The 72,089-nt window shown below is 38.8% G+C and overlaps 2 protein-coding genes across 5 annotated transcripts; both read left to right on the forward strand.

Moving 5' to 3' along the window:
* Positions 1–13,091: 13,091 nt before the first annotated feature.
* Positions 13,092–44,711, forward strand: CPSF6 (cleavage and polyadenylation specific factor 6). Of its 4 annotated transcripts, none has more exons than XM_039703861.1 (11): positions 13,092–13,228; positions 23,501–23,710; positions 24,869–24,972; positions 25,716–25,861; positions 26,507–26,680; positions 27,777–28,281; positions 29,487–29,579; positions 30,581–30,696; positions 31,031–31,184; positions 31,775–31,969; positions 39,420–44,711. In XM_039703861.1, the coding sequence occupies exons 1-10, from the start codon at positions 13,169–13,171 to the stop codon at positions 31,962–31,964; spliced, it is 1,752 nt and encodes a 583-aa protein (XP_039559795.1). In that variant the 5' UTR covers positions 13,092–13,168; the 3' UTR covers positions 31,965–31,969; positions 39,420–44,711. The 4 variants fall into 4 exon arrangements, with proteins under 4 accessions (XP_039559795.1, XP_039559797.1, XP_039559798.1 ...); XM_039703863.1 differs by having other exon boundaries at positions 31,778–31,969; XM_039703864.1 differs by lacking the exon at positions 29,487–29,579.
* An 8,288-nt stretch (positions 44,712–52,999) lies between these two features.
* Positions 53,000–58,056, forward strand: YEATS4 (YEATS domain containing 4). Its single transcript, XM_039703881.1, has 7 exons — positions 53,000–53,086; positions 53,182–53,301; positions 53,849–53,915; positions 54,006–54,100; positions 55,536–55,628; positions 55,705–55,792; positions 57,737–58,056. Exons 1-7 carry the CDS (start codon positions 53,036–53,038, stop codon positions 57,904–57,906), a joined length of 684 nt encoding a protein of 227 aa, XP_039559815.1. The 5' UTR covers positions 53,000–53,035; the 3' UTR covers positions 57,907–58,056.
* Positions 58,057–72,089: the final 14,033 nt, after the last annotated feature.

A 72,089-nucleotide genomic window follows, 5' to 3' on the forward strand; every position in this document is an offset into this window, starting at 1 on the left:
TTCAGAAAATACAGGCAATGAGTTGTTTTCAATTAGCGATAAAGAGTTTGCTGAGGATTTGGGAGATGCTTTAGAAGTTGGGTAAAAAAACAGTTGAAAACTCTGACAGCTTTGGCACAGTACCAAGCATTAGAAAAACAAAAACCCCATGTGATCGCCCATTACTGCCATCTCCAAATGAAAGTGTTACATTGAAGCCTTCCCTCCTACTTCCTTAAGCTCTTCTGTTAAGTGAATGTGCTTCATTTGGCATATGGCTGTTAAATTCATCCTAGCAGGTGTAACATCAACATGCCTACAAGAAAACAGTAAGCTACTGAGTACTTAAATGTTGAATTTCCCATAACAATTAAAGAAAAAATTAACAAAAAATGCCAGTAACTCCCATGTCAGTCATGCTCAATATTGTCACATATCAGGTAATATGTGAAATAAAAGAATTATTATAAAATTACTATTTATGGTAAGGACACTAAAAACAATATAAAACCTTAAGAATTTCTCCTACTTTACAAAAAAAATCCTAGATTAAGAAACATCTTTGAGTGCATATGAAAATATGTTCCCCATAATAGGAAAGAGAACAATTATCATTTTGATCTGTGGGTCACTTTTCCTTGATCATATAGGCAAAAATTGTCACTAAATATCAGATTATAACTGAGCCAGAGTGTACAGCAGCTCAGTACACAAATTTAACTCTTAAAAAACATTTTAAAACATGAAGCTTTAATTTTATTCCAGTTTTGCATAGGTGTTCCATTCCTGAAAAAAAAGTATAAACGACAAATTTTTTCCAGCCTCAAATGAAGAGAAAGCTGAAGATGTAAGAGCAGAGAGAGGCACTCTTTTCATTAATTTCTTTTTTAAGAAGTAAACTGTAAGTTTTAAACTGTAAGAAGTAAAATGCAAGTTTTGAGGGGCTAGAAAATATATGTGCAAATAATGTGCTTAAATAGTGATATAATCAATTTAAAATTAATTTTCCCATAAGCAGAATTGTTATTCTGAGTCACCCCAGAATCTGCAAGGGGTCAAAAGCAGAGAGTTACACTGCCTACCCATATGGAGTTGGTACTGAAGAATTTTTTTCAAGTCTTTTCATAACCTCACAGGACTTGTGGAAGAAAGAAAAAAACTTAATATAAGTTCTGGCAAAGTAGAATCAGAGATTCAGTACATACATGGTAAGCTTGTTTTAGTTTGTAAATCTGTTATGGTCAGATGAAAAGAATAATTCTGACTAAAAAATTAATATGACCACTATTATAAAAATCTATTTTCAAGATTAGTTTTTTGATTATATATATAAATGGCTTATAGTAAACTATAAATGTTCAGAGTTAAAACAGTACCCTGGATCTAAGGATTTCTATACTATATAAGGATTTCTGTATATATAAGGATTTCTATATATATAAGGATTTCTATACTATTTCTATATAGTTTAATGATGTAACTATACCATCTAATAAACAAGTTACATATGTAATGTTTCAGTGAAATATATTTTAAAAATTATAGCAGCCCAAGAAGAACATTCACACTGTTTGAATTAAGGCATCCATTTCAGGAGCCCCCTGTTAATGGAGTGAGTAAGGTTTCTCTGTAGGTTAATTAACCTAATCATGCTTAGAACCTATTACCTATTTACTTTTAAATAATTATACAAAGATTTTAAATACGAAGTATATGACACCTGTGAAACTACAGTGGACATATTTTCCTTCAAGATTTTCATTGCAGTTTTTTATTTTAAAATAGTCCTTGGTAACTACTCTTTTTGGAATAAAATCCATGCCTGCAGTTTGCACTTATCTAGTTTCACTCTTTTACTGTTTCAACTATTTATCTTCTCCAGGCTCTGTTGTTTACAGTGTCAAATTATGTCTCAATTATGAATAGTTGCTCATTTGAAGTTTCCTTTTGATTGTTAATGCATCAAGGTAAGAAAAAATAAATTAGTCTTAAGAAAAAAACACATTATGAATAACAGTTCTGAGGACTTTCCTTCTTTGCATGGAAGCGTGCTCTCCACTTTCATTCTGGCAATCTGGTGTACCCCAGTGCAAATGAATCACAGAAGATTTAGCTTTTGGAAAGGCTTTGTGAGTCTTTGCCAAATTAATAGTATTCCTAAGACTGCAACATGTTGTTCTCTCTGATTTTCAGATTTAGCTGTTGTTGTCTTAAAATTCTTTTTGTTATACTAGAAAAAAACACGTCCTTGCATTACGGGAAGTACTACCAGCAGCATAATTGTTTGATGAACACAGACATACAGACGCCAACAAAATATGGTAAAAAATACTACAGTCCTTTCTGCATTTCTTTTTGAACACTAGGAAAAAAACTTACACCTCAAGATCTGGTTTTATCTTGGCTCTGTATTAGTGAAGAAACAAAGGGCCATAGAAAACTAAAATTATCTTGAAGAAAGTGATGACCCTGATGGAATGTAGTAGCTGCCACACTGTATTTCTGTATACACTGGACAATAAAATGATACATCATGGGAAGATTTACATCTCTTATGCTTTCTTGTGGAATTCGTCCTCTGCCCTTTGGAGAGCTTAAGCTTGCCTTTTAAATTTAATATCAAGCTAGAGAATTTATTTATTTACAGCTCTATATAGGATTTTTCTCAATACACCAGAAAAAAGTTCAGTAACAAGAAAGAGGTTTAGCAACAGCCACAAATGCCTTAGGTTGGTCTAACAATCTTTATTTTGGATATCAAACATTAAGGCTTTTCCAAAGTATATATGGCTTAACAGCAACCATCACTTTAGACCGAGCCTTCATTCTGTAAAACACCTGTATAACCTGAATAATAGTGCAGAGGAAAGTGCACTGTTGTCTTCAAATAGGATATGCAGAACCAAAATGTGCTCTATGTATATCTGAGATAAAGACACATTCCATATATAATGCAAGTCTCCTCTCTAACACAGTCCCTGTGTGAATGAGGTGAAGTTATCTGGTCTCCTCTTTGATTTTCCATTCAGAAATATGAATAACATTGCTATCCTACCTCCTGGCATATTATGAAAGCCCAATCAGTAAACAATTTTGGGGTGCTCTAATATTAGGAATACAGAGTCAGATACAACTCTAGATCAGGTAAGTCCTATTAAAGTGTAAATACCAAGTGCTTGCAGTATCTTTTCAGGATGTTATCCTCACAATTTCCAGCAAGACATGACTTTCAGTTAGTAATCACAAGATAGCAAGTTCAGCTCATCATGTTGTATGTGGCTGGTAACAGTCCAAAATTGTAACAGAAGTTAATAATGAAAACAAGATGCATGTGTTTTCAGGTGAAATACTAAAAGTAACAAAAAACCTCTCTGAGTTGAGAAATGCAAGCAGATGGAAAAAACTATTATGTAAATGCATGATTCAGAGTTTTCCTAAGGAAACAATTTGACCTGAAAAATCTAAAACCAGGATTCGGCCACAACAGATGCATGCCAAAAGCCTGATCCTTACTCCTTGTTGGAGTGCTCTTTCAAATTGCTTAAAGAATACTGTTTAGAGGTTTGTGAGATCCCCAGTCCAGATGACTTACACATTTGACTTAAGCTACAGTGCCATCTACCGTAGTAACAGACACAGAGAGTCCAGATCTATTCTAAAATTTCCCTCTCCTGAGTTAATTTTTCATTTATATTCCACTGTAACTATAATCAAATCAATCTATGAGCTTACAAGCACTCAAAGTTATAGCATATATGAATATAAATGGAAGGACATTCAGAGTTAAAAGAGCAAAGTTAGAATACAGTTTTAGGACAGACATATAAACTATAATGAAGACTTTTTGAGGGTGTGTAAATCTTGCTTCAGAGTTTAGCATGGCCAAACAGAAGGCTTTTTTTTCTGTACTCCACTGAATGTACTTTCTGCTAATCTTAAATACTTCCCTACCAAAAGAGAGGCCACAAAGTCAAATTTTGTGCCTATCTGCCAGAGCAGGAATGAAAAGTTGTAGATTTCCATACACAGGAATCCCAGTGCTCCATACACTGAGCCTACATGAAATATCCCAGTACATTAACATTGCAATCACAAAGCCAGAACTGGGCATGGAAACCTTGTCATTTTGTAGATAACTGGAACACACTGAAAGGACAGATGTTAGTCTGAGAGAGTTCCTTTGATTCAAGCAAGATAAAGGCAGAGAGAGAGCAGTTTTCAGAGATCTTTCAGGCATGTTGGTATCATGACTGGGACATAACCAGTTCTTAGGACAGGTGCAGTACACACACAGCTCATGATTTTGCTGCCCATGTTCCTTGTGCTGCTGTAGTCTGGACAGCCCTGCAGAGTAATCAATGATATGCAATCATCTAATTTTTCTACATGTTTGTTAAATCAGAGGTAATTATGTTCCAGAGGATATAATTCTCTCATGCAAATGTATAAATACATCTCTTATGCAAATGTATAAATACATCACATATTAGAATGAAATAAAAGATGCTAGCACTATTTCTGTATCAGGCTTTAGTTTTCTAGATGCAAAGAAAGAAACCATGACCCTGAAAAGTGAGGTTTTGTAGGATATGATTTCTGTTCATACTCTAGACCACATCCACTAATTTACTGAACCTGTAGCCAAATGGTATTTCATATTTTCTCAACACCTTTTTCTTCCAAATAAAGTCAGGAGAATTCACATCCAAAATGCACCTGGTTGCATTACCAAACATCAAATTTAATACAAAACTATACTGCTTTGTGTGTTACACTGATGGGGCTCCCTTCTCTTCGTTCTCCACTTCTTCAAACCAGCCTGCCCTTCCTGCTGATTCCTCAGACCTTTTGGCAGCTGACAGATGCACTGCAAAGGCTGCAGAAGATTTACAGCTGGTTAATTCCCTCTTTCCACTGAACTGCATTGTGCACCCTGCTCCTTTTCACTTGTATTGTGAATGTAAATGTTGGAAGTTTTACTGAGCAATGGAAAACAGACCTCAATAAAACACATGAGGCTGTAGTTCACTCAGAGGTCATCTCATATAAAGACTGATGCAAGTTGGTTGTGTCTCAGATGGGGCTTCCCCAAAGGATTTAATTCCATATCAGCTGCTTTGACACTGGGCTTTTTAATAAGGTAGTGTGAAATATGTTACTGCTTGAAGGCACTGCTGTTTGAAAGTCCTCTGTTCAACATGTTTATAGCACATACACCTGGAGCAAAAAGAAAAATAATTTTTCACTGGCTATAGCACCAGAACTTCTGGGAAAAAAGTCAAAAAAAAACTTCGACAAAACAGACAAGCTAAAGTGCTAAGCAAGGCCTTATTTTCACCATTGTTTGGAACCATAAACCAGAATCACCACTGAGAGAAGTCGCCCTGCCCTTTCCAGACCCTTGTGTATGCAGGTCCCACTACTCCCATCTAGTCACACAAAGGATCCTAAAGCCTCATGTCAGCTTTATTCTTTTTACCCTTTTGAGTCAGATCACTGCTGTGACCCAGTTCACCACGGACTACACAAGTTAGGAGTTTACTGCTAATTAAGAGAGTGCCAAGCAGTGGAGAGGGACTTGCAGCTACTTTCTTTACAGCTGGTCCCCTCCGCAGAATGTCTCCTTCCTCCCCACAAATCTGGGGCCTTGAACAGTTCACACATAGTACCATTGTGGCCCCAAGTCATAACTGCTCTTTTGTCTGTTTTTCCTCAGTTCAAAGATGCTTGCAGAATGTCTCCTTCCTCCCCACAAATCCCTGGCCCTCGAACAGTTCACACATAGTACCATTGTGGCCCCAAGTCATAACTGCTCTTTTGTCTGTTTTTCCTCAGTTCAAAGATGCTGAAAGAATGGGATGGCCATGTTGCAGCTTACCGGGAGAGGTTTTCTACTGCATGAAACAGTGAGCATGTGTGGCACGCTCTGCGATAACATGGGCAGGGAGGGCATTGATAATGGGATCGAGGTACCCAGAATTAACAAAGTCTTATCTGTCCTACCCAGTCAGGGGTGTTCAGGATTAAACTGTATTGTGAGCCAGCCAATGCACACAGGGAAGGAGCAGGCAGAGGAGGAGGGGTTGCAGAAGGCCAGCTTCCCTTCCTCCAGTGGCAGTCTCCACTTGAGCTCTAGGAGGACTTCAGCTGCTCTTGGAAGGGAGCTGTGAATCCTGTAGCAATAAACTTATCTTAAAGAAAGGGTATGTAATTCCAAGGAATTAAAAACTGCTGAGTTGGCTTTGGGAAATTAAAAGATGGGTGAGCACTGGTGAGCATCAGCTCAGAACATAAATCACTTAGTTTCAGTAAACCAGGGCTCTGTCTCCCTGCTCAGGGCAGAGCAATTGAGTCTCTGTCATAGATGAATTCCTGCCAGCTAAAAGCTGTTGCAGTTCATCTGTGCAAAATTATATGCTGGTGATACTGAATCTTTAAATGTTCAACCTTGGGGCAGAGAATATTATTTGGGGTGTGTGGCAGTAGACAGCAACCTTACTGCCTCTACTAAAAAAAATATATATCTTCAGAGCCATTCATTTTTAGTTGCCATAGAAACAACCATTAGAGCCATTTTATATCTGGCTGACAAACCCCACATTTTCTGATATGTCTTGCTTTATTTTCTCTTTCTTTTTTTTTTTTAATCTTTTCATGCCTGATTTTTAATTCAATGCAAAATGTCTGACAGAGACATAACTCCTACCTGAAACACAGATACAATTTCTTTTATATTTGTCTGTGCATTTCTCCATTGCTCCTAATATATATGTGCTCAGTTCATAATAAAATGATATATTTCTACTTGAAAATAAAGAACTGGAATAAAGACACATATAAAACAATATTACAATTATAGATACTGTTTTTTTTCTTGCAATAAAGTATCAGATTAATATTAGGATGAGATCTTTCTTGTAATAGATTCCCAAGAGTTTGCTCCTCTTCAGTTATCCTAAATGGATTCCAGGCACAAACCAGGAGTTTATATTTAGTTACTTGCATTTTAAATCAGTCAAATTACACTTTTTTTTGGTGAATGTTATCATTGATTGATGTGTTCTTCCACCAATTCTGAAATTTTATAGGTTTTTTTTTTTGCTTTAGTAATGATATCTTGTGATCTCACACCTGCAGGAAGAGAAAAACAATATTTTTTTAAATGTCCATTGATTTTGAGCAACTCAAGTATAAAAACATGCTAAACTTCACCAGTGTTTCCTGAGTACTGCTGATACTGCAATGACTGACATTCTAGATGCCCCATTCTCCCAAATTCAATAGGTGCTTTTGGAAATTTGAGCTCAAATGTCTCCTATGGATTAAAATAAATGTCCTGGTACTCTTAACTAACTTACAGAGAGAGAGTTAATGAATAAATCATAACACTTGTAAATTATAGAATTAATTCAAAGTGTTGGGAAAATGCTAAGTATTTATGAATGTATTTTGTGTCTTTTCTGTAACTCAAAATGAATTTGGGCTAATTCAGAATGACACCCTCTATGCCAGAAGTTAATTATTACATATGCAAATTTTTTATTCCTAAGATACCCTTAAAATTCCTAAAGAAATAACCTTGTTGAGAATAAGGAATACTTTTCTGCCACTAAGCCATTCATAGCAAAATGATGTTCTATTCAGTCCCATGAAAACAATGGTGAAGCAGTCCTTGAGAATGGCCTGGGAAACCATAACTTTGCTGTATGACATACAAGTATTCTGACAGAAAACCTGGTGGTGTCAGCTCAACAGCGCACATGGCTTTCATCGATTCATATTCTGCTTATTTCCTTCCCTTTGTGGTGTTTAAATCTAAACCTCTGCCTTGTAACAGCTGTTATCAGTGCACACATAATTGTTTTATGGTGCTCCTCCTCTGGGGTGAGTCCCTGATCTGTAGAGCAGAAAGAAGCTGCCGTGGGACTTACAATGGTTATTTATTCTGCAGTATCCTGAAGACCAAACCCCCTGGCTATCTGTGCAGCTTCATGTCCCTGGCACTCTTAGGGATTCTTGGAAGGAAAACCCGATCCTTTGTTCCTCTCTGCTGTCTCTGCAGGCAGGATGGTCCCTAGGAAAGCTGCAGATGAGAGTGATCCCTGTTCCCTACAGCTGTTCTGCAAAGGTACCTGGCACAGCCCATCCTGCTGCACCTCCTGCCATACCCCAGCACAGCCACTCCTGAAAATGTCAGTGGTACAAATGGGACAGCCTCTTCTCAAATCCTGGTGCCACAAATGAGACACTCAGCTCTTCTGGTGCAATCCCAGCAGTGGGACAGGGCTGGAACGTGCTGTCCCATCCCTACAGCAGGAGTGAGGAGCTGACAGAGGGCACAGGCAGGGGCATGTCCTCTGTGACCCTTGCAAAGTGCACACGTGAACATCGCTCCGCAGAGCTGCAGAGCCCTGGACCAGGGCCAGAGGGAGAATGCTGGCCTGCTCTTTGAATAAGATACATTGCTTTCCAGTTCCAGACTCATTCTGCTTATTTATAACACAGTAATGACAGATAATATCCCTCCTCCCCTCCTGAAATCTGGAAGTTTAAAAAAGACCAAATCTGAATATTATGGAGTAGGGTTCTCTTCTCTGAAACTCTATCCCTGAATAACTGACCTTGACAAAGAGGAAGCCTGGAGAACAGACTTGTGCCAGCCTGTGCTCAAAGCACTCAGGCATGCACAATGCATGAGTGAGCAGTGAAGATTTTATCCAAATTCAGAGTGACTCCTGGTCTCAGAAGTGAACAGAAACTATGTAACAAAGTTATCCTTGTGCTTAAATTCTTTGGAATATCAAAGAACATCCTAAAGTGGTCTTCGTGGTGCTGTTCCTTTATTGGTATATGCATATAGCCAATTTAGAGAAAGAAAGATCTGTTTAATGCAGTTAGCAAGTTTAGGAGGTTTCAATCAATTTGGAAGAGAGTTGAACTGCAGAAGAGAAAAACAGATTAGTAACAGTCTTAAAGGTAAAAAAGAATTTTAGAGACAGATTTTTAAACAAGGGAATGCAAAGCTATCAAAAAATAGGATGTAATATTAGTCTGGAAATTCAATTTCATACTTTTTCCGAAGGTAACTGAGCCCTCTGATTAGCAGCTCATATGAAAGTGGATTCAAATGAGGCAATTGAATTTATTATCACCTTTTCCACTATATTTACCTTCTCTAATAAACTTTTCTGCCTTGAGGGTTAGAATATGCATACCATTTGCAAATCATATCCTGATTAACCATAATTTTCAACCTGGCTCTGAACCAGAGAGTGAACAGTTGAACCAGGAGAATCAGCAGATTGACAGGCACTTATACAGGGGAAAAAAGATGGAGCACAATGCTCACATGTATGATCCCAAAACAATTGAATACCTATAAAAAGACAACTCTGAGCAAGCAATGAATAATGCCAGCTATTTTCCTACAATAGCTCTGTCAGTAGGAGTTCTTGTAGATGCCCTTTGGATGCAGTTTTATATTACACTTAATCCAATCTAACTGTGAGCTGCAACCAAAAGATGAGGTAATATTCCCTCTTTCCCAGCACAGGCTGTTGCTACCTTTGTTAGGAACACAAATGTCTCTTTTCATGTCAGCCTGCAGTTACACAAGAGTTAACAAAACCTGAAATTTCGGCCTCTGAAAGCAAATATGCAGATTTGTGCCTATTTGCCGTCTCATTTAGAATATAACATTTTTTTCCCACTTTTTGTCTGTGGAGTTTTATAAACTAAGGCATTTCAGTGGAAAACCCCAATTTCTTACAGGTTGGAGTGTACAGACTATCACCATTTGGATATTATACTGAGAGAAAAACAGTAAAAGGCCTGCAGAGTGGCTCCAAGAGGATTTGGAAGGATCAAAGCCTTCAGGACTACAAGTAAAGAAACAAAACATATTCATTGCAGCTGGACTGACATAGCTAGGATATGAGTTTATATAACAAAACATACATTGCATTTCTCAAGCTGAGGTCTCCTCTGATTTTGAGTACTATCCTGATTAACACAGCACTTTTATATAGCTTATCTTTTGACTTTGTTGCCTATAACATTACTGCATGAACAGTTCGTGTTGATATTGAAATAAAAGTCCATTTGAAAATTCCTGCACCATTCTCAGTCTTGATTACTCAGGCAAATTATACATAAATTTATTTTTCAAAATACATATTTTTGTCATGTTGATATTGGCAAAAATAGGTTAATGTTTAAAAAGCACTATTATATTGAAACTGGTTCTGCCACTCTTAACTAAAGCAATATATTTAAATATTTTTGAGATAATCACATACAATACAAGGGCTGGGAAAATAGTTCTCCTCCCCTTTGTCTTGCAGCAGAAACATCCTAATAGAAAATTATCTGAAATGCTTTGAAGAGAAAGGCATGGAGAGTTCTGCTGGCTAACAAGATGTGTGCCACAAGATCCTCAGAGAACCAGCTGCTGCTTTTATGTTCAAAATGAGGATTATATCTGAATTTGCATCATTAACAGCACAAGAGACCAAAGGAACAATATATAAATAAATAGGCTTTTGTGTATCCATGAGAAAGAGGGACTTGTAGGCTGCCTTCTTGTGTAGAACTGCTACAGTCCCTTTCCCCCTTCTTTTGCTATTAAGGGAGCTCCAGCTGTCATCATCAAATGACAGAACATCCCACAGTGTGAAAGAAGAACTGCAGAAGACACCAGTTCATCTGCTGCCATTTGTTCCTGTGGTGGGCTAAGGCTTTGGAAGGTGTGCAATTACTTCATGAGTAGTGGCTCCTGCTGCTCCAAACAAAACTTATGAGGACACTTCTCCAAGACCATGTTGTACTCCGAAGAATTCTTTCTCTTATGATCACATTTCTGTTTCCAGCCCTGCTTCACCTCAGCCTCCTGAATTTTATGGGGTGAAGGACAGCAACATTTTGTATAAATAATTTAAATGTGTACAATACATAAAGCATTAATATTTTCACTGGAGTAGATCAACTCCGAACTTGCTCCCTTGAGGCACAGTAATTCACAAAGAAGCTATTGATGACCACAAGAAAGAGGAAGAACATATTTAGTAAGTCTACTCATGGAAAGAATGAAAACACAACAGAAAATAAATAGAACAGCTTGCATAATATTTAGTCTCCTACACTGCCTACAGAATTTGCTTAGTAATATGCAAACAAGAACAAAAATTATCATAATCTTCTCTGTAAATGACTGTAGACAATAAACCTAGCAAATCAAACTATTAAAAAAAGGCTCCAAAGTGGAAAAGCCCCCTGAGCATGAAACAGCATATGGGGGTCCATGGGCTTCACTGATCATCCTTCATTATTGCAATGAGCAAAGCAGAGGCTGATGTCTTTTCCTGCCTCTTCAAAGGCCCCAGATGAGATCATTCAAATGCCAGTGGTAATCCCTGAGGTGGTTTTGAGTTGATGATGATGACTTTTTCATTCATATTTTATTTCCTCACCCTTAAAACTATCTATGGATAATACTCAGATGCATATAAAACATTCAATTGCACAAGACCTACTATCTGCTGTTATTTTTAATCTGATCATTAGAATAGCAAGGCTTAGGTTTTCTTGAGTTCAGCAACTTTATTTAGCATGGCCAGAAGTGGTAACTGTCACAGTGCTTCACTTTATTCTCTACAAGACCAGTTACTAAATCAGCTCACCATTAGGCAAGTATGCGAGCCCAATCAGATCTCAATACTTTAACAGTATCTGTACAGACTGTGAGAATTCCAGAAGAGTGGATTCTCCTTGCAAAACCAATCAATCATTTCATTTACCAGCAACTTGTGCATTCATAGATGTGAACACGTATTTTTAACCTGTGATCAAACCTAGTAGTGTAAATCATAACCGCAACCAACACCAGAAGTTCAATTAAGATGTCTTGCTTGTTTGCTCCTAACTACCACCTCTAAAACACTTTTTTTCCCCAGGTGATACTCTGAACTTTACCAAAGGCCTCACAGTCTGCTAGTTTGTTTAACCAGGAAGCTCCAGTAAAAAACCCTTAAATACAGTATTTCTGTCTTCTGGAATTAACAGCAGGAATGACACAAGATCTGCAATTCATAAATTCATCATGTCACAAGTTGGAAAAGAACACCAGGAATAACCCAAGCATCTCCAGACCTGAAATATATCTAGACTGTCAGCAGGTATGCTCCACAACATATCCCTTGTTTTGGATCTCTGATTTTTTAGCTAAGTTTTGGTCTTTTCATATTTCTTTTCCATGGGCACTTCAGTGTGGGATTGCAAGATAGACAGGGATGATCTGCACACGGGTCCAGGACCCAAGATGAAGCCAGTACACTTTGGAAGCTGATCCACACACTGTGAAGTACTCCCAGTCATGAAACAGGAAACTTGAGTCAAACTAAAAATAACATTTTTATTCATTGCAGTGATGTTTTTATATTATTTTAATTCAGTCTGAGAAGCACAGGCTTCTTATTGTCAGCTTGTGGTAAAGTAAAAAAAGCAGGTTTATTTTTGGATGTGGAACATAATGTACAAAGCAGAACATAACCTATTATGTAGAGCATTATGTGCACTGTGCTTCATACATCAGGAGATGTTGTTTCTAAAAATCACCTGGAGCTTAAACATGGATCCGGGTAACACAACATTCATTCAAAGTTAATTTGAAGCAGCCTTGCAACCCTAACAGTTCTGAATGTACAACAAAAAAACAAACAAAAAAAACCTAACACCGAAAACAAGAACACCGCTTGATGTGACACTAATTATCTTCGCTCTGTGATGTTCAAAAGAGAGCTCTGCAGCAGCACAGCAGAGCCCTGCCTAAATGCAGGGTGGCGTGCGCCTGTTTTGCGTTCTTTCCGCGCACTTCACCGCGCTGCGGAGCCCAGCGCAAAGCCGCTGCTTTGAAGGCGCAGCGCGGTGCTCCTTTTCCAGCCGGTAATTACGGTGCCTGGCTGCTGGGCTCCCGGCACACCGGGCACACACGGCACACAGAACACCCGCAGCCCGCCGTGCCGGGCCGGGCTCAGCCGTGAGGCGGCGCCCGGGGCGGGGCGGGGCGGGAGGAGCGGCCCGGCGCCCCCCGCGCCGCCGCGGAAGTGACGCCGCGCTCCGCCTCCCCGCTCCCTCCCCCTCCCGGCGGCGGCTCGGGAGCCGGGCGCGGCTGGCGGCGGCCCCGGGTGGGACCATGGCGGACGGCGTGGACCACATCGACATCTACGCCGACGTGGGCGAGGAGTTCAACCAGGTACGCGCGGCCGGCGGGCGCGGCCTCTCCGCCGCGCTCCCCTCCCTCGCCCGCCTTCGCAGCCGCGCCGCCTGCAGGCCCTCAGCGCGGCGGCCGCGCCGCCAGAGGCGCTGCTGCCGGCGGGCTGGGCGCGCCGGGGCCCAGCGCTTCCTTCTGCCTTCGCTCGCTTTCTCGCTTCTTACCGGCCTTCCTCCCCCTCTGCCTGCCCTCCTCAGGGGCCGCTCCAGAGGGCTCTCCCGCGCCGGCCCGGCGGACGGGACCCTCCCGGATGCGGCGGCAGAGCGGCCCCTTCCCGCCGGCGGCGCGGGGGAAGCGCTGCCATTGTTCGCAGATGAATCAAAAAGCCGCCGAGCGGTGGCTGCTCCTCGGCCGCGCTGTGCGGGGGAGGCGGAACTAGTGCGGCTTTATTCTGCTGCACTGGAGAAAGTACCCAGCGTTTTGCATTTTATTTTTTGATTGTTTGTTTTTCTTGTTATCTTCCGTTTTAAAAAGTGGCGTAAGTCCTTTTTGGAGTACGAGTTTTTATTTTGTTGAGGAAATACAGGTGAAATAAACAGTTTCTCTGGATTATAAGTAGTCCCCCTTTCTACTTTTTTTTTTTTTTTTTTTTGCCCCTCATCTTTACCAAATAGCCGCGTGCCAGCTTTGCTACGGAAACGCGGTGTTTGTACCAGTTTTGCACGCCATCTGTCCCGTTAGCCAGTGCTGCACCTCTCCAGGTTGAGTTGCCCCAGATTGCTTTGTTCGTGCCCCAGAGCGTAAATAACCGGGAACGAGTGCACTTCCACGCACCTACGGGCACAGCTGTATGCCTGCTTGCCCTGCAGAGAACGGGGAAATAAGTAATGGCTTTGGAATTCTCAGGTAATATGTAACTTTCTCAGCAACTTGTGGCTTTCTCAGTAGACTATTTCTTCTGATATCGATTAATACAGTAATTGTAAGTATTAATAATCTCATAAAGGTGAGATTATTAATCTCTGTGAAATTAATTATTAATACTGTGAAAGAATGCCATACTAAAAGGAGATGATGAAAAGCACTGATTTGCTCTTAGTTTGTCTGCATGTGAAGGTTTCTCCCGTACAGTTGAAGACCCACTCTATATGAGTTCAAACAGGAATGAACCCTAGGACAGACGCCTTTCAGCAGAAGAGCACATTTTTTCAGATTCTATGATAACTTGAATTTGGTTTAATAGATTCTAGATAAAACCTACAACAAAGCAGATTTTTCAGGGAAAGAACCCTCACTTGAATCTGGTATTGTTTGTGTAAATTCAGGTGTGCAGAAGCCCTCAGAGTAGAATAGTTACATGCTGTAAGTACAGTGTAAAGACATAGTGGTGGAACAAAAGTGATGGGGATGATCTGTTTCACTCACACGGCCCTGCTCTACTCAGGTCATCATTACTGTTGATATTCTCTATAACCATGGTGGTATGAATGAAGAGAGTCTTCTGATAATTAGTTTAGCTTGATCCAGCAGGCAGGGAACTCTTTTGCTTTTTTCACTGTATTCACCCTCTTGGGTTTGCATTTCTGCAGTCTGTTGTTCCAGTTCATAAATCTTGCACAATATAGGGCAGAAAGGTGAGAAGAGGCTAGTGCCCTTTTTCCATCGGCTTGAATTTGGGGGTTTTGTTTGCTTGTTTTAGAGGATTTTCTTCTGTGTTTTTGTCTGTGTCACACACCCCCAAAAAATTGCTGTTCTTTTCCAGATTGAATTTCTGTGACTTTCTCTTTAAAGTAATATTGTTGAACTGAGCAAGTCTTGAGACCATATAAAAGTTTTACTGTGACAGATTGATGCCTCTGCATTTTGTCATTTCCTTCTGTCATATGTGAAAGAAGGTGACTTGTATTAGTTTTTGCCTCTTAATTCTGACATCATTGAGAAAAGATGTGTAGAAACTTATTCCTGAAATGCTGTTCCTGATTTGAAACTGACAGCTTAAATGTATAAGATAGAACATAGTTCTGTGGATGTGTGAAGATAACAATTAAAAAATGCTTTAGGGAGAAAGTAATTTGCATTATTAATTTATATAGAGAGCATTTTACACATACCATATTTGTAAAATAAACTGTCTTTATCAGTTGAACAAACTTGGTTTTGGATTTTGTTGCTCTACAGTAATGCGATTTACTAATTTTTTTAAATTGGAATATAGAAACCTTTTCCACTGGTTTTGGCAGTAACAAGGACTGAAAAATGTACTGTGGAGCTTGCTGTTCTTATGTATGCAGTACATAACTGTATTGATACCCAAGCTGGGACAAGACAGGTGTTTGCATCTGGAGTTAACCCTTCATTTAGGACTTGTGACTGGATAAACTTCCCTTGGTTGTTTTGTCTCGTTCTACACCTCAAGGTACTCATCCTTGAGGCTATTCCGGGATTTTTTTAATGCCTTTTTTCCAAGTAGGTGGAGGGTAAGGTTCTGCTTGATTAGTACTAAATGAACCATAGGTTATAAAGGTGAAATAAAGACCACGGAGCCAGGGGTTTGCAAGCTGGCTAAGATGGATGATAGCCGTAAACAGTCTTGGGTTGTATTTGGTGTTGGTTGCAATGAGCTGACTAACTTGATATCAAATGTTTTGAGTGAAAATGCATATTTCCTATTCCAGCTGAATCGTCTGTCAGTGTTGCTTCTTACTCTTTTATTAACTTATTGTTCATCAAAATAATATTTTTTGTCCTTGGGCTACCAGCTTTAATCAATTTGGCTCTGACCGGTTACATTTTTGTTTGAATTGTGGTCTCTTTTTTTTCTCTTTTTCTTGGAGAACTTGGTTGAGTAATTTTTCATTTTTTTCTTCTAAGCTGACTTTCCCATCCAGCGGTCTTATCTATTTATTTAAAGTCTCATTTTGAGATGATAGCCTCATAAATGTAGTACTTCCTGCATGCATTGCTTGTGCCCTGTTAGAAATAGGTATTGCATGGAATATTTTACCTTAAGCATCTCCATACATGTTGTTACACATCTTGCTCTTCAGGAGAGGGAGATCTCTGATGCTTGTTAGAACTGTTACCTGCATACCCATAGCTGGGGATGACATTCTCTCGAGGGCAAAGACCCTCAGTAAGTTTGGGGTGCTTTAGGATATATTAGGGTTTGGTTTTATACACAAAACCCTAGAACATTGCTGTCTGGTACAGAGATAATAAGGAGCTTGTGTAGGAGGCTGGTTTGGGTTTGACTTTGGGTCTGGCTGCCTGCCAGTTTGGCCAACAAACTGGGTTGTTTTTTTATGGTCATGGAAATTTGACCATCGAGGTCCCTGGTGCTCTGATCAGCTTTGCATTTTTGTGCTTGGAAGGTTTTTTTTTTCCACATGTTCCCATGCATGTAGTTAAACAGTAAAAACTTTTATTGTAGACATGTAAAAATCTTTCTGATCAGAAAGAGGATGCAGAAGAATTTAGGCATATCATATTTTAATGCTGTGGAAAAGGTGCTCGCTTTGTTTATGCTCTTAGCGAGTAAACTTGGGTAGTTGCATTGTGGATCTGTCTAAACATGCTTGTAGTGTTCTGTTTTGATGTTTAAATGCTAACAAATTAGGGATGAAAGACTTTTCACTTTGTATTTTGTAACAGGATAATAAAACTGATTTAGATGGAATAAGCAGTTAAGAGGCTAATTATCTGAAAACTACAGTGTCTTAGGAATGTGTTAGTTACTGTCTTCAGATCTGTAACACAAAGGCAATTTTTTGTGTGTGATAAATAATAAAAGCTAGCATTTAGTGGCCAGTTAAAGCCAGTTATTAAGAACAGGCTTTATATCACAAAGACAGGTGTTTTTTCATGAGAGGGGATGGGCACATTGTGGTATAATAGATTTCTACTCAGTAGGACTGTCCTGGTCAGAAAAAAACATAAGCTGGCAGACCTGCATGTGTTATAAAATATGTCCACAATGTGTGATGTCATATGCATTTTGTCAGTTCTGCTGAAAGGAGCCCTGGGAAGCCATAACTTCTGTATATTGGTTAGTACCAAACTCCAGAATAACTTCTTACCTTATCAGACCTTCTTGTCTGGCACCTCTTCACTATGTTTTAATGTGAACAGTGATACTAAGTATGTTTAGTTTGTATTTTTGACTACTTGTGAATGTTTTGTTATTCTTTGTAACTCTGTAATTACTTTGTAATTTTTAGTTACAAGGGATCAGGTCGCTTAAATTTTAATGCTGTGCCGTTTGTAGAACCAAGAGCATTTGGGCCTGCAGAGGAAATGTGAATTCTATGGTCTAACAAACTTGTCCACTTCTGCCATGGGCAGTTTGTGATCTTAGAAGTATCAAAGACCACCTTTTTTGTTAATGTTCCAGTTTGTGTGTTCAGACAGTTAATCAAGACCAGAAAGATTTTTGTTTATGTGTTTAACTTGTTATTCTTCAGACCTATAAATTTATTTTTTAAACTGAGGATACTAACATGTGTTTACAGTTTTTGACCACAAATATGGTAACTTCAGTGAAAAAAACAGTAAGGGGGAAGCTGGGTTGTTTAGTTGTTTGGGTTTTTTTTTCCCAAGAAGCAACAGTAAATATTTTTCATGAAACTTTATTTAGCTTGCTGGATTTTTAAATATGTTTTTCGAGGTGTAAGTTAGTTAATTTAACTCTTAAATTGGACAAAGTTCTGCAGAAGAGGCAAGTCTAACAGATGTATGGACAGCTTAAAGAAATTTTACATAACAACAAAAGCCATTTCCAAAACAGCACTCAGTAAATGAAGTAAGTGGTTCTCTGCAGCTCAGAGGAGCATGACCACTAAGTTCCAAATAACAAATAGCATGTTAAGTTTGTCCCTTCTGGACATGAAGTTCGTTGAGTTCATGACTTTCATATGGGAATGTTTCACCCAATACCACCTATTAGCACAGAACATGGAATTTCAGTCCTGATTTTATGATGAAGTATTTCAGACTGTGGTCTAGTTAAAACATGGACTTTGGAAATGCATTGCTGTCTGATTTGGTTTTAGACGGGGCCAGAACAACAGTGCTCACTTTGTTTCTTAGCATGTTTATCTGCAAGATTGTGAGTTACAGTAATTGAGAAGAAATAATTTCTCTTCAGGCTTGATGTCCTTTTTGTAACTGAGGAAGTTGGAAGAGGTCAAAACTGGTTCCTGATACAGGCAGAGCATTTGTTTAACTAGCTAAGACTAGAAAAGTAACACTTCCTGTACTTTTTCCCCTTCTGCATCTGGGAAGGAAGGGTGTGTTTAGGTAAGTTTCCGCAGAACACGTATGAAGGAGAAAGAGTTGTTGGATCTTGTGCAACATCCACCAGGACACCTCTCTTCTGTTTACCCTTGGAGCTGCTGGTTTAGCTCATTCTTAATCATTGAAGCACAGACCTTGCTGACAGATTGGTAACTGAATGAATTCCATGCTGGATGCAAAACCAGCACAATGTGAGAAGAAATTCTAGTGAACAGCATCAGATTTTCTCTTGTGTCTTTCTTTATTTCAAGTAAGACACTGGTGCTATTGGGCCCTGCTGCCCTCTCAATTACATGGAGACTCTGCTGCCTTAATAATTCTCTCTCGACTGATGAAGACCTGAAAGCCTGTGTGATACAAACGATCTGTTTCAGAGGAGTTTGTTGTCACAGCAGAGCTGTGGACTGCTGCCCACTCTGGTGTTTTGGCAAGGTTGACTTCAGAGAAATAGGTTAGTGTACATATATCTGCTGTAAGTTTGGTGATTGTGTTTTTGCATGTCTACCAAGACTAAATTCTACTTCCCTGAAGTCATCATTCATATACATAAATGACTAGAGTTACTGTATGTTTAGCTGAGGATTTCCTTAATTGCCTTGTGACATCAACCTTAATCTAGCTGTTAGATGTCATGTTTAGGCCTGTCTCAGGCAGTTCTGTGTACCTGATTTCATTAGCTATGATGATATGAGGAATCAAACTGAGAACTGGATAGACTAGGTAAAATATGAAACCCTTAATTTAATTGTGATAAGCTTACCTTTAGAAAGAGGTTTTTCTGTAAGTTTATTGGGACAATGCAGTTTACTGAGGATTAAATGTACTTTATTAATAATGCCAAAATTCAGTTTACCTGTTTTTTGGGTTTTTTAAAAAAATTAAATTATTTCCCTGTATGAGCAGTAGTTGATAATATTTTTATATTTTCAAGACAGTGAATCTTTTGATCATGGTTGTGGATGTCTTGGGTTTACAGCAAACACTGCCACCTTTGGAGCCTGTGTTTTGTGGAGTCCAGCTTGGTTCTCTGTAGCTGCCATATATGGTACCTTGAACTATTCTGTCTAAGATGCTTTTGTGAGATTCTGCATACAAATTCTTAGTGGATGCTGAAATATCTCTGATACCAAAACCTGGCAGAGGCAGTTTCTGTTCTGGAGCAGGGTATGAGAGTACAGGGAGCTGGGGAAGTTGGCTCAGAGGGGCAGTTGCTGCTTGTGGATGGACTGGACATTGGTCAGCGGGTGGTGAGCATCAGTGGTTATGCATCACTTGACTGGCTTGTGCATTATTTAATCTCTTTGTTCTGTTTTTTATGGTTTTTTTTTTCATAATCACCATTATTCTTTTTATATTTTACTTTATTTCAGTTATTTAACAGTCGTAGTCTCAACCCACGGGTTTTACCTTTTCACAGATTCTCTTCTCCTGTTCCACAGGGTTTGGGGGGGTGGAGTGAGCAAATGCCTGTGTGGTACTTAGCTACCAACTGGAGTTAAAGCACAATAGCCCTTTTTTGATCAACTATCACGGGGCTTGACAGGTTGAGAAAACAACAAATCTGACTAGAACATGCTAGAATAAAATTGCTTTAAGCATGTGTTAATTAGTTTAATAGTCGCTGGACACAGTGTTGATTTTATGCTCTCAACTCTCAAGCAGTTGTTCTCCTTGTTCTCAGAGCTCCATCGTTTAACTCTGTGCTTCCAGCATGTGCTCCCCATTGTGTTGTTTTTCACTTGTGGGAGTTGGTCTAAGGTTGTTGTGTTGTGTTTTAACATAAGCAGTCTGGTCTAGTGGAAGGTATTCCTGCCCACAGCAGGGGGCTTGTAACTAGATGATCTTTAAGGTTTCTTCTAACTCAAGGCATTTGATGATCCTGTAAGCACTGGCATATGGTATAACAGGATTGCTGGTTGTGAAAGTAATCTGTTACTTGTACTCAGCTCTGCTGTCATCTTTGTACTTTGCAATGATCTATTGTAAACTATTAATGATTACACCTTTTACCTTTCATCCTCTGAGAGTTAACCTGTGGAGGAGACATGATCCTACATATTCCCCTTCTCTGCCAGGCTAATGACAATAGCTCTTGAAAATTTTGAATATCCTTGGGATATTGAAACATGGCCCTATTGCCAGGAATCAAGATTGTGTGCCAGGTCTTGTTTAGGATTAGACAAATATTTGCAGCTACTCAAACCCTGTGACAGGCACTGTGGCTGCTCAGGCCTTTGTGGCAGGTGCTCAGACCCTTGTGACTGGTGATGCAGCTCACCCAGAGCACCAGCCCCTGCTGGTATCAGTCACCCCTTCTCATCAGAAGAAATGGACACAAGAGCTTGTTTAGCAAAGGAGAACAAAGCAGGGCCATCACAAGAGCAGGAGGAAGAGGTGGAACAAGAGGGAACCACTCAATCCCTATCCCTGAGAGGGCTTTGGGGTGATTTCAGCCACCACCCAGGTGAGCAGGTGATCACCTGACTGCTTGGGTGCTGGGGAACAGGGCTAGGAGCTTGGAATTAGAGGGTAGAGAAACCAAGCAGCTGGGATCACCTTGTAAGGAAGGGGCATTGACAAGGTGATTGCAAAGGGCCTCAGCCTTTGGGAAGTGATCCCTGTGGAGTGTGAAGGAAAGACATCCCTTCAAGGAAGATGCTCCATGTCACCCAGGGCCACCACAGTGGTATCCAGTACCTTTGTTATGACCCAGACAGTGTGCAGTCACCCACAGACCCAGAAGAATTCCAGTGCATGTGACCCTTGTGGCAGAAACTTGTCCAAGCATGCCATTTTCATATGCTGGGTTTGCAGGAGTGTATGGATCCTGTGGCCTGGCATGTCAGGCCCACAAGAGTGGAAGGCTCTAGTGCACAGGGTACCCCAATGCCATCCAGCTCTGCAGGAGAAGAACCTACTTCTATTTCTGAGGGGGGGGAACCCAACAGCTGACTGAACTGGAGACTGAAGCGAGCTGGACTGGGAATGTGTGGAAGGAGAACCCTTTGTCTCTGGCCCAAAGGTTCTGTGCATCCCTGGCATAGACTGCCTTAGGAGAGGGTATTTCAAGGACCCAAAAGGTTCAGTACCACTGCCTTGGAGGTGGAGAAGTTAAGCAGCTGCCTGCCTTGCCTGTTCTCTCAGAGGACACTTCTGTTGGGCTTGCTGAAGGTCAGAGAACAGGTGCTGGTTGCTACCATGGCATTGCAGCAGCAGCAGCATTGCACCAACCGAGACTCCATGATTCCCATTCACAAGCTGATTTATCAACTGGAGAATCAAGCAGTGATCAGCAGGACCATATGGCCAGTGTGAAAGTGTAACAGAGAACCACAGTGAACTATGGTGGCCTGAATGAAGTCACACTGTGGCTGAGTGCTGCTGCCCTGGACATGCTGGAACTCCAGTACGAGCTGCAGTCAAAAACTGCCAAGTGGTTTGCCACAAATGACATTGCTAATGTGTTTCAATAGCTTTGGCAGGCCACAATTTACTTTCACTTAAAGGAATGTCCAGTAGATCTGGAATCCAGTGCCCCAGGGGTGGAAACACAGCACTGGCAATTCTATGGACTGATCCAGACTGCATTGGAACAGGGTGAAGCTCTGGAACACCTGCAATACATTGATAATATCATCATGTGGGCCCATACAGCAGCAGAAGTTTTTGAGAAAGGGAAGAAAATAGTCCAAATTATTCCAGAAACTGATTTTACCCTAAAACATGTTGTCAGACGCCAGTGGATGTGATCAACAAAACAGCAGCAGTGTCTCCACCAACTAGTAAGAAACAAACACAAGCTTTCTTAGGTGTTGTGAGTTTTTGGAGAATGCACATATTCCAGATTGCAATCTAATTGTAAGCCCTCTCTATCAAATGACCTGGAAGAAGAATGATTTCAAATGAGGCCCTGAGCAACAACAAGCTTTTGAACAAATTAAATGGGATGTAGTTCATGCAGCAGCCCTCAGGCCAGTCTGGGCAGGGCAAGATGTAAAAATGTGCTCTATACTGCAGCAGGGCAAATGGCCCTAGCTGCAGTGTCTGGCAGAAAGCACCAGGAGAGACTCCAGCCCTCTGTTATGGAACTGGGGAGTCAGAGTATCTGAGGCTTCCTATACTCCTGCTGAAAGAGATACTGCAGTCTCATCAAGGAGCTGCTTTGGAAGGGATTGGTGCTGAAGCACAGCTCCTCCAGCTCCCCAGCAACTGCCAGTGCTGGGCTGGATGCTCAAAGGGACTTCTACACATGATGCAGCTGGTGCTACATGAAATAAGTGGGTTGCAGTGACCATATAATAAGCTCAAATAGGAAACCCCAGTTGCCCAAGAATCTTGGGAATTATCATGGACTACCTAAAAGACAAAGATTTCAGAATGTCACCAGAGGAGGAAATAACACATGCTGAAGGGTCCCTATTATATAATAAACTACAAGAAAATGAGATGCAATAATACCTAGTTTATCAATGGGTCCTGCTGTATTATAGGAAAGCACCATGCCCAGTACATAAACTAGTGGGAGTTGGGTGGAAGAGGCTGATCAGTTTATTTTATTTTGGTTTGAAAACGGTTCTTATCCCACAAGTTTTACCTTTTTCTGATTTTTCTCATCTGTCCAGTGGAGTGTTTGGGGAGAGAGAAGTGAGTGAGCAACTGTGTGGTACTTAATTGCAATCTGGGATTAAAGCACAACACTTCTACATTCTAATGTATACAATTCTGGGAGTAGGGTTTGTGGATTTTTTCATTTCTGCTAATATTACAAGGGCGAAAGTACTGGAATGGAAAACAGTGGCCAGAAGTATTTTTTTCCACATAAGTTTAGAATGCAGTAGGTGTCATAAGAATTTTATATGTTTTGATGTGGAGGAAGCTGGTGCTTAGCTTTTCAACAGGGATGTTGTGTAGGTGGTCGATCAGACTTGCTGTGTCTGTGGAACATGGCAATTAGCACAACTTTTGCTTCAATAAGTTTTAAGAGTAATATTAATTATAATCAAGATGTCTTTTTTATTTCAGGAGGCTGAATATGGTGGGCATGATCAGATTGATTTGTATGATGATGTAATTTCTCCATCTGCAAATAATGGAGATGCTCCAGAGGATCGTGATTACATGGATTCTCTTCCGCCATCTGTTGGGGATGATGTAGGTAAAGGAGCTGCACCAAATGTTGTCTATACCTATACTGGAAAGAGAATTGCCTTGTACATTGGAAATCTCACTTGGGTAAGTGTCTTACTGCTGTTTAGTTGTAGACAGGAATTTTAATTATAGACATAACTGCTTGTAAAACTTTTTTGCTTTAAAATGTTTTATATGAAATGTTATGTGTATCAAAACCCAGTTGTTTTTATTGTTGGTTTGATTTCCTTTAATTTTCATTTGTGGTTGTGGGGTCATTTTTCCTTTTACCTGAAATTCAGAGAGCCTGTCTGGAGCTGTTGTGATGTCTTAAAAATCAAGAAAATCTTCAGTAAATATAAACTTAAGAATTTCTGTCATGTTTTAAGTGTTATGAAAGGATATTTATGCTAGCTACTATGTTCTTAAAGTTTTCAGAGAACCAAATGAAAGAAGAGAACAAGTTTAAACTGTTAAATACTTCATGCCTGTAAACACTTTAAGGTTACTAAACAAGCGAAATTTGTAGTAAACTCTTGCTGAAGGTTTTATTTTAAAAGGAGATTGCTCTGGGATTTTCTTGAAATTACTTTTCACATTTTTCCAGGGCCTTTTCCATCTGCAGTGACTCTTTCAGCATAACAGTTTTCAGGTATTTGTCTTGAGGCTTATTTCTCTGTCCAAGAAGAACAAGTTTATGATAACTGACTGAACTGTAGTTGCCCTTAGGAAAATTACTTTTATTAGAATGCAAGTATTTTAAAAACCAATTGCAGTAAAGCAAACAGTGCAAGAGCTGGTCAGTAGCTGAATTAAGTCGAGCTTTTATCTGGTTGCATGAAATCAAGTTCTTCAGGGCCCACATATGCAAAATTCTATTTTAAAATATAAATTAAAAAATTTAATTTTTTTTTCATTTCTGATAATTTCTTACTGTAGGTGTTTTTTTTCATTAGTTATTACAGTACTTCAGGAACTAATAGGTAAGTAAAGGACCTGACTGTTGACTTAAGTTGTCCCATCTTGAAGTACATGAATGGAATCAGTAAAATGTGCGTGAATTAGCTGAACTAATTGTTGAATTGTAAAATGAAAATGACTGCTCCAAAAGTCAGAATATATTGACAGTCTGAATAAAATATTCCTCTGGATCAGTTTTGCACACACACGCACACTCACTCAAAAATCCATGGAAAATTTAGTTGCCCTTTGCCTGGTGTTTTAGATAAGCTCTCATCGTTGAATATTAAAAATATTTTTCAGTGGACAACAGATGAAGACTTAACTGAAGCAGTTCACTCACTGGGGGTAAATGACATTTTGGAGATTAAATTTTTTGAAAATCGTGCTAATGGCCAGTCTAAAGGGTAAGAACTTGTTTTTTTCTATATGTGGACTGAAGTTTGGGGGGGAAGGCGTTCTCAATTTTCATAATTGTCAATCTTTGGACTGCTCATCCTAGCTTATTGATCCAAAAATGATTTGGCGTATAATTTTATACTAATGACTTAAGTTTCAGGTATAAATTTTTGTGATGGTAATGTGTATCCCATTATTTTGTGAGTTAAAGCTTGTTGGTGATCTTAATATAGGACTATTCCTAGATTTTTAGTTGGTGTGTTGGTGATGCTTGTTTTTCTTCAGTGTAAATGCTGTTTCCCCAACCTTCATGATTAAATCTTTTCTTTACATCTTTATTTTCTATTAGCTGTTTAAAGTAAGTGCTTGAGCCCATTTTTCACTGACAGCCTAAATTTCACTGCATGAATGTGCCTTTCTGTCTCTTTGGCAGCAATGAGCACAGTGTATGAGTGTATGCTTAATAACTTAATCATATGAATTAATTATGTAGTCTGTTGATACTCTGCCAAAAAGCTGCCTTTGTTGGGATAAATTTTGATGCATCCTGTACTTGCAGTTTTGTTTCCTTTTTTTATGTCCTAGGACAAGTTATTTCATCTGTTCTGAAAACTGGACTAAGACCTGTGAGACATTGTTGGTGTCTAGTTGTCAAGTATTCCTTTGCTTACTGTGTGTAATCTTTTTCATGAGATGTCAGGATGTCAAAAAATGAAGAAAAGGTGGTGTAACTGTTTTTGTTTCCTTTCAGGTTTGCCCTTGTGGGTGTGGGATCGGAAGCATCCTCCAAAAAGCTGATGGATTTGTTGCCTAAAAGAGAATTGCACGGGCAGAATCCTGTTGTAACTCCGTGTAATAAACAGTTTCTGAGTCAATTTGAAATGCAGTCAAGGAAAAGTAAGCTCTTCTTAAGTGCTGTTTTGGAAAAGCAGAAAAAGTAGAATGGCAGGTTTTTAGCTCAGCGTCTTATAATTTCTGTGCAGTTTAAAATAGCCATAAAATACTTAAGAGTCCAGGTGAATGAACTTCTATCTTTGTTTAAAGAAATCACTTCATACATTGAAGAGCTGCTGCATTCTGAAAGAAGGTTGCAGCTTTGTGCAGCTCTTGTCTTAACAGCTGTGGATGCTTTCTTAATTTCCTGTGGATGTAATTAAAAAAAAAAGGCACAAGAGTGTTTAGAAATTTAACATGTGTAGACAAACTGGACTAATTCTAATGTGTGGACAGTCTGTATTTATGATAGAAGGGGGAAGAGAGGTTCCGTGTTGTACTTTAGCACCATGTCTTGTGTTTCTCAGTGTGGTGTTGGGCTTCATGGAAGGAAGGACTGGCAGTCTCTCCAGAACCTCTTCCTTTAGTATGAGGCATAGTATTTTAGCAAAGAATGTTTCCCTTCCCAAATGCATTGGGTTTGGGTACAGGGAGCAAGTTGGTGCTCATAAGGTCACACTTTAGCACTGTATAAAACTTTAAGTCGAGTGTTGAGATGCTTCAACCTATTTTGATCTGTGTAATGACACTTTTGCTTTTCCATTGCAGCCACACAGTCTGGCCAGATGTCTGGGGAAGGTAAAGCTGGTCCCCCAGGAGGAAGCTCACGAGCAGCATTTCCACCTAGTAATAGAGGTCGGGGCCGTTTCCCAGGTGCCATTCCAGGTGGAGACAGATTCCCTGGACCGGCAGGGCCAGGAGGGCCACCACCACCTTTCCCAGGTAAAATTATGCATGTAGGGAGTTACAGTTTTACATGTGTTTCAATGTGGCATACTTATTTGGGAAATGATAAAGATCAAGGCAATTCAGTAATGAGCCATAAATCAGTGTTCACAGCTAGATTATAGGACTTGACTGTTCGTTTGTTGATATTCAACAGGAAGTTGGACCTAGTAAATTTGATAGCAAGGCAAGAGGGTTTTTATACTGTGTCAATACACATATTTAAATATGAAAAAAATTAAAATAGATCATATTAGCAAGTAGATTTGGCTTTAGTGTAGTGTATTGCTGTATGTGCTGAGAATTGCCTGTGTTGTGGAGTGTAAAGTAACTAATTTCCTTATTGTAGTACAAGTTTGCACGTGATCATAAATTCAGCTTTGATTCATGCCCACTGACTGGTCAATTAGTAGGCAGTTAAAACACCAGAAATTTGAAGAGGAGGTCTTCATGTTGAGTTAGTTATCTGATACAGAAGAAATATGTTAAACAGTTGGGTTTGCACTGCAGTGAAGTTCTTTTTTCAGCTGACATATTTTTTAGTAAATGTCATTCAGTAATAGATTGTCTACCAACAGTCTAAGGGACATAGTCAAATAGAAAAAACAGATGAGAATCTAAAGGAATGTTTGGATACTGCACTTGCATTACTTTCTCCAGTACAGCTTCTCCCATATTTTTAATATATATTTTATCTTAAGCCTCATATCAATGACTAGCTGCAGTAAGATGTAATGTTTTCTAGCTTTTGTAATCTTCTTGTGGGTTTTGGAAACAACAGCAGATGATTCAGTGATTTGAGGAGTGGAGTTGTCAGTGTTCAAGATAATGTTGTTCTTTTTAGATATCTCTAGATATCTAGTATCAATAGATACAGATAAGCTAAAAATTTTCTAAGCTACTGGACCCAGAGCAGGAACATCTATGTCTTGTACATGTTGCACAGTGTTCAGGGAGGGAGGGTTGGTTTCTTTTTTGTCATTGGTTTTTTGGAATAAAAAATTGAAGAAATTTAAATAATATTATTTCTTTGTATTTATTCACTCAATTTTATTTGTTTGTTGTTTTTTTTGTTTGTTTGTTTTTATTTTAGCTGGACAAACTCCCCCACGTCCACCCTTAGGTCCTCCTGGCCCACCAGGTCCACCAGGCCCTCCACCACCTGGTCAGGTCCTCCCACCTCCATTAGCTGGACCTCCTAATCGTGGTGATCGTCCACCACCACCAGTTCTGTTTCCAGGACAGCCTTTTGGTCAGCCTCCACTTGGGCCACTTCCTCCAGGCCCTCCACCACCAGTTCCAGGCTATGGGCCACCACCAGGTCCACCACCACCTCAGCAGGGTCCACCTCCACCTCCGGGTCCATTTCCCCCTCGTCCACCTGGCCCTCTTGGGCCGCCCCTGACTCTTGCTCCTCCTCCACATCTCCCTGGGCCACCGCCAGGTGCTCCACCACCAGCACCACATGTGAATCCAGCTTTCTTCCCCCCACCTGCCAATAGTGGCATCCCCACTTCAGACAGCCGTGGCCCACCTCCGACAGATCCATATGGCCGACCTCCTCCATATGACAGAGGTGACTATGGGCCACCTGGAAGGTGAGTTCTTTTTGTCTAATGTGTTTGGGTAGCAGATTTTACTCCTTGTTGAAAGCATTTGATTTTTTTCCCTTTTAATGCATATGTTAGGAACAATTAGAAGTAGGGCCAGAAGGGATCCCACCGATCTTGTAGTTTGCCCCTTTTAACTTCTCCAAGGGATTAAATCTGAGAAACATATTGGCAGCAGGAGGAAAATCCTGAAATGCAACACTAGTAATCTCACTTCCCTTTTCAGCTCTGAACTGTTTGTCTTCGCTGTATTTGGCAGTGTCATCATTCCATGTGTTCTACATGTAAACTTACATATCATTTCTTATGCAGCAGCTTCTGGTTGTGCTTGTGTCTTAACTTGAAATTCTGACTTTAACTGTATCATGGTGCTTTGCAGGCTTCCTTTTAAGAATGCTCTGGAGTTTTCTTTTTTGAATACGTGCATATGTTGAGGTCATACCATTTTCATCTTCCAGCAGTGTTGCTTGTCCCTTTTTTCTTCAGGATTTAATTAAAATTTGGTGTTTGTCTTAAAAGCCAGGTGTGAATTTACTGCAAGACTTTTACCTTCCTTTCCTATCAAGATGTTTCTGCTCATTTGGTGCAATCTTGCTGTGTTTGTAGCAGTGGCTTTTCCTGTGGTTAATCCTATCTGTGACACAGTTCTTAAGTCCCTGACTGGACTTGTCAAGTTTTTCACATCTTGGTTGAAACATCTTTTTCATCTGTGATTTCAAGCATCTCTGTCTTGCTGCTGTTTCTTGATTTTCACCATATTTCTATTTGTCAAATTTTTTGGCATTAATTGTAAGAGACGATTTTACATAGTTAGATTTGAATTTTTCAGTAGTAATTTTACTGCTAGCATGAGACACACTTTTCTGGCTTAAAATGTTTCCTGCAAAGATACTGTGCTTTGATTCTTTTTTTACCACAAAGTTTAAAACTCCCCAAGCATTTGTATACATGTGATGTTCATACAAAAAAAACCTATAGAAATTCAAGCATTTGGCTTAATTGCCTGAAATATAAGACTATAAGGTGTTGGGTGTTTTTTGATGGACTAAATCAAGGTTGTCTGCAGTTTATAGAATGTCTGGGGAGGGAAGGAGTGGGAATAGGACAGTATAACTTACTGTCCAGTATTTTCATTAATAATGTTGAAGCTATCATCCATAACTATTTAAATTGTCATTAATTATATATCATAGGCGTTTCACTGGAAATAACATGTCCATAAGAGAAAAATTACATATTCCATTCTATGGGAGGCACACGAAAAATAATACTCAAAACTCAGGGAGGTATGAATTTTTAGACATTTCCTCTTATGCTAAACTGGCTATAGGATCTTGTTCCACTTCTTGCAATTAAGAGGATAGCATTGCTTATTATTCTGCATTTTCTTTCTACCAGAAGAACTAACACTGTTCTAGAAATATCAAGCAGTGGGCCAGTTTGACAGTCTCAGCATTTATCTCTTAACACATTTCTCCAAATTTTCTATGTGACAGAGAGACTGGCTAATAGGACACTGCAAAACTTTTGGGAAAATTTAGGTTTACTTCTGTTACTTTGCAAACCCTGTATAGGTAGCTGATAATTGAAGTGTAATGAGTATGAGGATTCTGCTTTATTGCTTCCTCCTTACTGTGACTAGTAGGGAGATTAAATTGGAGTACCTTGAACTTGACCAGAAATTTAAAAGAAAAAAAAAATTGCTGTAAAATGCTGACATATTATTCAGAAAATTGAGTGTTTTAAAGATGATCACTATATTTGTTTTTCAAAAGTTTCAGCATTCTGGTCTTAGTTAAGATCTGGGAAACAGGATCATATAGTTCTGATTCCAGTACTGTTATGAAAATTTTCTCTAATTTTGCTCAAAGCTGCATTGCCTATGTACATGTATTTCCACATCCATTCAGTTGGGAATATCTATTTATGTACTTTCAAGGATTTTACGAAAATTGTAAATATTTGTCAAGCACAATATTAAGTGCTGCTCAATGTTTGAAATAGATGGGATGAACAAAAAAAAGTCTTATTTATACAGCAATGTCTTAATTGTTTCTTTGGGGTTTTTGTTTGTTTGGTTTGTTGGGGTTTTCTTGGGTTTTTTTTTTTAAGCTTTCAGGATTTTATATTGTAACGATGGTCCTTAACAAAAACCAAAACCAAACCCAGATCCTGCTTTCTTTTCTGTTTGTCACTGCTTAAAGTTGCAAACTTGGACTGTTGAAATTGCAATGATAGCTTCTGAAGTTCTCCTTAACCTTTTAAATACTAGTATTATTGCTTGCAGAGAAATGGATGCTGCAAGGACACCTCTAAGTGAAGCAGAATTTGAAGAAATCATGAATAGAAATAGGGCAATCTCAAGCAGTGCCATTTCAAGAGCTGTATCAGATGCCAGCGCTGGTTAGTAAAACTCAATTAATGTTTGTTACTCTACCCAACTGAAAAGAATTTGTTTGGTTTTTTTTTTTAATTAGGAATCTGAAAGGCCTGAAGCCACATGTTTCTGTTAGAATGCTGGATTTAGGTACAACTTATGACTGATTTTGTACTGTGCTTCAGTTAGTTTCTAAGAAAACCTGAGTACTGATCTGGACAGTATTTTAATATTTGGTGCTACATTAAATTGTCTAGATGGCTGTTTAAAAGAAGATACTCAAAATGGTAATACTGTTACAGATAAAAATCTGTGTTTTAATTTGCATAATTTTCTGATCCTGATCTTACATCATTTCAGGGGACTATGGAAGTGCTATAGAGACCTTGGTAACTGCGATTTCCTTAATCAAACAGTCCAAAGTATCTGCAGATGATCGCTGCAAAGTACTTATTAGCTCTCTTCAGGACTGCCTTCATGGAATTGAGTCCAAGTCTTATGGGTCTGGATCCAGGTAAAACTTTCCTCTTCCATCTGCTCTTACTTAAAAAAGACAAGGTGTGGTGCGGCACTACTTTGCAGGAAGAAACTAAAGCTTGTAAGAAGTCAGTGATCTGCTGAGTTGCACAGGAAATATATGAAGGAACCAAATAAGGCTTTCCTGAACCTAGGAAAGTTGCCTTTTAATTAACCCTCTTTTCAAAATTGACCTGATTAGCTTCAATTTAACTCTTAGTTTTATTTAGTGATTTTGGCCCGTATTTTCCATGTGCAGATTAGCAGCCATGTTGTAGTGATCGTTTGATATGTGGTGTATTTCCCCCGGCTGATTTCAGTCATCCTCCATTCTGAGTATGTACTTTGACTTTTCCTTGCTACATTAGAAAGTGGGAGCCCCTTACTACCTGTAACTGAGTTCTTAGCCACCACTGGTTGTACCAGGCATCTTTAATGTTATATACAAAAATATACCTGCATCACAATGGTCAGATCTTTCCCTCATGCCCATTTTAGATCAAATTCATACTCATAAGCCGAGTATAAAACTGGCATGGGGATGGACAAGTATTTTGAAGAAAAAGTTAATGAAGTAATTTCTTTTAGAAGACGTGAGCGATCCAGAGAGAGGGACCACAGTAGGTCACGAGAAAAAAGTAGGCGGCACAAATCACGTAGTAGAGACCGTCACGATGACTATTACCGGGAAAGGAGCCGTGAGAGAGAGAGGCACCGCGATCGTGACAGAGATCGTGACAGAGAACGAGACAGAGAGAGAGAATATCGTCACCGCTAAAGAAGGTGAGCCTTTCTGTCCTGTTCTTGAATGTTACTGACTTACGAAAGTAACCACTCTAGGTTTGAGATTGTTTGTACCATTCATGTCTGTAGTTAAATGATCCTGCAGTATGTACTGAATCACTTTCTTCTTGCAGCACCTGACATGAAAATAGGTAAGTAGTAGCAGGTAATTAACTCATCTTGGGAGGGAGCAAGTATTTGTGCAATTATCTTCTGCAATCTGCATGCCACTTCCCTTATTTTGGCTGATAATTGTGTTCCCAGTTTTTATGAAATGTGATTGAATGGCTTCTTAAAAAGGCGATAAGTCAGACTGTTCTCTTTGTAATCTTGGAAGATTATATGAATTTTACAGTTTTATTTCTTAATTGTATTTAAAAATACTAATTTTGTATTTTAAATTCTACTTCTGTAAAGACTGTAGCATTTAGCCCTTCATAGATTGTGTGTGGATTATTTCAATGTCCATACAGTTATTGTCCTTGCACAGGTACGGTGGTGATTTTGTGGGTTTTGTTGTTTTGTTTTGTGTTGCTTTTGATTTATTTTTTCCTGGTGAGTTTTAGTCAAATTCAGGAAATATGACCAGATTTTGCTCTTTATTTTATGAAATGTGACCTGTCAGTATCTTCTGCCTTCTAGCTAAATCCAGGTATTAACCTTCAGTAAAATTTATTACCAGTTGCTGCCAACCACCCTGATTTTTCAGTCTGTCCCCCTTCTGGTAGTAAAGTAATTTTCTGAAGACTAGTAAACAAATATGTAACACTAGAATTGATTCTTTTCTGGTTGTTCACAAACTAACATGCTCTTTTATTTCATGTATCTGAAGTCTTGTATGCAATGTCTAGACAGTTAGAGTAGCACGCTAAACAATGATTTTTTTCAATGTACTGCTTTAATAGACATAAAAATGTTGACATTATATAATGTACTGTTTGTGGGGTTGGGAATTAAAGCCACCCATGATTCCTTACATTTCACAACTGAAAAAACCAACCCTTCCTAGTAGTGACTCTCTAGTGGTCTTTACTTTTCTTTGAAGAACTTCCACTACATCTGCACTGAAATTGAAGCTCATAGACGTGCCTGTCTGTCCAGCTTCCATTTCTTACATTTAACCTCAGATTTAGTTTCCAGATTTGCATGTGTTTTTTATTCATGGGAGTTCATTTCTAGATGTTACAGAGCAAAACTTAAAAAGTCAAATAAAACATAGTATAGTCCTAAGTGAGAAGTTCTGTATGTGTTAAATGTTAGTTTTTCAGTCAGGCAATTTGTGTCACTGATACTCCTCTGGGAGAGAACAAATTAGTATTATGATATGCTCTAGTGTGTTGAGAATTAAGTGGGTTGTTGTCTCAGGTTCATATACAAGCAGGGGACACAAAAAGAAATAACAGACCTAGAGAAGGGGAGACAAAGGCTTAAGTAGGAAGGTGAAACATGGCAGCTGAAATAATGTTGGCAGTATATTTCTGTTAGTGCCACTTTTTGCCATTAGAAAGGGATCGGTAGAAATATTTCTGAAATTTAGTAAAAATATCAACTCTGGTTTTTAATTGTAAAATAAGAGAATGTAAAAATACAAATATAACAAAGTAAATGTAATTTCTTTTGTTGAACTGGGTTTTTGCCTTTTATGATACCTGCATATTTTTGATATTTGTGAATAGTTGTTACTAATAGAGGTAATCATTGAGCTGAGTAAAGAATGCATTTCCAGAGCATTTTACTTCTGGTGGAGATGAGCAAACCATACTAAAAATGTTTAATAGCCTGGAGTGAAAGATAGGCTTTTTTTTAACCCTTGGCATAGTTTACTAATCTAGCTTTGATTTTTGTGTATTTAGTGTTCTGCACGTAGATACAGATTTTCTGTGCCAAGTACAGATTTCCTACTCCCTTACCCCAAGAATATGTCAAAGAGCATTAGGTTGCATTTTTAAATTTTTCATTTATAATTTCTGCATTTATAATTTCTGAAGCACAATTTGCACTGAGGCTATGATTTCAGTCTCAGTTCAGGTGGGTTTTATATTTGCAAGATCCTTCAGCTTTGTTGTGTGCTGGGATTTCTCTTTTCTTTTAATGGAGTGACTTGGTAAAATTCCCTTGTGCAAAGAAAATAGGTCCTAAGAACTTGATTTAAATGGCAAATTTAGTATACTATATGTAAATTAAAGCATTTGGTATTTTTTTAAGTTAAGTTGTAAACACTTTGTCTTGTTGCTGTCTTAATGAAGAAGATCTTTATTGTAGTTTTGTTTTTATCTATTTATACACACACACATAAAAGAAACAGAGTTATCTCCTGGTTTGTATGTTTCATTTTCACCAAGATGTGTGTTCCCATACATTTTTTGTTTCATTTTTTACATTGAATAATATTCATAAACTGATTTAACACTCAGTCATTTAATAAATATCAACAGTGCTGAAACGAGTTATTCCACATATTACTGTGTTTTGCCAGAAAACATGAAGTTACCTCTGTGCCTGCACCCTATGAATGGCACCTATATTTCTCCTTATTGTGTACCTATAGTCATGACTGTGATACTGTACTGGCATTTTTTCCAAAGTGTTACACGTCTAGTTCAGAAGGATTCTAAGGGTCCATTGTGAAAACTTTTGTGAACAGTGAAATTCTGTTTGTTCTGTATTACATTTATAGAGATGGGTTAAATTGGAATCACTTACAAAATATGTTTATAACAGCAAAACTTTTTAAAGTTTAGTTGTACCATATCAGGTATTTACACTTCTGTTTGTACACTTCATGATTTAAAATCAAATTGTTGCAAGATTTTTGTCCCTTCACTTGAGTAAGACTTCATGTACATTGACAATCCATTCTCCTGAATTACTATAAACTGAATGCTTCCTTGGAACATCTTGCCTTTGCTCATAGAAAGCCTGTAAATATAAAATATAACAATGGGTTTAAGACAAGTGTCTAACCTGTATTAGTCAAAAAAACTGAGAACACAATAGATTGACATTTAGAAAAATTAATGTGTACAAACAGAATAGTAATGTAACCTCATCAGCATGAGTCCTGACTTGTTAGGCAGGATTTTTTAACTGATAATTAGTAATGTATTTCTAGGTGATACATTGTCCCAATCTTAATCTGTCTGAATTTCTATAACTGCTGAATGTTAAGTTTTCCATTTTATGTTTTTGTTATTGGGTTGATTGATTATTTCCTATTTAAACTGGATTTGGATTGAATTGCAAAGACAAAACCATAACATTGTAACAGTTGATATGTATGTAGACTTTGTACTCCGTATTTCATGTTTATTCTCTGATTTTTCTGCTCTCAAACCACTGTAAGCAAAATTGAAGTTTGAGGCTCATATGCTTCTTCAAAAACTGCTCTTAGATCACTCTGAAATTACTTTCAGCTTTAGAGTGATTCAAGAAGTAATATGGTTGGAATTTTTTGTGTCAGTAGGAGGGGAAATGGTACTGATGGTTTACATAGTATTAATTATATTTTTGCTTCTCTAAGTTGGAATGGTCCTGTAACTGTGCTAATAACCACAAGTGAAGTAAAATTAGCCTTTTAAGAAAACTTGTAATGAATTGGCAAATGCTTGCTTTTAATAGGCTATTTTAATAATAAGCTTCTAGTTAATATTAAGTGAATTGTGGTAACATTGTTCAAGACCTGGGTATATATACCTGTCTAGAATTATATCAGGTCTTAGTTTTAAGCTTGTTACAACATTTATATTGCTTACCTAACATTTTTTTAACTGTGTGTTTTGTGTGGGACTGGCACTATTCTTCTGTATTTAGCATTCACCAGAGAAATAATGCTTTGTGCATCTGATTCAGTATTTGCAATCCAGCATAGCATGAATAGAGGCAAGCAGTGCCACTGCTTTATGCGCTTCTTAAAATCTGTTTTGACCATTACTCTGGTGCTTTGCAGAAACAGAGTTTGTCTGTTAATGTTCAGTGATGAATCTGATTTTCTTGAGGGTGAAACAGGGATTTAAAAAATGAACATAATATCTTATGCTACTTATTTTCAAATGAATAACTTTTATTACTTTTTTCCCATTAATATGTTGCTGTAATTTTACTGACTTCTGAGGTGTCTGCAGACACATTTATATTTTTTTGTTCCTCATATTCTAGGCTTCTTTATTTGTGTATTCAATAGTTTTGACAAATTTGATCTGTGTGAAAAGTTCCCCAAGAAACTTGTAGGCATATGAAACACAGAAGTGAAAATGTTGGTTTGAATCAACGTTCTTCAAAGAATGACAAAATGCACATTTTTACTTTTGCTCATTGTGGTTTGAGAACTAAGATTTCTTTTTACCAAAAACAATTTAAAAAAAGAGACACATGAGACATCTTAATTTTTATGTTTACCTGTGGCAGCTCGATCTACCTTTTTGTCTCTCGCTCGTATATGAATGTGCAAAATACTTGCCAGTAATTAATATCTTTTGAACTTGTAAACTAAAGATTGACTTTTCTGAACGTGCCTCTCTGTTCATCAGTTAGTTTTGATGAACAGACAGGCCAGGGTAATAGAAGAAAGATACCTGACAAATTAAGTTAGTTTAGGAGGTTTTTCCCCCATGTAAAATTATTTATAAAGAGTCATGAAATTGTTGTTGTCTTGATCTTAAATTATACATTAAGACTGAACAAAGACAGCAGGTAAGTACGCTCATAATAGGAGGGGGGAACAGGCAGCAGATGTGAGAAGATGCTAGTGCTGGTAAAATAGTCCATATGTGTGTAGTGAACAGAACAGAACCACATGAGTATCTGTGCTTACATGCTGAAAGACAAATAGAAAGACAAGCTTGAAATACTTTATTTCTCACTATGTTACAGCTAAAATATCAGAATATTTGGGGTATTTTGTGATGTTCTGCAATGTAGGTTAAATTAAAAAGAAATTTTTGGCTTTTAAGCTGGTGCTTTCTGTGGGATTTTTGGTTTGTGTATTCCTTTTTCTTCATGTATAGAATACAATAAAGGAGAACTACATGAAATAATTCATAGGAGCATCTAGGATATAACTAATGTATCTTGTGCATTTTACTGAAATGTGAACATGTGAGATTGAAATTCAATCTCTGAAAATAAACTACAATGGTAAAACTTGATGGGTATATGTATATACAGCTTTAAAATTGCTGTAGAATTTTCAAAATTTTAAAGGCTGTTTAAAGCTTTTATGTAAATCTTTTGATAATTGGAATTAAGGGAAAAATTAGAGCTTCTATTGCAAGATGCTTTTGATACATATATATAAGAAATCTACTGGGGTTTTGTTGTAAGAATGTGTTTTTGTGGGTAAAAAAGTTGCATCTTGCATAAATATAGACATGTTTGATCACTCAAGTTCTAGGATTTCATTTGTGAAATGTTCTGGCATAAACTCCTAACTTCTAAACTACAAAATTTCAATTCAACACTTAAGTCTGAAATTTGGATAGAGTTGGTAAATTTTGGTAGAAATGCTGAGAAACTGATTGCTGTCTGGTGTTAAATCATACAAATCTAACACATGCTTGGGACAGATAGCTTATGTATGAGCTTGAGGCAGATGGAAAGATGCCAAGAAATACTAGAGATTTAATTTTTTAAAAAGTTTTTTGTTGCTTCAATATTCTACTTGCTTGTAGAATACTGAAAAAAGCTGAACATGCAGGTATAATCCATACAGATTTATTTATTTTCGAGCCACAAGGGTTTCAAATTTTGCCAAGATATAGTGGCAGAATATATGGAACTGAAATGTACTCCACTTTGGATTTTAGTTGGTCATGTTTTAAAAAATGAAGGCTCAGTGTGGTGCTGACCATCTTAAGAGCTCTATAACAAAAAGCATTAATCCTAAATTCACTTTATTGTGCATTCTTTAGAGTTCCTGTAGATCCATTAGTACAGATACAGCAAATTATTCCCAGGAACTGAAGCTTTCTTATGGTAGTATTAAATCATATATAGGGCACTTTGGATCTGTTAACTGTTGCCACAGACATAATCAAGATCCATCATTCTGGCTGCAGCAATTGTGTGTTGAGAGCAAATTCTGATGTGCAGTGTCACAGCTGTCAAGTACTGACTTTCTCCACGAGAAAACTGAGATTCTCTCCTGTCTGTGCTAACTTAGCTTACAGCTCCAAACATGTTGTTCTTGTGGAGGTAGCACCTTGTCACTTTGCTAGTAATTAATTTCAAAAATACATAACTCCCATGGAAACACTGGCCTCTGGGGAAGGAACTTCCCCAAAATTAGTTGTTGATGCATTCAGGAGTGAGAACAAGACCTGTGAATAAGAGAAGAAATTTCACTCACTGATTTGGATTAGTTTATGTGCATACTGTAGTGTATAGGTTACACTTGGTTATACTTTGGAATTTTTAAAAGTTACTGTTAACAGTCACTTTGAGGAAATGAAGAAGAAGAAAAATTGCTTACTTAGTTTTCCCAGCTTTGAAATTATTGTACTAGTAGAAGACTATTTGACAGCTGTGTATTGTTGCACGTTCATGAACTTGCTTCTCTAAATGTCTTGGTTTTCAACTGAATAATTTAATGTGTTGGGTTTTTAAAACAACTTGATTGAAACTATTTTGAAATTATTGAATGTTGAAACTGTGAATTATTAATGAAATTAAGATAGCTAATTGTTTTGTAATGGAATTCAACTGAAATCCAGTGTATGGAATTATACCATCCCCAAGTATTTTGTGAACTCTTGCAGTAATTAACTTTGAATTGTGTGGTTCCCTGATTTGCCAAAATAGAGGAGAGCAGGAAGTAGGACTCGGGGTTTTTCAAGGGCAAGTAGGTGAGGAAATCTGCAAATCTACATTGTATTAGTTGAAAAGAGGGTTCTTGTGCATAACTGCAAGTATGTATTTTTAGATGTGAACCCCATTCAGCTTGCCACTAGTCTTTTCAAGTACTGGTGTCAGATTCTGTGTGCTTTTAAATGTTACTGAGCTGTGAGCCATCCACTTCATTATATAATCAATTAATTACTTAAATGTCAAACCAGCTTAAAACTTATGTAAGTGGGCAGGTAAAAATGTAAAAATCTAATTGTGGTAAAATTACTTTAAATTCTTGTTCAGTTACTCTTGCAGAATGCATACTTTAGGAAGTGTTTTATATAAATTTGGCAGTTGGTCACAGAAGCAGTAGTTATTTCTTTATCATCAATACTTTAACTGTGAAGTTTATATTCTTTCAACTTTGTTGTACAACAACATTAATCTTATTTTTAATTACTGTATTAGAAAACAACTTCAGTGAGTAGCTACTGCTTCTGGGTGTTTTATGTTAGTTAACATCATGGTGAAGTAGATGCACGAGTTGTGTATGTATAGATAAGCCAACAATTTTCTGTGTGTTTTGGGGACTAGCAAAATCTACATCACAAATTTTGACACATTACAGCTGAAGGAAGAGGAACAGCGTGCAAGACAAGATACATTCTTCAAGGAAAGATGCTTGTCCGGCAGTTTGCTTCATGTGATTGAACTGAGCCTGTAAGGATTCATGGATAATATGAACAGGAATAGATCTGAATAAAGCAAATCTGCATACATGGTAACCAGTAGCTCTTTTACTTTTTTATGTTGCTTAACTGTTTTATTTGAGGGAAACCTGTGTGATTTAAACCTTATAGCTTTTGCAACTTTATTACTGGTTATATACATTTGGCAATTATAATGTGCAAGCAATTGAAAAAAAGTCAAGTAAATGCTTGTTTTTATAGTAGTTTGTTCATGTTAAACTGTTCATATAATGTCTGTACACAGCACCACTGATTACAGTAGATGTAGTGTTGTAATAAACTGTTTAATGGGGCTGATGTGTAAAGCTGTTCAAGTTATTTGATGTTTACACCTCAGGGAAAGTCATGTGTTCAGCAATATTTAAGGATAATGTTACAATGAAAACATTGATGCTGTCTTCAGAAACATCGCAATAGTTCTTGCCTATGCCTCAACCTAATCTTGGATTCAGCGAGTTAAACATACTAATGTTGCGCTCTCCCACTCAATTTTGATACAAAAATAGGTGGTTATGAGAAACCTTTAATTCTGTTTTGCTTTTTAGCAGTGTTTACCTAGGTGGCTTGTGAATTTGCTAATTGACTTATAAAACTGTAAAAACTGCAGCTCTCTGTGGTCAGTTGTTCTGAGGAGAGATAGTCCCAGGTCTGTGATTTTTAGCACACTGAAAATTTTATCTCATACAGCCTTGATCCTGATTGACACTACAGTTAATATAAACTTAAACTGTTCATATGAACTTAAACTGCCCATAATAAGGGGTAGAAAGGTTAGGTTTAAGACACCCAAAATCCTGCAGTTGTTTACAGTTTTATAGTAATAGTGCTTGTGTGTGTTCCCTGTCCACCCCCAAGGCCGTAGCAGTCTGTACATAGTTGTATATTAGAAATGCCAGAACAAACAAGATGTTACCATTTTTATAACTTCATGGGTTTGGTATTTTCTTAATACTTTGGGGTTTATTCACACGTGCTTATAAAAGAGAAGGTCCATTTGTATGTCCTTGTTCACCAGTGGGCAATATTTAAAATGTCTCAGCAAAAAATGGCACTGATTAAATTTGTCAGATGAGGTTTTGTAAATTTACCTAAAAACAAATTATTGGAGCACTCAGTGAAAGTAGGCGTCAAATTAAAGAATTTGTTTTAAATTTCATCAAGTGTGAAATGCCAGCAAACAAATTTCATAAAAGCTGCAAAAGCTTCATTTCCATCAGCCTTGCACAAAGGCTCACTTTTAGTCTATTGTAAAGTGTTATGTAACAGACACACTCTTGGAGTTGTCACTCGTTCAAATAGCTGCACTTAATGTTTTAAGTTAAGTTTCAAGACCTCAGATGGCTTTAAGAGGCAACTCTTAGAAGCCTCTTGATTTCTTTTTTACCAATTTTGAAGATTTTACAGCTGACTTAAAATGTTACCCTGTTCAGGAAAGCATTTAAATCTGTTTTTTTTCCAGAGCATATAAAGCATGTGCTTACATTTAATAGATTTCAGGAAATGTAAACATATGCTTTAAGTGTTGCATATGTGAGTGATTTTTATGCTTTACTGAGTTGGGACCAGTAGCTTGTGCAACTGCAAAAGTTTTGCATAAGCCTGAAATGCTCTAATATTTTTGGCACCTACTATTGAACCAGGTTTCCTGCAGCCAGGTTGAAGCTTTTGGACTTGGCTACAGCTTCAGACTCGCCCCTTTTTCTTTTTTTCTTAAATTGTGTACCTCAGTTCCTCATGCATGGGATCACTGGTGTTTATTGAACTATTTGCTTCTGAGAAGATATTTCACGTGTTTGTTTAATCCTGTTTGAAAATGAAAACTGCCTTTAAAAATTTTGTAAAACTGAAAGTTGTATCAAGCAAGTCATGAATCACTTCTTGCTTTCTTTGTGAATAGGTATTGGTTACAAACAGTACTGTTGTAACTTCTTTTTTTTACTTAAAAACATTGTTTACTACTGTGTGTAATGAGTTTAAGGAAGAAATTACCTGCCTATAGCAGTTAAATGGGGAATAGCTAATACTGGAAAAGCAGCAGGTAAGTAATGTTCCATTGCGTAGATATATTAAATTTTAAAATAAAGTAACGTTACAAGCATTTTATGTAGGAACTGATATTTTAGTCCACATTGAAATAGATTTGAGACTGTTGCTCTTTTTACATAGATTGTCATTTCTCACTTACATATTTCCATTGCTGGCAATGGAAATAGCAGGGAGAGAATAGCAGAGGGTAAATAACATAAGTTAAACAGAGTGGCCATTGTGACCTGAGAAATGAGATCCCTGTATGAAGCCCATTATTTCTGCCTGTTCTCCAGATTCTTAGTTTTAACCGATAAATGTACTGTGTTGCAATTTAGGTAATATTCTCATTGTTGTGCGCTTCCTTTGTTAATTTTTTTTTTATATAAAACAAAAAAATATTCAGAAAAATCCAAAGACCCTGATAAGCACCAAAAAGGAATATGCCTAATGTACATCATGTGTAACTGGATCTGTAGTAGAATTTTTACCAAGTCTTCGTTTACTAAAGGTTCCTTCAATTTCCTGTACCTGTGCAGGAAATGGCAGTTTGGAAACTTGCTGACTGGTGGTGATGCCATGATGGCTACTGCTGTTTAATATTCATTCAGTTGTATTTCATTTCCTTTTGCTGATGAAAGGATTAAATAATCTGTGAAGAAATACTTAAATTTTTTCAAATATTGAGTTTATAAGTAACATTGAAAATATTATCTTAAGGCTATGTCCTTTATCTTGAAAGACAAAACTAACAAGTAGTGACTTAGGGGTGGTCGTGCTTTACCAACAGAACTTGTTTTGGTGATTTGTTTTTTAGAAGTAGAGGGTGGTTTTTTTAAAGTAAAATTTTTACAGGACTATACATTTTGACAGGTCAAAGTACTTAAGAAGAACATAGCATTTTGGAAACTGTACAGTCTTCTTTTTTTCCCTTTCTGTGCCAATATTTTTTGTTCTGATGACATTTTGGAAAATGTTTGTCAGAACTTCAGATTTTTATTTACAGTGTGGCTTATAAGCTTGGATAGCTGTTGTTTTTTGTGTTAAACAAGATATTTTTATTAAATTTAGACTTTAGCTTTTTTCTTTATGGACTGAGTATTTTGTGGTTTTGTTTCTTTGAAATTGGTGAGGCTTAGTTTTTCTAACTGTATTTTTTTACCTGATTGTTTAGTTGCATACCCAAACCCTTGTAAATGTTTTTTTCCTAGTTGTGTGTGGATAATTGGAGATTTCAGTGTTGTATATACTTGTCATCTGTGTTTCTAGTAAAATACATGGCATTCTTTGTAGAAATACTTAATTCCTGATTTTCTTTCCTTATCCACTTGCTCTTTCTGTACAGGTTAAACAGACATTGCTCCCATTTCTATTTATAGAATTTTATACATAGCCTGTTAAAATTGTCTTTGGTTCTTGTGTGAACTGAGATACAGCCTTAAATTTCCTAATATAATGCTCGTTAAGATATTGTCAGTCATGTAGATTTAAATCTAAAACATGCACGTTTAGGACTGGTACTCTGCAGAGATCTGAAACACTAAATTGCTTCTGTATTGAAATGCAAACCCTTCAAGATTTTAGAGAAGGAAAGTGCAGGTCAATGTCCACATAAAAATACGAACTAATTTCCAAAATAAGAATTGTAACACAGAAAAGAAGCAATGTGGATTCAGTTGAGATTCATATTATTTTGGTAATTGACTGCACAGGTGTTGAATATAATGGTTGCAGCATGCTGATGAATCATGACATTTATGCAGAAATACTGTCTCTTGCAATTATGATGCCTTGCAATTAATACTTCAGCTTGGGATGTATGGGGGTGTTGAGTTGGGGTTTTTTTTTAATTTTGTAGTTGTTTTGCCTTCCTCCCTTTTCTTTCCCATACCCTATTAAGGTCTGACATCCCATGTATTTTTAGATTTCGATTTACCTATAGAGGATAAATTTACTAAGGAGCAGTTTGGGATATAGAAGCTCATCACTTTGATGTTCTTGTGGGATTTGTTTTCCCCCGTGTTGGAAGAAATACAATAAAGCTCCTTATTCCATTTATGTATGATACATTTGTTAATTTATGAACCCATTCTGTAGCCCCAGTGATTGCAATGGGTTCTGGGATGATGCATATGTCTGTGCTTAAATCTTCAAAATACACTAGTTTTACACAAGTCTCTTGAAAATAGTAAACATATACCTTTGATCCTGATGGAATGGAGCATTTAGGTTGTAAAAATTCCTATCTATTCATACCATGTAATGTGATTTTTACATGATTTCAGAAATAACACTTTAGAGTATATTCAATAGACTTCAGCCTCACCCTCTTGTACACAATATTTTGTAATAGAAAATATTTTAAACTGTGCATATTATCACATTATGAAACAGACATTCCTTTGATCTTCAGATGGAAGAAAATGAGGAATGTGTGTGCTTTTATAAATATAAGTGGTTGCAAATTCATATTCCTTACTACTGCAGTTGTCCTTTTTTAAAATAATAAAGAAAGGAAAAAAAAAAGCCAATGTTTTGAAGGTGAAATACATTCCTATTTGGTAAACTGTAACATTTTTATGATGAATACCAGCACTGCTGACTTTCTAAACAAAAGGCTGTGTTGTCTTCCTGTACCATTCCATTTCCTGGTTCCCGCTTTGCACAAGGATATATGAGTAAATATTCAAGAAATGGTTTGAAATACAGGAGGGGGGTTGTCCAAGTTGGAATGCAGAATTGCAATGCAAAATGTAGGGAAATGGATGCCTGTCAGAATGCCTGACTCCAAAGGATTTTATATATATAGTAAACAGTTCCCTGATGCTGGCAGGCCAAAGAGTCTGTGAATACTGCAGTTTTTGGAGACCTCTATTTCTCCACAAGGTAAGCTGGTATCCTAGCAAATGTGGATTTCAATACATTTTCAGCAGAGGTACTTAAATAATCTGTAAATTTAGGGATAATTTCATTTTTTTAGATGTTATACTTGAAATATTGCACAACTTTTAGCTTTCATAGGTTTCTTTTTTTCAGCCTTTAGGAGACTGTTAAGCAATTTGCTGTCCAACTTTTGTGTTGGTCTTAAACTGCAATAGTAGTTAACCTTGTATTGAAGAAATAAAGACCATTTTTATATAAAAAAATACTTTTGTCTGTCTTCATTTCAACTTGTCTAATTTCTTTGCAATTCTCATTATTTCCAGACTTCTCAAATTTTCAGACATTAAAACTTGGAGGGTGGACATTCTAAGATAGTTACAGCTAGATTCTGTGCTGTAATTACTTCTGAATCTAGAGCTAGATCCATTGTACCATCCTAGATTACTGGTGCTGTTGGCTCCACCGTTGGTCTGTGATGAGCCTCTGCTTTTGACAATGGTATGACTATGTGAGAATGCTGGTGTTCCTTTCAAAAAAAGTTATAGTTTCCAAAAAAGTCTAAAGTTTAATCTAATTGGAAGAACACAACATTCATGACTGTATTTAAACCCAATGGGTAACTACAAATCTCTGTAGAGGAAACAAAATGCTCATTAGAAAATTAACCTGAATTTCTTGGGGTAGCAGAATGGAAATAACAGTAATGGAAATAACATTTACTTGCTCTAAAGGGCTCAGACATTATTTGTCCACATAGTAAACAACAGAATAGCAAAGCCAACTTGGTTTCATTGACCAGGCTACAACACACATTGAAAATTCAGACAGAGATGGAAATGGTGTTGGGCTGTGGCTGGTGGGGTTTAGGGGACTCCAGGCTTTCTTCTGGGTTAAGAGCAGAGTGGGAAATCATTGTGAACTCTTGATTTTGAAAGTGTCTTCCTGCAATTTTCCTCCAGGTTAGGGTGTTCAGCAGTTCCAATTGCTGAAATGTGAGACAAGTGTAAAGCATCCTGTCCCCCCAAAACATGGGATGTATACTCTAAGATAAACACAGTGAGGATTCAGTAGTACGTGGATGAATTCGTTTTGGAGGTGTTCAAGCATAGGTCAACTAACAAGGATGCAGGATTATCAAGGTATGCTTTGAAATGGTATTGGAGAATGGGGAAGGTAATCTAACAAGTATGGGCTTTGTTTTCTTCCTTGAGAGTTCCCTAGGGAAAATATTATCCTTTGAGTTGCAGACATGGAAATAATTTGATAATGCTTACTCAGAAAATGTTCTTGCTTAATTCTGCCTGTTAGAACCTTGCCTCCAACCTCTTTCAGGATCTTCATAACTGCTGCAGATTGAAAGGCCCAGAGGCCTATATGAGCTGTAGAGAGAGATCCTGGTAGGAGTACAGGCTTCAGATTATTGTCCTTGCTTGTTTCTCTCTGGCTGGAGAGTCCCCAGTGCTTAGCAATGTGGAAGTTGGCGCACAAGCCTCATCTTTGCCACCTCAGCAGAGAGAGCTAACTCTTCCCATTTATTATGTCCTCTGACAGTTGGAAACAAGATAAAAATGCCAAAAACCCAAAGTCACCCACACCAGGATAAACCTGTTCCTGAACATGGCTGCAGTTGGCTGAGTAACCTCACTGTATGGCCCTTATTATTGACTGTTAGTTATTTGGGAGGAGAGGGAGGTGGAAGGCATTTGTGAGGTTTGGCAGGGGAGCCTAAAACGGTCCTGTAAGCCTTCTGTTGTTACACTAATGGCAATCGAAGGGAGACTATCTGACTGTAGAAACTTTTTCTGTGAGTTGCTGTGCACAGCTGCTGAGGGGCAGTGGGACAGCTGAGTTCTCCAGCGGTTTTTACAGGAACAAATCTTCCTTTTGCTGCTGCGCCTTTTCAGCACCAGCCTCACTGAAAGCACTACTGAAGTTTCTTCTCTTGTGAAGCTGGCATTTTGCTTTATTTACTGTCAATACAGGAGTCACTGATCAGAGAGAGGCTTTAGTTTTAAAGATTTGTCTCTATGGAAGTGAGACATCTTGCACCTTCAGGGAAGCAGGCACTGAGCAAGGAGTTGGAAGTGTCTTTTTTAACCCTTGTTTGGGCTGGAAAGAGATGCTCAGGTTTGGAGTATTAGTGCTGTTCTCTGCCTTTTAATTTTCTCCTGGTTCATCATTCAGACAATTTCACAATACTGCACCTTGTCCAGGAAAATTGGTAAGCTGCAAAAGAGAGGAGCAGCAGAAAGCAAATCAAACAGCCAAATAAGCAGAGCAAAGTCTATGAAGCTAGAAAAGGTAAGTTTGTCCAATGCAGACTGAGTGAAGGAAGACAGAGGTATGTGTGCAGTTTATGATCACAAAGATGCCTTTTTTACAAACATTATTACATAAAGTTCAGGTGCAGGCACCTGAGTGTCTGTACCCCGAATTTCAGGACTATATACAAATCACGAGACACAAGGTGAGGAAAAACTGGTTTAATAATTTTGGGGCCAGGACCTCTGTTTTGCATTGAGATTTAGCTGAGTCCCCTGGAAGGCCTGCAGTATCCTGTTCCTAGATAAAAAGTAGTCATTTGAGAAAGGAGTTTTGCCCAGTTAGCATTTTTGTAAAGATCACCTCCTGGTCAGCATAGCATATTTGTTAAAGGAATGTAGTCTGCACACTCAACACTTCTGACAGTGGGTAGCACATCCTAAAATTCTTAAAGCGTGACACGACTTTCTGAATCTATCTTGACTAACAACAGAGATTGCTCCTGACATAGTGAAGAATTTACGATTTAATGCACATTCATGTTCTATGAGTATAGGTAAGGCTGCAGCTGCTCAGGAGACTTTGTTACATGAAGTCCTGATGGACAGATGAACTGGTTCATCTGAATGTCCTGATGGACAGATGAACTGGAACTGCATAAGGAGGAAAACTTACCTGTCACATTGGATTTTTAGCTATTTTATCTCTTGGAAGATACAAAAGCAAGTGATAGCTTCTGTAAAGTGTAAGTAAATGGCTGGGAAAGGGGAGAAGATAAGCCTGCTCTGTGTCCAGGAAAAATAACTTGCTGGTAGATGTACAAAAGAGACAACAGAGAGACCAAAGTGAGAGTGAGGTGGGAATATATTTCCTTTCTTAGCCTGGGGGAGAAAGGAGGGATTTGTGAAAGGTGCAGAAGCAGAGCTGTGGAGTGACAGCTGGGGAATGAAGCACATTTGTCAAGGATGTTGCAAGCTTGAGAGATGCTGTGTTGTCCTTTGGATGAGGGAGGGAGAAGTGCTGGTGCAGTTAAGCTCTTCTGCTGAACAGATTTTTAATGACTTAAGTTTAAGCCTGAAGTGAATCAGAGAAGTGGTGTAACATAATGTGTAATATAGAAAACACAGGCAGATCAGCTCATGCTCTTAATGCTGAAACATAAAAGTGTATGGTGTTCAAGGAACTGATCAAAAATTTGCTAGCTTTTTTCTCCATTCTTTCTGTTCCTTGAGAGACAGTGTGAAAAACAAATGCAGCCTAGTAGAAACAGAGCTCTTTGCTGCAGATAGAAGATTGCTATTGTTTGTGGAATCCCTTTGCTAGGATTCTTCTGGGAAGCTGAGTAGCCTCAGAGAAAAAGGAAAACAGTATTATCTCATTTGCTTGTCCTGTGTTTTGCTGCTTTGGAATGTGGTTGGAAATTGTTTATCCAACAAGTGATTGTTTAATTGGTTTCATGTGAATTGTTTTGACTTAATGGCCAGTTGGGGCTAAGCTGTGTCGAGGCTCTAGAAAGAGTCACAAGTTTTCATTAGTGTCCTTTAGCCTTCTGTCTGTATCCTTTCTGTATTCTTTAGAATAGTTTAGTATAGCTTAGTATAGTTTTCTTTAATATAATATAGTATCATAAAATAATAAATTAGCCTTCTAAAAACACAGTCAGATGCATCATTCCTTGCTTTGTCTGGGAACCCCGCAAATACAAGAGCTATTCCTTTCAATTAATTCAGTGTGAACCTGTTTGTGCATCTCTTGTGAACAATTTGCAGAAAATTTTTAGCACTTTGCTTCCCATCAGACTGCTGGAAGTCTTGTAAATCCTGTGCACTTGGTGTAAGTGGGAAGTAAAATTAATTTCTTCTGAAACAAGGCTTCTCAGCTTTACAGAAAGGACCCAGTATAAACAGATGGTTTGAAAAATTATATATTGCTGAACATTTTTTTCAAAACTACCTTCATCTACTTAGCACTGACAGTCATTGGGTAGATTTTTTGTTTTATCCTGCATCTTAGTGGTGAAGATAGGCTCCTAGGTGTCCTGTAAGCGTACATTTAAAATGGTGTAAATGTGATCAAGGAGTGATCTTTCTGCCATCTAGTGGCACAAAAAAACCCCACTCCAATTAATAATTTCATTAATTGTGTCTGCATTGTCAGCAGAACCAGGTGTAATAATCCTCAACTGCCCTAAATTTAAGAAGATAGCAGTCACTTTTTACTCCCCTTTTCCACAAAATAAACAACCTGTATTTTCCTTGCCTTGCCTTGCCTTCATGAAAGAATCTAAATCCCTATTTTTTGCCTTTTGAGTGTGCTGCTCTCAAATTCCTGTATATGTTTCCCTATATGATACACTGGTACTAAGGCTTAGAAACCTTTCTTTGATGCTAAAGAACTGGAAAAAGATATTGTTCACACAAGGAGATAAAATGTTGCCTGTAATGGACTGCATCTCAGACCCTTCAGGAGATGGGTGGGTTCCCCTGTGGAAGAGGCAGCATTTGCCTCTGAAGGAGCAGTGAGCTCTGTGGAGCTGCTGCATTTCAGAATGGTTACTCTTAGACTTAAAACTGATTTCTGAGGCTTGCTGGTGTCCCATTTCCCTGTTAGCCATTTACTTATTTGACAGGCAGCTACCCTTGCCACCTTTTACAGTCTGCAGACTGTGCTTTGGTGGGAGGGGATAAAAACAGACCATTCATGCCAAACAGAATCCTTATTCAAGGGTCAAATTGTAAGGAACTTGGGCTCCCACCTCAGAAAGTTAATTGGAGCCTATATGTAATTAAAACTGCAGTTCTCACTTTCCTGAAAGTGATTTAGCCTGGATTATTTGCAAGATGAAGGTTCATGGCCCCTACTTTCTCCAAGACCTGCAGTGTAAAGGTACTGAAAATGGTGAATAGTGTAGAATGGCTAACAGAACCCTGCAGAAGAAACTGTTGAATATAATGTCTAAATTGTTTGGTGGGTTCTTTTTTTGAGTACATAAAGTGCTTTTAATAAAAAGAGTCAGAGAAGGCCAGTGTTTTATTAGCAGCTCTAAAAAGCTGTACTTTGAGCTTCTCTATGTAAGTATAAATTCTCCATAAGATTAAAACTATCTTCTTGCTGGCTTCCATCTCAGCAGGAGTCCGGGAAAATTTTCTTGGTGTTAATTTCACAGTCGTAACAGTATGATACTTCAGAAAACTAACTTACCTTGTCATATAGGATTCCTTCTGTGCCCTCTTAATTCCTAGTTATCCCCTGCCTGTTCCATTTAGTTAAGTATCATATTTTAAAATTAGTTTTATGCCTTTTACTCAAAAATAATTTAGAAATAAAATTTAAACCTCTCTGAGGAGCAGCCAGCTCCTAGTATGTGGCTCTTTCCTTTCACAACAGTGGCATATGAAAAAACTTCACCTAAGCTGCACACTTGGACACAGGCTGGGCTCAACAGTTACAGCATGGTGGCAGATCATGTGCAGCAGCTCCCAGAAACAGGTTGGAAGAAGCAGATTTCAGCACTTACATTCTTCAGGGTGCTGCCAGCCCTTTGCTATAGCCAGGAACCTGCCTAACGTGGTCTAGTTCAAACAATCCCATCCATTTCCAGTCTTTCCTATGTCATCTTGTTATGCAGATTCTTCTCATTCCACATGTTCCAAAACCAAAAGTTTTCCCTCCATAGCCACAATCTGACTCTGAAATTCAGTGACTATCTTGGAGCTTTCTGCATTTGAGATGACTTCCTTTATTTCAGTTGGCACAGAGTACACATCCAGTGCCAGTTTCTCCAGTTCTGCCACTTCTTTTATTAAATGTGCTTCCATCTTGGTAATAACATTCAAGCCTGTGAATATTTAGATAATAAATCCATTAGCCATTCTTTTGGTGAACAAACCTTTGTATCAGGTTTAAAAAAGGAATTTAATTATTTTTCAATCAACCCCTATCTCTGTGATTTGCCATACTTATAGGCAAAACAGTTTGGGAATGCTGTGGGTGTGTTTTAGCCTTCCATTGCAAGATCACATAAGAAAGCAAAACAGCAAGAAAGACTGGAAAATGCTGCCTGAGATATGAAGCTCAGTCTTGTCCTGGGGCAGGCAACTGCATTAACTTCTTCCATGATTTTCTTAAAACCTCATAGAGTCTGTGTGGGGTATTTGTTCCTGCACTTCTTACAGGATGAGTATCCTGCTCCTCCCATGCTCCAGGGGTTACAAAAGAAAATTGCTGCCCGAGTTGTTTCTTGGCTAGATTATATTAAATCTCTTTTTTTTGTGTGCTGATACTGCTTGCCCTCTTGTTATTTCCCTTCCATATTACTTAACCCCTGTAGTAGTGTGCCCCCTAAGGACAAGAGTGGCAAAGCTAGCTTTTGTCCCCCAAAAAAGGAAAGAAACCCAGAAGTTTCTCTCAACGATTAGGTGAAAAGCCACCTCACAGGACCTCAGAGACTTCACCAAAAACTCGAGGTCATCTAATTAGATAGAAGCCAAAAAGTCCTGCCTGGCCCATCAGGTAGAAAAGAAGAGAACAAAAGGACTAAGGTGCTTTTGTGAGCACAGGAGCAGACCTCTCTACCTGGCTCAAGTTTTTCTGTTTGTTATTTTGCCTTTTATTAAACCTTTTTTGTTTCTAACACTGCAGCAGAAGCCATCCTGCTTATTATATGCCCCCAAAAGGTAATAGCTAAGCTGTCCTTGGGTGTGTTAGGTTTCCTTTTGAGGGCTTATGAGAACTGGCCCAAGAAAAAGAAACCAAACAAACCCCCTCAGGCATTTGCAACATCTAGTTAATACTTTCTCTACCTTTATTTTTACAAATGTGTTTAAGGAGGCTCTGGCCTTCCTTAGGGCACATGGTGTTTACACCAGTTTGCCCTGTTCTTGTGTATTTGCCTTTCATTTATTTTTTTTTTCCATAACAGAAGATAATACTAGATATTAAGACATTTTCTACTATGAGGGTGGTGAAGTAGTGGAATGGGTTGCCCAGAAAGTTCTGGATGCCCCAGCCCTGGAAGTGTTCAAGACCAAGGTGCATGTGACTGAGCAGCCTGGTCTGGTGGAAGGTGTCCCTGCCCACAGCAGGGGTGAGGGTGAGAACTAGATGTCTTTAAGGCTCCTCCCAACCCAACCCATTTTATTACAGACTCTTTTAACAGAAAGACTTTTCTGAGAGAGTGCACTCTTTTCCACATGGGGTCTTAACAGGGTTTGTATGATAGCTTCTGATGAAGTTTTTGATGCTCTTAAGTCCTGTTCTCTGACAGATTAACAAAAGTTGGTTACACCTCTGTCTTCAAAACCCAAAGCAGAAATGTTTGAGCCCACCTGCCCCAAAGGGCGATCTGTAGAGTAGTCATGAGCGCATCGGAGGAAAAGGTTTCTTTAGATCAGGAACTGCACCATTCACTTCTTGTTTATCTTGTTATTGGAATAAAGAGTCTTCCACAGAAGCCAATTATTAATTAGAAGTTAGATTAACCTTAGAAAATTTTTCTGTGAAGACAGAGCTTGACCACTTGTAAAAGATTGCCAGTCTTGCCAAGTTGCTTTAATAAAAACAGCCATAACATTTCAGACTGAACAGTGCTGTTCACACAAGGAAGAGGGTAGGAAATTTTTACATTTTGGGAGAGGGTTAAGCATGATGTTCACTGTCTTGTCTGCCAGGAGTCCCAGCCCGTCACAGGCATTGGACAGCCAAGGGAGGTGGGGGGATGCTCTGGAAAATGGCTTGCAGGCAGGGTCTGGCTGCAGCTCCCTAGAGGAGTCCACAAAGTTCTCCTGTCCATCACAGGGACAGACAGAGCCGGGCTGACCAGAGGGTGCGGCTGAGTTGCTCCAGCTCCCCAAAGAAACCCGGTCAGACTGATCTCAGAGCTGGGCTCAGCCCGCAGGAGGCTCCGGGAGGCCTCAGAGCGGATTTCCACTGCCTACGGGGGCCCCTGACAGAGCTGGAGAGGGACTGCTTGCAAAGGCATGTAGTGACAGGCCGAGGGGGAACGGCTTTAAAACTGAAACAGGACCGATTTTAAATTGATACTTGGAAGAAATTCTTCCCTGTGAGGGTGCTGAGGCACAGGTTGCCAGAGCAGCCGTGGCTGCCCCATCACCGGCAGCGTTCCAAGGCCAGGCTGCATGCGGCTTTGAGCACGCCGGTGTAGTGGAAGGTGTCCCTGTGCCGGGCGCCCTTCGCGGTCGCTCCCTGGACGCGCGCTCCGCGCGGCGCAGGCCGGGCCCGCCGCCCCGCTCCGCTCCGCTCCGCCCCGCCCCGGCCGGCTGCGGCGGGCTGCGAGTGCGGGGCCGGCGCGGCGCCCCCGGGCAATATGTTCAAGAGAATGGCAGAGTTCGGGCCTGACTCCGGCGGCAGGGTGAAGGTACGGCCGCCGGCCGGGCTCGGGCCGCGGGGGCGGCGCCGTACGGCAGCGCCTCTCTGAAGGCGCCCTGTCCGCTCGTGTTCCTTTTCTTTAAGGGCGTTACCATCGTGAAGCCGATCGTGTACGGGAACGTCGCGCGGTATTTTGGGAAGAAGCGAGAGGAGGATGGTCACACTCACCAGTGGACGGTGTACGTGAAGCCGTACCGGAACGAGGTACAGCGGAGCCGAAAGGCTGCTCCGGCTTGGAACAGGCGGGCTGGGAAACCAGGGAACTGCCATCCCTGGAAATGAGCAGAACGCCTGTGGATGTGGCACCTGGGGTCGTGGCTGAGCGGTGGCCTTGGGTTAAGGGCTGGACTCCGTGATGTTAGAGGTCTCTTCCAGCCGAGCAGCGCCGGGACGTGGGGTTTGAAAAGCCGGGATTAGAGGAGAGGGCAGGAGGGTCTTGGGCTGTAAGCCGAGAAAACACAGGCTGGTGGGTTTCCAGAAAGGAAAGCCATGGCAAAGGTATGCTTCCGTTTATGGTTTTTGGAGTGATCTTTGCAGTGTAGGGGAACACTGGAGAACATTCATGGGCATGAAGTACTAACAGACCTGTGTGCAAGAGCTGAGTTTTGGATTTACCGCTTTGCTTTCCTTCTGGGCTTCAAGTCAGAAGAAGTACTATTTAAAATCAGAAGTAATGTAGTCGCAGAGGATAGATGACTGAATAGTAGCTTGGTGTGCTGAATAATCAGAAATAACAATGTTTCTGTTTCAGGACATGTCTGCATATGTGAAAAAAATTCAATTCAAGTTGCATGAAAGCTACGGTAATCCTTTAAGAGGTGGGTTTTGCATTTTGGCAGTTGTCCCTATAACTGGGCTTTTGTTCTGGCTTTATCATGGGATTAACACTTCTATGTTGCCTATTGCAGTTGTTACCAAACCACCATATGAAATCACCGAAACAGGCTGGGGTGAATTTGAAATAATCATTAAGATATTTTTCATTGATCCAAATGAACGACCTGTAAGTACATTGAACTTTTAACAAAGCTTAAATCAGTAATTATGGCAGCCTACAGCTCTAGGAAATTGCTGGTCAAAATAAGTCTCATTGGCCATGGAAGTAATAAAAGTCTCTTCTTGTAGAAAATTATTTTAAGGATTGGTTATATTTTCCTCTTTCTGTGCTACACTCCTGCTATTTATGACTGCTTGTCCTGTGCTTGGCTTCTCTGACATTTACTAATATGTGACCACATATAACACCTTACCTGGGCTGAGCACACATTGAGGATTTATCTTCCACATAGCTTCCAAGTTCTAGGATATTTGAATATTTTAATTTTTATTTTTTCTGTCATATCAAAATCAGTCAAAAAGCAGCAGGGCTACTACGCTAGCATAAGTCTCTACCTACCGGGTTAAAACAACTCTGTAGTTGCATAAAGTACTGAAACTGATTTCTTTCTTCCATTCCTGTGTTTCAGACATATCTTGTAGGTTTGTTTATTCAGGTTTAGTAGGAAACTTGATTACTCTATTTTAGGGGAAAAGGATGTTTATTTCTGGAAGGATTGAGTTCCTTCTGTCACATGAACAATCCTTTATCTAATCCATTTTTTTTGAATGAGAGTGAAACTGAATTTCGTGTTTTTCTTGAATACATGGCAATTGGTAACAATGGGTTTCCTGTGCTGTTGGGCTCGGTAGCATCCTGACATGTATTAATTCCGTTCACAGCTTGACCAAGCTGTCCTAAGGCTGGTTGGGTGTTTTTTCTTTGCTGCTGTTCTTGAAAGGCTGTTTGGGAGCCTGTCATGTTCTTCCTTTTCAGGAAGTACCCAGGGTAGTCAGGTACTGCTGTTCCACCACAGCTCCTGGGTCTGTTTGTGGAAGGGGACAAGTGTGGGCTGTGTGTGCTCTTCCCAGGCCACGGGCCAGGTGGTCAGTGGCTCCTCGGGGCTGCACAGAGGGCTTCCAGTCCTCTCCCCACCCTGCCATTTGCAGTGCAGGCACGGAAGAGTAACCCCAGAAAGAGAGATTTCAGTGAAAAGTAATCCACAGCTTCCCTGTTGCTTCGTTTTCTCAAGAACAGAGAATAAGGTCACAGAAAGCACTTTCTAACTGATTAATTGAGAAAGTCAATTTGAATGAAATTGCCTGTTGGGAAATGTTTCAGAAAAGGTGGTATTAGTATTTTTTATATACCAGTCCTAAATCACTTTCCCAGACATTTTTGAAGTCTCAAGAGGCCCTTAGATAGTTGGCACGTTTTAACCGTTAATGTTAAATTCAACGTAATTCTACTGAAGCTATATGACATTTATATTTGCATTCCTAAAATTTTTTTAAATCAAATGCAGTTATATTGTAGGAACAAATACTACTTGTTGATATCTAGAACAAGATTTCTATTTCACTGCAAATTTTAAGCTAATAAAATTCTGTCTTTTGCATAGGTAACTTTGTATCACTTGCTGAAGCTTTTTCAGTCGGATACCAATGCCATCCTGGGGAAGAAAACTGTAGTTTCTGAATTCTATGATGAAATGGTATGAACATTCTTAATGTAATCCTCACTTTATTTGGAGAGTATTAGTGATACCGTGTATTTTTCTCCTTCATTAGATATTTCAAGATCCTACTGCAATGATGCAGCAGCTGTTAACAACGTCTCGTCAACTAACACTAGGTGCTTATAAACATGAAACAGAGTGTAAGTTGAAAATTAAAGTATTTTAAGCTTTAGAAATAACAGTAGTTGGATTTGCCTTTAATGTGTTTTTTTTTGGGGGGGGGGCTGTAACAGTACAATGGATTTGGATGTTGCAAAAAAGTGGTAATTTTGCATTAAATTTAGCTTTTGCAAGGGTATTAATGCTTACCTGAAAACTTCTAAGATTTTCTTATCCCTATGGCTGCTAAAAAAAAGGATTTAGGAATTACTTGGTATGAAGAGTGATGAACTACACCTAGTCTGACATCTTTGAAATGAATTAAAACAGAGGATAAAGGAAGGCCCCCCTGTGGTACAGTTCTGTTCAGCACTGCAAGCAAAGGTCACACTTGAAGGCCTGAAGTACTGAACAGTTAGTGATGTTTAAGTCAAAGCAGCAACCCTTTGTGGGTAAAGAGTTGTGTCTGAAAGCTCTTTTTCCCTTCTACTTCTTTAACTGCAGGTAATTTCGTGACATACTTCTTAATTACAGCATAATGGTTTTTTGACCTTTTCATCCAAATATAAGCAAAAATATTAAGGGAACTAAGGAAACTAAATTAAAGATCCATTGGTTCATAAATTGTAATGCATTTAATGATTATTTTTTCTGATCTTCTCTATTTCATCTGTTACTTGCTTTCTGAGAGTAGAAGATGTAGTATTTATTAAGCCAAAATCCTGCCCTATTAATTAAAACCTTAATCCAGTGTAATCCACCTCACATGACCTTATGTTCACCTGACAACAAATGTCATGTATCTTTTGGCCAGCAGACACCTAGAGCTAAGAGTGGTGAGTGATTATATTTGAAGCTCTTCAAAGTTAGGGTTCCTATTTGCCTTATGTCTGCTTGGCTCTGTGGATGTGTGAGCTACTTGTAATTCCTGTCTTAGTTCAGCCAGTCTTGAGGTGGATTTTTCTTATTGTTGCATGTTACAGCTTTTGTTTAGAAAATGTTTAATAATATGATGGATAAAAACATCCAAATTTAAATTTTTTTCATTTAAATGTTTTGGGTATTTCTCCAGACAATAGGTAGAAACTTTCAGTGTGGTTTTTTTGTATAAATGCTTCCTTAAAATGTGCTAATGAAGCAGATAATATTTGCCACTGCCCACAGTTATGTAATGTATGGGATATGAGTGATCTCTGCAGCCTTCATAGACTTGTTGCCTTTACCATCTCTGTCTTAAAACTTGTGCATGAAAAAGTAGTAAAAAATAGGTACTTGATGTCAGATATTCATTAAAGTAGGGCGGCATAACCAAAACTTTCAGATCCATAGGATTAAACTCCAGTGAGACATAGAAGATGATGACAGTACTTGGAGAAGGAGCCACAGAATGGTGGAGGCTTGAAACGACCTCTGGATGCATCATGTCCACCCCCTGCCCTAGCAGGGCCACCTACAGCTGGTTCCCCAGGACTGTATCCAGATGGCTTCTAAATTTATCCAATGATGGGGATTCCACAACCTTTCTGGCCATCCTGTGCCACCGCTTGGTCACTTTCACAGCAAAAGTTTCCTGATGTTCACAGGGAACTTCCCATGTTTCAGTTTCTGCCTGTGGCCTCGTGTGCTGTCACTGGGCACCACATAATCATAGTTGTCTGTAATTTCCCATGTATTTGCTGTCACCATGTCAGATTTTATTTTCTTCACCTAATCTTTAAAAAAAATTTAGAAAATTAATTTATGAATTGTGTAGCTCTCTGCAAAACTGGTGGGCTGAGGGCTGAATGAGGCTGCAAAACAAGCTTCTTTTTTTTTTAAAATCCAGATTCTTATGTGGATACCATTTTGATTACAACCATTGATTGTAAGGCTAACAGTAACAGATTTTTTTTGAGGACAAATGCTATCCTATTTACTGATCAATTGGAAAAAAAAGGCAAACTTCATGGCATTTAAAATATTTTTTTTCTTTTTCACTGCCACAGTTGCAGATCTTGAAGTAAAAACCAGGGAGAAGCTCGAAGCTGCCAAAAAGAAGACTAGTTTTGAAATTGCTGAGCTTAAAGAAAGACTAAAAGCAAGTCGTGAAACCATCAACTGTTTAAAGAGTGAAATCAGAAAACTTGAAGAAGATGATCAGTCTAAAGATATGTGACAAGTGCTGACTTGAGTGTATACTGAAAATGGAAAGACTTCAGTCATGGAATTGTATGAGTTCTCTTCAGTTCTGTAACTGAGACTATGAGAATTTCACTGGCAAGTGATTGAAGTTTGTGGCAATCAACTCCATAAATGGAAGAAAAAAGAAAGAATGTATCCTTGTTTTATAGTTAAAATCTGTGGGTACTTAACAGTTTTTTTTCAAGTGGAAGTGGTCTTGAAGACCAGACTGCTTTTTCTTTGAAAACTGCATTTGAGTCATGTATGAAAACTTTGTATTATGTCTTGTATTAGTTCAATGTGATTTTACAAAATGCTGGTGTTTACTTTTTTTACTTTTTTTTTTTCTACTGATTGTTTAGACATGCATCTTTAAAGCTAAAAATAAAATATGCAGTTTTTTATTTTAATGGTTTTTGTCTCTGTCCAGCTGTGGGCTTCAAGAACAACTGTAAGTATGCTGCTGTGAGTAGTATACTCTGATTACAGGCAGAGGTTGAAATACAAAGGTATGCAAGCTATTTAGGTCTGGTTACAGTGATTTTTGGCATGTCTCTCTGTTATCAACACAATGAAAACAGTTTCTGAAAACAGAATTTTAAATAACTTGTGTGAGTTTCTAGCCCCAAAGCTGCTTTAACACATAAAAATGCATCAATGCTACAGACTATGCTCAGAAGCAGCAAATTATTCCAGTACTGTGTTGTAGGATTTTGTTTCATATTTGTACTGTACTACAGTCACTTCAAATATTGTCTCTGCCACTTCTTCCTCCTCTCACTCTTGCCCTGCTCCAGCCTGGTGTCCCTCCCACAAGAGACATTCTTCCATGAATTCCTCCAGTGGGAGAGCTTCTCACAGGCTACATTTCTTCACTCAGCATGAAGTCCCTCTTGGGGTCACAAGTCCTGCCTGCAAACCTGCACCAGTGTGGGCTCCTTTCCAAGGGGCCACAGGAGCCAGTTCCTGTGTGGAATGCAGGCTTCCCACGGGATCACAGTCTCCTTTGGGCATCCCTTTGCTCTGCTCCAGCTCCTGGAGCATCTCCTTCCTCCCTGTCCACGGTGCCTGCAGAGCTGTTCCTCACATATTCTCACTCCCCTCCCTGCTCCTGTTCCCCCTGCCCAAGCAGTTTTTTTTTTCCTTTTTAAATCAGCAACCTGTTGGGCTGAGCCTTGGCCAGTGGCAGGTCCATCCTGGAGCCGTCTGGCATTGGCTCTGGTGGCCACAGGGGAAGCTTCTGGCAGCTTCTCACAGAAGCCCCCCCTAGAGCCCCCTCACTACCAAAGCCTTGCCACATAACTCTTAAAGTCACTTGCAAGTGTTCCCCTGAAAACTCAGTACATGACTTCATCAAGCCTTTAAGAACAAAGCACTCATTTCATCATGTTTGAAACAACTGATGATTGATGGGCTTTTACATGGCTTGGTAAAGTGAAAGTTTAATCACTCAGTATATATGTAGGGTTTTCATTAAGAACAGCAACTTGGCATAATTGGTTTATGGTATTATGAACACACATAGGTTGAGGAACAGCTTGTACTGTGGTATCCACATAGATCCTTTCTACTAATGCAGAACATCCAAATTTGTCAGTTTTTGGTTACCTAAGTGCTTTGGTTTCTTTATTCAGTAGCCAATTTTTTTCTAAGCAGCAGCTGAAGAATGCCATTTTCAGAGCTGTGCACTAAGACTTGCATGAGCCACAGTATGTTGTGCATGCTGAAACAAAAATGGGAATGGAAAGCATAATTTTTGGTGTATACAACAATATTATTTTCATATTTGTCAGTTGAAATAATAGTAATGATGACCAGCTCAAATTGAATATTAAAGAGGTTCTGCAGGAGCTGTGACTAACATGAACAGGTCTGCTGAAACAGACTTGAAGAGACCAAAAAATAATGGAGATATAACTTTTGAATCCAACTTCTTTGTGGGAGCCTGAAATATTTTTTTTTGCATCCAATAAACAGTGGATATCCAATATCCTAGTGTCCTAGGATACAGGAGCAATGATCTTGGCTCCACTGCTAGTAGCCATCAGCATGCTAAACCACTGATATTTTGTTTGCATCCAATAAATAGCCTAGAGTCCTAGGATACAAGAGCAATGATCTTGGCTCCACTGCTAGTAGCCATCAGCATGCTAAACCACTGATGTAATTTCTGTTTGGAACTAGTGGTCTTTTTATCTTCAGTTTTTCTTTCAACTTTTTGTATTTTTTTTCTTCTCCTTTGCACTCTGCAAAGATCCTAGAAGAGTCATTAAACTTCTCTCTCAATAATAAGAAAATAGTCCTAATTTGCTAACACAGCTGTCTGCTAAGTAGTCACTGTCAATAGACAACAGGAAGAACACCTGCTTTACAAAGTTCCACGTTAGGATCTGTGTTTTCATTAGAAAACACTTTTTTCAGGTGCTGAGAAAGCAACTGAGCCCTGTATTAGACAGTAACTGAATTCTGGGAGAAGTTAATGACAATTAATCATAGACTTGGTCATAGAGTATCCTGAGCTGGATGGGACCCACAAGGATGGAGTCCAGCTCCTGGCTGTGCACAGGCCATCCTCAGGAACTGCATGGATCTCAGCTAATTGAGAGGTTATGTTTGTCCCCATGTGCTCTGCAGTTAAAAGTTACTGATGCAAGCACCTGAGAGTGTGTGTGTACACAGTACATTTACAGTGTTGATCTTCTAGTGCGTATCATTTTCAAAGTCATTGGAACTGAAATGGAGTGGGGCACCTCAGGACACAGTTGCATTTGACTTCCATCACCTTGAAGAAAAAGACAAACCCAAATGCTACATTTGGCTTCATTTTTGGCAGCCCTACTAAGATGCAATTCCAGAAAAATAGCTTCAGTTTGTGCTTGCCAGGGTGCAAACTTAAATGCTGTTTATATTACTGAGACTGACCTTAGACTGTGGCTTCATCCAGAGATATCATTGGGAAACACAACTGTATTTAAATCTTGCTTTGCAGAGGAAGAGAAGAACATCTCACTGTGCTATAGGTACAGTTTGATATCACTGAATTGCACAGTGATTTGTTCAATTGCCTGCACTAAAGCTTTAGCAGCCACTTGAAGTAACCTTTTGCTAGGTAAAGATAAACATGGTTTATCTCAGTTTACATTATTATTGTTTTGAATTTTACCAGTGAGCATCAATATCAAGTATGCAAAACTATTAGTGTCACTGCCACTTCCATTATAAAGACTTGGGTATTGTAAATGTTTTAGATAAGACAAATTAATACTCATCACAGTAATTTCAGACAATGACTCTTTACTCAGTAGCCAGTATTATACATCACTAGTCCTTTTCTTACCTAGCTCCATCTCATATAACTCAGTTCTTTCCTTTGGGTTTGGCACACTGTAGTTTACAGTCAGACTGTGAAGTACTAGAAGGCTGTTGCTCAGGATGTTTCTCACCAGAAGTGAGAAACTGCCTGGAGCTGGAAGCAACATTAAAGCACTGTCTTCATTTTCTTTCTAGACAGATCCATTATCTGACAGGAGATGTGTAGATACACTTAAAGAATTTTTGTAGTCAGCAGAGATGGAGCTGGAAGCAACATTAAAGCACTGTCTTCATTTTCTTTCTAGACAGATGCTGGTAATAATACCAACCTTTCACTGCTTATGCATTTCATCCATATAAAATACATCCATGTGTGTTTGTGTCCCAATGAGAATACAGATTTAAGAGCATTTCAGGTTGTTTTTTCACATGGTGTTTTCCAACACCAGGTGGCAGGTATGCCCAAAATATTCTCCACTCTCTACAGCAGCTGAATTATTGGGATTTTGGTAGATCTGTGATATCTTTGGTTAATCTCATTTGCTTTGAGACTTGGTCATCTGATGAGAAGACCTGTATTTGTTTCTGTAGAGGTGACCAAATGATCTCTTGCATGTTAAAGAACTGTTCAGCAGCCTTGTCAACAAACCAAGTGTGCCATGCCAGGAAACACAAAATAAAGCATGAGCGTTTAGAATTTCTCTCCATTTGGGAAGGGAAGGAGCTTTCAAAATACAAATCTCTGGGGTTGCTTTTAGTTGTTATCATTTTTTTTCCTTTTTCAGGCCAAGATTGTGTGACAATATGAGTGCACAAAACATAACTCAGGTACTCTACTGCACTGCATACTTTGCTTGCACTCAATTGCAGGTCCAAAATGTCAGGATTTTACACCAGTAAAAGTAATTCTTTTGTTGTTTTATCAACTTGATGTTGATAAATCTAATAAACTTCTTTGACTACTTACTGCTTAATGAATACTACAAATTAACCTTTTGCTTTCAAGTGTGTTGGAACTTCTAATTTTCCTGCATACTGCAGGGAAGAACAATTTCACTTAAGAGGGGGAAAAAAAGAGAATTAGGGTGGCAGGAAAGAATAGCAGCAATGAGAAATTAATGTTATATATATTTAGTTGGGATTTATGTAACATTCGCTTACAATACATTCATACTATTTCCATTTAAAAATGTTTTAAGCTAGCATATGAAGTTTCTAGTGAAAGTAAGTTCATGTAAGTTTCTAGTGAAACTCTTGCCTTCGCAAATAGCTAATACATATCCAAAATTAAAATTTGCATCTTGATTTTCATAGGAAAAATATCTTGAATGTCAGTGATTAGGCCACAAAGACAACTTCCCTAACATTGCAATATACATTATTTGTCCTACTCTGCCTCTAATAATGACTGCATTTTTAAGGTGTTCATTTGTTATATTAGGTGTTCATTCCCCCACACTTGTGGGGAATTCTGCTCTTGAATGTCAGTGATTAGGCCACAAAAAGAACTTCCCTAACATCGCAATATACAGTATTTGTCCTACTCTGCCCCAATAATGACTGCATTTTTAAGGTGTTCATTTGTTATATTAGGTGTTCATTCCCCCACACTTGTGGGGAATTCTGTACTTTAGGACAGAAAACCAATTTTATCTGATTTACTACTGGCTTCTGCTTTGCAAGCACTTTCACCTGAAGGGACCAATACCTTATTTTCTTCTTAATATCTTAATTCTGCAATGTCAGGCAAATCTCACTTTTTTTTCAGTCCACAAACCAGCTTTTTTCAAATTGAACATTTTATGTAACCTCTGATCTAGAATGTTAAAAAATATGTTTTTAAAATAAGAATTAATCCAGGTTATTTTTGTTTTAATTACTGTCCTGAGTAGAGTGATTACTGTGTTCCACCTAAAGCTCTATTCAGGTCCCAATCCACCTGAACTCTGAGCAGAAAAAAAGGAGAATGTTGAGCAGTTATGTTTGGGGAGCTTGCAGTTAACTTTTGATGTTATTTCCTGGTTTCTTTATGGAAGATTATATAGTAGGTAAAGCATTTACTTGGTAAGCTAAATATTCCTGAGGAAAACTGCATCAGGCAGTTTTAGTTTTTCACCATGAGATCATGAGAGTACTCCTGTGCTGCTGCTCTCAGTGAGCTGTGGACAGTCAGCTCTGCAGGACTTCTCTAAGACTGGCAGGGAACAGGCAAGAAAAAGCATAACCTCATGTAGTGATTAGGGCATTAGAGAAAACAAATTGAGTGCTTTTTTTCAAGCTGAAAAACCCACCATCTCAGGAAAGAGTTGCATCCTTAGTAAATACATAAGTCTAAATTAGATGGAATAATTTTCCCGCTACCTTTGGAAGTTATACAACTTTTTAGTGATTGTAGAATAAATATGTATATAAATATATTGGACAACTGGAACTGGTATTTTTTCTTCTTTCTACAGGTTAAGTATATTTGCATGGTGAAGAAAGACACAGGACTAAACTAGACAGACTGAACTCTAGCACCCACTACAGAGTGTTTAAAATGATCCAAGCACCTGCTGCTCTGCAAAGCTTTGTGGTTGCTCTGAATCTTCTTTGTATAGTCCTTACGAGCAACAGCCAGGAGGTGCAGTGTTGGATGAAGTGTTGGATGAAGATGGGCATGGCCTGGGATCAGGACACAGAATCGTGGCCCATGTCAGAGGGCATGACTGGTTGGTGTGCACTCAGCTGCCAGGCCTGCAAGTCACCAACCACAAGGCTGCTCCTCTTGGGTGGAGTAAGAGTATTCTGTACTCTTGGAGCTTCTCATCACTGATGGGTCTGCTGGTCCTGCCTCCCAAGAGATTCCTCGACATGATTTAGTAGTCAGGAGTCTACAATTTCAAATAGCAAACACAGTCTAGCTGAATTTTAACTAAACTGTGTTGTGAGTTTTGCTTGGTTTTTATTAGTAAGTAAGAAATTAGTCCTAATGCCTGTGCATTTTGCTGAGAATAAAGATGCTTTTCTAAGTCTGTGAATTCTTTCTAATATTCTTTTTCCCCTCAGGGATAAAAGACAGAAGCAAAATCATTATTTTTTGGAAAGGCTGACACAATATGTGTATTTTAAAACAGAAAAGCAGTAAAACTCTTCATGGATTCACTGTCTGAAAATACTTTGTTGATAGTTTAATCTGACTCCATATGGTACTAAATGCTTGCAATTGCTCTGCCTCTGTGTTTGGAGATGGAAATGCTTGGTCCTTCATTAAATAAACCTGATCTTCAATCCCTGTGAATTGAATGAATTTCATTCAGACCTCTGGTGAATGAAGATAATAAATCAGTAAATGAAAAAGCCACATTTTAATAGTAGAAAGGACACTTTAATAATGTTTTATATTTCATGATAAGTTAAAACTTCACAGGTATTAAGCTAAGGCTTTTGGAAATCCAAAGATACCCTATGCACAAATTTAGACACAAATTTAAACAAACCACTTGTCAGTCTGTCACCTAGCCATTGCTACTGCATGCCCTCTTGTTGACTTTGCAGTAAAAATATTTTTTGCACTTTATTTTACACATTTTCCAAAAGATTTGCCCCTCTATAAGCTCCATCATTCTCCTCAGTTCTATGATACAGCTACTTCACCACTCAAGGAATACTAGAGAAATGATCTATAGGACAAAAAGCAGTGTAACTTGATTTTGCTGCTGCTGTTACTTCCTGAGCTTTATCTGACACTGTAGAGTGCTAGCTTCAGTCTCACTTAAATCTAGAGACAGTTTGTGTGAGAAATCTGAATGCATTGTGACCATTGAATAGATGTGCACTCCAGCCTGTTGAACTTGGTTAGCAGCCATTATATACCTGCATCACTTCTCTGGCCTTGTGTAAAAATGCCCCTAAGAAACCAAAACTCTGGGGCTGAACCTCTATCCTAGTATCCCTGATACAAAAAATAAAATTTGCTGATCTACTGTATTTTAATAATAATGTTTTGTAAATGCCATGTAATGCTAAATCATTGATGTTTCACATAAGATTCTTGTTATCATTACAGCTTTGTTTGGAATTTCTGTCTAAAAAACCCCACCACCACATAAATCAACTCAGTTATTTGGGTTCATTCTGATCTCTTTGCTGCTCCATAGTCATACCTGGTTTTTTGAGGACTGACTGTGGTTTACTCTACTGGGGTTAGAATTGCATCCAAGTTAACTTCAGTGAAGACACTTTGTAATTGTGAAGCAGAACTGGATTTGAAATAACATTCTCATGATCAAAGATTCCAAGAAGCTTTTGTAGTAATTGGAGAATAACAACTATATAAAATGTGTTTGCTTCTCATATTTAAATGAAGCATAAAGATAAAATGCATGACAGGCATATTAAATGAACACACAGATAATTTATCAGATAAGACCAAAGCAATTGAGTGGGATTTTAATTTAGGCATTTGACTGACTTTGTGAAAAAAGAAATGTTTTTGAAGTAATGCTGGCCTTGTTCCACAATCTCTGAAAGGTTCACTCAGTTGTAGATTGCTCCACTGGGCTCTTCCCTTCACTGATGATATATTATTATTTATATTGTATCCTGAGAATACTGCACATGTAAAATGCACAGGCAGAGTTCCAGCCTGAAGGCCTGCAATCTGAATGGGCCATATAGGATGGATGGTATAATAAATTGCAGTTCTTTACTCAAAATGTAAGCAATGTCTTTCAGCTCTAAAATTATACCCTTCATCCACTTTGATCTGAAGAAGCATTCAGTGCAGCTCAGCTCTCATCCTGTGGCAGCACAAGCCAGTCTGACCTTTGTGGGTAAGAGAAGCAACTGCTGTCCATGAATTCACCATCTTTAACAAATCAGACTTATTTTAAAAGAAGTAGTATTCCAGGAAGTCACTTGCATGAAAAATGTTGTTATGGCTTTAAAAAAAGAGAGATTGAAAAAGAGCAAAAATACTCTGAAAATCTACCCTTTGTAGCAAAAAGGCTGCTTGAGAGTTGAAGTGGGTACACGTTTGACACAGAATTAAGTAGCCTTGGGGAAAAAAAAAACCAACCAAACAAAAAACAACAAACCAACAACTTAAGAACAAAAACTCTAAGCATCTTGCTTCATACCTTGACAAAATAATCCTGCACCCACCAATTTTGAAAGCAGAACAAAACCCCCAAATACTTCAGGCTGCTTCACAGTGGGCTGATCAGTGGGTCTCATTTAAAACCAGAATATGCTCTGCCCTGAGCTCTGACACAGCAGCTAATTGGACATGTCAGGAAAGGCCAAGAGTGTGACAGAGAGAGAAGGAAAAGCCCATCAAAAGAGCATCTATGGTCCACAGTTACCAGTTTGGCTCTCCTGACATAATGAAACTCTCTGTCATGAGGGGCAGAAGTTTTCTTAGCAGTGCAATGAACTGCACCAAGAGGCAGGCTCATAAACTTCACCTTTTCTCACTTCATCTTGAAGGCCTGTTTCTTTGGGGTTCTTTGATGTAAACACAAGACTTTTTTAAAAAAATGCTTTATTAAAGCAAAAACTGTTCTGTCATCTTTCCCTCCTCCTGCAAGCAGTGAAGCAGTGGGGAATAACTAACACAACTGGGCAAATCTCTATTAATAGAGTTAGTTAGTCCCACCTGAACCAAACTGCTTCAGGAAAAGTCTTATGAGCAAGGCTTCCTTGGTCTCCATCCTTCAGACTCTTCCCCGTACTTGTTTCTGCATGAGGGAATAATGTTGGTATATATTTTGATTTTGTCCCTAAATTGCCTTAAAATGTAAGCTATTATATGCTACTGAAGGGAAATCTAATTATTTCTGCTTGCAATAATTATTGCTTAAAATATCATTACATTAACAACTTTGCTTTTATTTCCCTTGTTTCAAGCAATTATGTAGTTTGCTTCCACTGGCTTATGTGTGAACTTAGGCAGTCCTAAAAGAGAGAAATAATATGCTGGTTGCAAAATGAGGCAGTGTAAAAACAGCTTTACATTTCATTACCAATAATTCTGCTTTGTCACAAGTCACCTTTTCTTCTTCTATGCCTCTTCTGAGGGAACATGCCCAAAGTTATTTCCACAGACTTTTACATTGGCTGTCTCAACTCTAACTTTAAAAGTTATTTTCTGAAGGGCTTGGAGTGGTTCATCACTTTGGATGGCCCATTACCTTCACTTGAGGGTTTCTGCCCACATGGTTCTTTTTTTTCTGAAGAAGCCCACTCCTAATATGATGGGGAGAAATTAAAAAAAAAAAAACCAAACAAAAAACAAAAAAACCCACACCTGCCATTTATGCTTTTCCCCTCTTAAAACATCAGGGTACGATCAGTACTTCAGCAACAGCCTCAAAAACCGAGCCTTTCCCTAAGTAGGGCTGAGATCCTTCCAGGGGAGGGTAGGTGATACCTTTCAGAGTGCTCCAATTTGCACCTGTCTGTATAAATCCGAATGCTTGATTATCTACTCATCTACTCATGTCCAGATGTGATTTTGGAGTCTGTGGGATAACGGCACATGAATGAGGGAGAGTGAAGCCTGCTCTACCAGTGCTCAGAAGAGCTGACCCTGCACTTCCTTTGACCACTGCTTTCACTAACAAATTATGATTAAGAGGCAGAAGCGTAATCCTGCCACTGTGAGCTTGGGTTCCCTCTGTAGATTTACTGCTGAGTAGGCAGAATTGTTTTGGAAGACAGAGAGTGTGTTTTACTGTTTCTCAACATGATAATTTGACTTCTTCAGAGAAGCTTTTATGTTTTTCCTGAAGTACTATATCCATCCCAGAGAAACTGCACATCACTATGAGTCCAATTTATGTCACTATTTATAAAAAAAAGTTAACTTGAAGTAATGTATTTTATTTTTTCTACTCCAGACAGGAAACTTGGGATTAAAACAATCACCACTGTATCTGATTTTACTAAATCAGTTCTATCACTGCTAGGAGAAAAAAATTCAGGTTGCAACTTTAAGTGTTCCTTTAAACTTCTTCCTGCGCATAGCAAAGGGCAATTTTCTAGGAAAAGCCATGGTATCACTCTCATTGCACAGGACACACTAATTTCTGTGTAAGAGAAAGGAGTTTCAGGAAGGCAGATACACAGCTCTGGTATGTAATGTAGATTAGAAGTTAACATTGGAGACTATTTTCATGTCCCTTAGCTATGCAAATGACCAAGTAGAGCAGCGATTATCTGCCTGTGACCATGCAGGTCTTTCCACTACTGCTAAGGATAGCTTTTTGAGAAGGTACCTGCTGCCCCTAAAGGCACCGGGTTGCCTGAGGGTCATTTCAACAATCTTTGAACATGAAAAAAGTCTATTCAAATGTAGTCCTGGAACCTGAAATGCTTCATTCACCCATTCATGAAAAGCTGTCTGTAAGCTGATGCAAAATACATACAGTCAGAGCTATTCTAGTAAGAGTTTACATCCATTTGCCAAATTTCTTCCCTCACTGTCTCAGATCCTACACGTTACCATGTTATCACCAGGCTTTCTGCTACTGCCCTGCATTTACTGATTGGAAACTACAGCAGGACATATTGTAACAATGCAGACCCAAGAAGAAAGTTGTGTTTTCTCTCCAGTAGTCACCATTCATAACTTATAATATACACTGTGAAAAGACTGAAAAAAACCCCCCATTGATTGATTTAAATCTGCTTTAATTTTTGACCAAAGGCAAAAACTCCACACACTGGTGCTTAATCATACTTTACATCAAGTACAAGCATGCAGTTTTCCATACAAATTCCATAAGGTGTTTAATCTGCTATTGCAAAAATACTTATTTGCATACAATCACACCCTGCTGTGGTTTTAAATGTTTTCTGAGAATACATTTTTGAGACTATTATCTTAACCTCACTGCCTTTCTACCCACATACAGACTAACAAACATGCAAACCCTTTAATTTTTATTCAGGCCTGACTGTAATTAAGTTGAAGTACATTTGTTCTTTAAAACTACAGGACTCAGCTTATTCCATAAGTATTGCTGATGAACACACGGTTGTTAAGTTGCTGAGCTGTGGCAGGACTTTCAGGTAACAAAGAAAAGTTCTTATTACAGGAGAAAACAGTGATGGGCAGTTTTGAGTGTTGCTGTAGTCTGAATTGTTTGCTCATGCCATGCGTTCCAGGTGTTGAACAGAAGCAGTCAGCCACAAACAGCATTATCTCACCTTTCAAAGATCTTAGCCCAAGTAGTAAGAAGCATTGACCCTAGTTAGACATATCAGGGTGAAGAACATCTTTTTACTGACTTTCTTTCTGGAGACAGGCTTGATCCAGAGAATGTGTACCTACACAAACACATCATGTCACATGGAAGCACATGCTGTGCCAGGTTAACTCTTCCCCAGTACCACTCCTGCTATAGCTGTACCCTGACAATCAATTCCTCTTGTTGACATTTTACAAAGTATTTTAATACTTTGTCAAGCCAGTAGACAGAAAGCACCACAGCTGACTCTTGCTTTGTTCATGCCAAATCCAAAGGGTCTTAGCCCCACAATGTTCTTGAATTGAGTTTTAATATGTAGTTGTTAACCTGGAGCAAATACATTCCACTTCTGTCACCAATATGCCATCTGAAATAATGTATACTTAGGGCACAAGCACATAATAAGATAAGATCCCATCTTAAGATGGGATCCTGAAGAAGCCAGAAGCCATAGGTTGCAATGGGCCTCTGGAGGCACTTAGGACAAGCCAGTGCCCAAAGTGGGGCCAGTCAGCCCAGATTGCTCAGGAACATGTCTAGTCAAAATGGGTATCTCCCTGGAAGGAGGTCACATGCCTCTCTTGGCAACATCTTATGATATAGGATCACCTTCATGATAGAAAGAAAGACAGAAAGAGACAGAAAGAGAGATAGACTGAAAAAGAGAAAGAGAGCAAGAAAGAGAAACACACAAATCTCTGAATCTAAGCAGAACTTAGCAGGATGCGTCCATTCCCTCTCACTTATCACTGTGCACCTCTGAGAAGAATCTGGCACATTTTTCCATGAGGGCAACAGCAGTAAGCAGTAAGTTCTTCCTGTAGCTGCCTCCTTGAAGCAATACACCATTTTTCCAGCCCCCTGACCATCTCAGTGTCTCTGTCCTATATCAGCTGCCAAATGGCCATACTGCACAGGGCTACACAAGTATCCCTAACTCGCTTCTGGACTTAATGACCAGAACTAAACAGTCAAGGGTAGAAAGAACAGGTCAGGAACAGCACTCCTTTTTGATATATATTCAGCTTTTTGTAAATCATTGGCTAGGGAAAACCAGAACCAAAGGCCACTGTATTCCATTCAATTTACTAGCTACTAATGCACTGCTTTGCTTTTATTTCCTTTATCTGTTTTGCCTGCATTACTCTACATTTAGACCAAATCTCCACTTCTAGTCCAACACCCATGCAGTTCAGCAGAAGGAGATCCTTTTGAAACTCCTTGCTGTCAGCTTTGTAGTGGACTACTGCACAGGATTTTGCATCAGCAGCAAACTGTGCTGCTGCTTTCACTCAAGTCTTTTCCAAGACCATTTCTGAGTATGCTAACTAGTGCAGGTCCCTGCATGAATCCCTGTGGGAGTACAATCTACTCTCCCACATTGTAAAAAATGACTATTTATTGCTACCTTGTTAACCCTTCTCTTTCAGCTAGTTACTAATTCACAGGAGAGGCTTCCTTCCTAGCCTGTGACAGCCAGTACTGTTTAGCAGCACTGCTGAGAGACCGTGCCAGAGGCTCTTTTGAAATCACTACAATGAATGTATCACCCTGGTTTATCAGTTTGTTGATTTTGTCAAAGAACTTCATAATTATGACAAAGCTCCTCTATCTACGAAAACCCATGTTGATTTTTCCACAGTCTGACGTATTTGTCTGTATGCAAAAGCCTCACCCCACCTCTCTGTCACTGGTTAGCTTCTGTGACCTGAGACAAGTCTTGCTGCCTATTCAAACAAGAGGGCTCAGATGCTGAAAATGAACACTTATGTTCCTTAAATCTGAAATTACTGTCTCAAAAATTCTCACTCAGTTGTTTTCCAGTTATGAAGGTGCTTACATTCCATACATTCTTTCCTCAGTAATGTTCCCAAAACATCTCTGACTGCTTTCACATGTACCTCCCAGCAAGCTAACTCTACTCCTAAAAGTCCAGCCCACATGATCAATTAAACAATTTCAGTGGATTGATTTCAGAGCTGAAGGAAGCTGTAATAACTGTATGATGGCTGTAGCACACCCAGAGTATGTGGAAATACAAATTTATAAGTTCACAGGTTGAGGATGAAATGAACTCCACCTTGCCCACAGGTGAATTTCAGGCTTTCTAATCACTGAACCACAGGAAAAGGACAGGATGGCTTCCTCCAGACTTTTATGGACATTCTGTATAAAAGGTGTCTAGCAAAAAAAGTACACTGACATGAACTCCAAGTGGAGCAAGCAGCTCCTTCCAACTGTTATTTTGAGGATTTTGAGGGACACTTTTAAATTTTGCATCTGTATGTGCCTGTCTGTTCTGCCTCTGCACTGAAACACTGAAACACTTGCTGTGTTGGCACAATGGAGTGTTTGTCAGTGTCCTGGTTATGAACTTCAGTGTGGACTTAACATTCCTGAATTAGCACTGTCATGGCTGAGGCAAAGGTGCACAGTCCACCCACAAGTTTTCCAATAGCAGTTGTAATACTGGCTCATGGGGGACAACTGACACAGGCCCAGCATTTGCCAAGATTATTTAGCACTATTCCCCAGTCACTGTGACTTCAGTCACATAGATGGCATTTCACGGTGGAAAGTTTAGCCAGCATCTTTTTCAGAGTGGATCCCAAGTGATCCTGTTTGTCCACTT

Source organism: Passer montanus, unplaced genomic scaffold (genome assembly GCF_014805655.1).
Source record: "Passer montanus isolate IOZ18808 unplaced genomic scaffold, ASM1480565v1 scaffold17, whole genome shotgun sequence".
Taxonomy (NCBI): Eukaryota; Metazoa; Chordata; class Aves; order Passeriformes; family Passeridae; genus Passer; species Passer montanus.

Coding starts and splice junctions, on each gene's coding strand:
- YEATS4 (XM_039703881.1), top strand. CDS start 53,036: ATGTTCAAGAGAATGGCAGAGTTCGGGCCTGACTCCGGCGGCAGGGTG. Junction 53,916..54,005: donor CTACGGTAATCCTTTAAGAG/GTGGGTTTTGCA, acceptor TGCCTATTGCAG/TTGTTACCAAACCACCATAT. Junction 55,629..55,704: donor CTGAATTCTATGATGAAATG/GTATGAACATTC, acceptor CTCCTTCATTAG/ATATTTCAAGATCCTACTGC.
- CPSF6 (XM_039703861.1), top strand. CDS start 13,169: ATGGCGGACGGCGTGGACCACATCGACATCTACGCCGACGTGGGCGAG. Junction 13,229..23,500: donor TGGGCGAGGAGTTCAACCAG/GTACGCGCGGCC, acceptor TTTTTATTTCAG/GAGGCTGAATATGGTGGGCA. Junction 28,282..29,486: donor GACTATGGGCCACCTGGAAG/GTGAGTTCTTTT, acceptor TATATATCATAG/GCGTTTCACTGGAAATAACA.